This window comes from Myotis lucifugus, unplaced genomic scaffold (genome assembly GCF_000147115.1).
Source record: "Myotis lucifugus unplaced genomic scaffold, Myoluc2.0 scaffold_98, whole genome shotgun sequence".
Classification (NCBI taxonomy): domain Eukaryota; kingdom Metazoa; phylum Chordata; class Mammalia; order Chiroptera; family Vespertilionidae; genus Myotis; species Myotis lucifugus.
The window spans coordinates 1,286,330-1,358,418 of NW_005871146.1; the positions used below are offsets into that span (position 1 = coordinate 1,286,330).

General features: G+C 40.1%; 2 protein-coding genes across 14 annotated transcripts in view; one reads left to right on the forward strand and one right to left on the reverse strand.

The window, feature by feature from the left end:
* Positions 1–3,745: 3,745 nt before the first annotated feature.
* On the reverse strand, positions 3,746–52,380 carry NUP58 (nucleoporin 58). Of its 9 annotated transcripts, none has more exons than XM_006092109.3 (15): positions 52,051–52,380; positions 45,858–46,000; positions 41,573–41,722; positions 40,807–40,944; positions 38,230–38,340; positions 30,895–30,919; positions 28,587–28,652; positions 28,099–28,273; positions 19,961–20,040; positions 16,737–16,855; positions 16,222–16,304; positions 14,202–14,403; positions 8,879–8,977; positions 7,257–7,352; positions 3,746–6,036 (listed from the first exon to the last, which is right to left on the reverse strand). In XM_006092109.3, exons 1-15 carry the CDS (start codon positions 52,155–52,157, stop codon positions 5,867–5,869), a joined length of 1,764 nt encoding a protein of 587 aa, XP_006092171.1. In that variant the 5' UTR covers positions 52,158–52,380; the 3' UTR covers positions 3,746–5,866. The 9 variants fall into 9 exon arrangements, with proteins under 9 accessions (XP_006092171.1, XP_023612467.1, XP_014314119.1 ...); XM_023756699.1 differs by lacking the exon at positions 52,051–52,380 and adding an exon at positions 51,726–51,745; XM_014458633.2 differs by lacking the exon at positions 8,879–8,977.
* Positions 52,381–59,271: 6,891 nt separating this feature from the next.
* MTMR6 (myotubularin related protein 6) overlaps positions 59,272–72,089 on the forward strand; it is a 51,693-nt gene continuing 38,875 nt past the window's right edge. For 3 of the 5 annotated variants that reach the window (XM_014458637.2, XM_006092110.3, XM_014458638.2), the window contains exon 1: positions 59,273–59,436. In XM_014458637.2, the coding sequence (XP_014314123.1) occupies positions 59,413–59,436 (24 nt within the window). In that variant the 5' untranslated portion in view covers positions 59,273–59,412. Of the gene's footprint in view, positions 59,437–72,089 lie in introns of all 5 variants that reach the window. The other 2 variants (XM_023756702.1, XM_006092111.3) reach the window with 2 other exon arrangements.

A 72,089-nucleotide genomic window follows, 5' to 3' on the forward strand; every position in this document is an offset into this window, starting at 1 on the left:
AAAGAAAAAGCACATTAGATTGAGTAGGAAAGGCAAAAAGCATTCTGGGCCATGACCATTTTCCCAGTAATCCCTCCTCTTCTATCTGTTGCTGTGTAGTAGCACCTTAAGTTTTTGCTTGTTTCCATGGTTTGCTTGGGGTTCACAAACCCCAGTTGAGGTTTGTGTCTGTACAGCAAGAAAACGATCTAGCCTCATTTAGTCTGAGCATATGGTGCCCTTTTGGGTGACAGGAGTCAGGGAAGCCCTCCTGAAATGGCGTTCTCATTAAACGTCGCACAGTCCCTAAGATTCAAATCGCTAGAACTGCTCCCCTTGCCCTCCAGGCTGGGTGACTCACTTTTCTCTACAGTGGGAAAAGGTCACTTTCTTTTTTTTTTTGCTTCTTCACTTTACATCCTAGATATTCTCCCTATTGTCCCATGGCTCTTTGTACTTACCTTGCCTCAATCTATAGTCCATTATATACTTGTAATTTCCCCATATGAATAATGTAATCAAATTACCCTCGATGCCTTTAAGAGATTAGCCATGAAAGCCACTGTATTTTTCTGTAACACAGAAAAACCTCAGCTCCATGACTTAACTATGTGACCTCAAATAAATTGCTTAATCCTCTGCTTTATACAGTAATACTGAGATTAAACAGTCAAGTTTATAAAGTTCTGAGCGTGGTGCCCAGAACAGACTATACACTCAGTAAATGGGCGATACATTGATAGGCAGAGATGACTTGGTAAATGAGATTTAAATTAGGCACTCCAACTTAGATTTTGCAGGACACTGGCCCAGTGATAGGGAGGCCCAGAGTTGTGTCCCCTTAGTAATAACCTTGTGATGTGTGCTCAACAAAGTGCAGTGCAGCCAGGCTATTCACAGGGAGAGACTGAAGCAAGGCATGGGGAAAGGGGATGCCAAACCAGATCTTGTGATAGACCATTCAAGCCCAAATATTTCATACATGTGAGAAACGCTCATCTGTCCAAATTCAAATAACAAACTCGGAGACAGAAGTATGGTGAAAACAAGACTTTTAATACGTTCTCAAGAGCGAGTGCCCATCCAAATGCACAGGCACACCTGGAGCAGCAATCACAGCCCATTTATTCAGTCCCTCCTCCGGTTCCTCACTGGCTGAGTATTATGGGGTCACCTGTTTCCTCATACGTCACCTAGGTCTTATTGTCTCCCATTGGGCCATTTAAAAAAATTGGGTTGAGGCCTTTTCTAGTTGCCTCCACCTCCCCATCTAGTTGGGGCAGGTGCCTCAGGTGTTTCCACCATAATGCTGGCCCACGTCCACAGTTCTTTGCTCTTAGGTCCTCTTCCCTCCTCCCTATGTTCTATTTGCCCTGGGGAAATTCAGAAAATTCCATCAAAAGCTGACCATGCTGGAGATGGATCACAGAGGTCCACTTCCTATAACACACACAAAAAATCCCACTACAATACTTCTAAAGGCACTATTCAATTTTCCTTGTTGCAAAAAATACTATTTGAAACTAGTAGGGCATTAACTTGACCTTACTATATATTATCACAAAAGAAGATAATCTGCATTCGTAATAATGCAAACAACCTTGTATCAACCACACTCAGAAATTAAACAAGATGCTATTAGGAAAAACAATTAACCAAGAATCTAATAAATTCTGTAAAACCTTGCTGAAAGAATAAAAGATCCAATAAATGCATATAGCATGCTGCAGGTATTAAGATGTCAGTTCTCCCCAGAGTATAACATCCGATATAATAAAAGGCTAATAAGCAAATCGACCTAATGGTGGAACGACCGGTTGCTATGACGGGCACTGACCACTAGGGGGCAGACGCTCAACGCAGGAGCTGCCCCCTGGTGGTCAGTGCGTTCCCACAGGGGGAGTGCTGCTCAGCCAGAAGTTGGGCTCAAGGCTGATGAGTGCAGTGGCGGGAGCCTCTCCTGCTTCTGCAGCAATCGGACATCCCAGGAGGGCTCCCGGACTGAGAGGGCACAGGCTGGGCTGAAGGACGACACCCCCTTCTCACCCTCCCCCCCCCCCCAGTGCATGAATTTCATGCACCAGGCCTCTAGTATTTATATAAATCCAGTCAAAATCCCAATAGAATTTTAAGAAAAAACTTGACAGGTATTAAAGTTCATCTTAAAGAGTATCCCAAAATAGACACACACCTCACCCCACCCCCACCCCCATCCCAAAATAATTAAGATACGGCGACTTTTCTTATCAGGTACCAAAATAAAGCATCAGCCTCAATAATTAAAGCTGTGGGGTATTGGTGCAGGAATAGTAACTGCTTGCAAAGTGTCCAAGGCTTATGCTATGCAAATACTTCAAATAGATTATATCCTATCCTATATAAGGGTAATATGCAAATTGTCCCCTAGACTGGAAGTTTGACTGGAGTTCGACCAGGGGGCGGGGCCAGCCCAACCACCCGAGACCCCTCCCCCCAGGTGGCCCCACCCCCGCCAATTGGCCCCCCACCGGGATCGGGGCAGGACCAGCCGGCCAACCTCCCACATCCTCTCATCGGCCCCGATCAGGGTGGGTTGGCCGGACCCCACCCGTGCATGAATTCGTGCACCAGGCTTCTAGTTATTAATATAACCACCCATCTTTATTAGCCCCTTTTCAGATGATGAAGCTGAGGTCTAGAAAAGTTAAATAACTTGCCCAAGATTTTATAAGGTCACAACAGGTATCTGAACCCTACTGATTTCAGGAGTCCAACCTTTCTCACAAGAAAATATTAACATCCATTATCTGTAGAGATCCTACAAATCATTAAAAAAAACCAAAAACCTCCTAAATAACCTGGTATAAAAATGGACAAAGGATATTAATATATTAAAAAGTTCAACCTCACAAGTACTTAAGATTAATAATATCGTTTAGAGATTGCTGGAAAATGGGTGCTCATACAAACTACAGAGGTATATATTTACATAGCATTTTAGGAAGGGAATCTGACATTAACACATATAATTTGTATGCCCTCTCAGCAATTCCTCTTCTAGAATCAATCCCAAAGAAACACTAAACATAAGCATAAAGAACCATGTACACGGATATTCACTGCAGCTTTTTCTATTATATTGAAACTAGAGGCCCAGGGCATGAAATTCGGACACTGGAGTGGGGGGATCCCCTCAGTCCGGCCTGAGCCTTCTTGCAGTCTGGGAGCCCTTGGGGGATGTCCAACTGCCCCGGGGTGGGAGAGGCTCCCGCCACCACCGCCGCGCTTGCCAGCCCAGTTTCTGGCACACTAACCACCGGGGGGCAGCTCCTGCATTGAGCGTCTGCCCCATGGTGGTCAGCACATCATAGCAACCGGCTGTTCTGCCGTTTGGTCTATTTGCATATTAGCCTTTTATTATATAGGATACTGGAAAGAAGCTGCCTACCAACAGGTATTAGTTGGAATAAATCATTGTACATCCATGCTACAGAATAGTACATAAAAAATAAATCTGCAAGGACAGGAACAAAAGTTTATGATATAGCATTAGAAGGGGAAAAAAGCAAGTCACAGAATACACAGATTTTTAACCCACTTGTTAAAAAAGAAAAATAAGAGAATGAGAAAATGAGAGAGGAAAGAAGAGAACTAGAATAACATTTGTATACATGTTCTGAAAGAGTCTAAAAGAATATATGCCAAACCATTAAGGAGTGAATACTCTGGGGAACAAAGTGGAATCAGGGCCTCGGGGTTGAAGGGGACTTTTACTTTTTACTCAAACTTACTTTCTGTATTCAGTCTTTATTAGTACATTTTTAAGGCAAGATTACAATTCTGTGAAAACACTAAAAAACAACCAAAGAGAATAAAAGAGAAACAATGAGAAAATTACATATTAAGAACTACTAACACCTGCAAAGATTCAAAGCAACTGACACAATACATTTTATTGTTTACTCAATGACAGGCTCTGGACAAAGTGAAGACAATGGAGACAATGACATGTTTAAACTTCTATCATAAACTGATCTGTTACAAATTTCCAGTGGTTCAGCACATTAAAATGTAAAATATATAAAGAAAAAAAACAAGAAATGTAAATATTCAGATTTTTGCAGTAAAACGCAATATCCTTTAAGAAAATGTTTATTCTAATTGCATATTTAATTCTGACAGTAATTGAAAACACAAAATCACATTTTCCTAACTGCCCCCAAAACCTGGTTTTAGGGATTGCAGTATTAGAGAAGTGTGCAAAAATAAAAACAAAGCATTTATTAGAGCTTAGAAACAAAGCATTTTCCTTATTTTAATGCATCAAGGTGCAAAAAATTTAAATTCCAAAAAGCCAATCGTTGCTATATGTGGATAAATAAAACAGATTTGACAACACTTTTATAATCAAACCCAACATTATACTAAAAGTGTGTGTGTTTGTGTGTGCATGCATGTATGTATACACACACATTTATGCAATATCTATTTTAGAAAAAAGGTACCTCGGTGAAATGCTTCTGAAAATATTCGCTTGATGCACAGTATGTACAAAACCTTCTATATAAAAAATTAAATTATTTTCAATGAAATTCCATGTTTACATCCCGTCTGAAAACTGTAATTGACAGCTACATAGGTCTACCTAATGGTTTCTGTCTGAAATCATGGCTAAGGCCATTCTCTTTCCAAGGGCTCTCATTTCACCCACTCTATGTCACTAGTACTAATATAGACAAATATTACACAGATGCAATCTGACACGCCTATGTGTTATTACCTGGAGCTGTTAAAACAGGGGATAGTTTATAATTGCTACAAAGAATACTTTTTTTTTCTTAAAATATATTGTTTCTCTATTCCAAATTAAGCACTTACTTAAGACATTAAGAGGCTGATGAGCCACTCCATTTGGTGTCAATGTCAATAGCCCTATAGGAAAGAACTCTGTATTGGAATAGCTAGAAAAGTTGCCACTAAAATCATAGTGCATCCTTCACCTGCATAGAATCAATTTGGCTTAATAGCTCTTTGCTCCCAGAACACCAGTCTGGAGTTCAAATATGCTCTTGAAGGTTCATTTCAGATATGAAAAAACATCTCATATAGCAATATGAGAAGATATAGGATAATAAAATCTGTTAAAATATGTTCAACAAATTTTACAGCATTCCTCATCTAGAGTAGCTGTTAAAGGTTAAGGTGGGAAATGAGTATGGAAAAGACTAGGGGCAATGAAGTTGAGTAGGTCAAATATTTACAACAGTAACCATTTCATTAAGTCTTTAAGCAAATAACTGCAATGACCTGATACCTCTAGCTCATCATTCTACAAGCACTGAGAATTTGAAGCTGCAAAGGTGAAAAATGGAATACCCTTAGAAAAGGGGAACAGTCTGAGGCAAAAGTTGTAGGTCTGTAAATATATATTTTATATGCACACACACACAATTGTGTGTATTCTGTATAGATTTATATACATATTCACAAGATGCCCTGCAGTGTAGTTCAAAAGACCTTTATCAAGAAACCAACTGATTCGGTCCTAGAGTTCATACCACCTATATAAGAAACACATGTGCATATATTCACATAATGTAAACTGTATCAACAAAAACATTGCTATCAACACTAGGTTAAATAGGTTTTACCAACCAGCGATGTAATCAGAACATTTCGTATACTGAGAATCAAAATAAAGAAAAATATACAACTGGGTTTCAAATTCACAAGAAAAAAGAAGTTTAACAGGGCAAATCAGAACAAAGTTAAAATTCCAGAGTAGGGAAAAATATCAAAACTTTAGAAATATCTTGGGATGCAATTAAATTACTGCATCAATTTTAGAAAAATAGACTCAGAATAAATGACGGTGCAATGGATTCTCCCAACACATCTACCCATATGTTTATCTTTTTCCTCTTTTGTTTCCAGCTGGAGGTTTCTTCAACTGAAGGAGTTGTCCTCCTGTTCCAAAACCTGCAGAGGCAGGATTGGACACCCCAAATGTCAAACCAGCTGATGCCGTGATGCCAGGATTGCTGAAGTTAAACCCAGATGTACTTGAGCTGCCAAAGCCTTATGTTTAGGGAAAAGAATATTCATATCAGAAGTTAAGTCACAAAAACAAATATAAAAAGTGAGGATGAGAGGCAAAGTTCTAGCTACAAGAATATATAATCTATAGAAATAGTACCTATCATATGGCCCTAAATTTCTAACATAAAATTTTATAAGAAAACAACTTAGCAAATAGTTAAGTGGCACCATTAGGGACAGAAGTTTAACCATCCAGGTCAAAAAAGAAGTGTTAGCGCAAATAACTAAAATCTGCAGACTTCAAGCTGCCACTTTCCTGGGAATTCAATATGCCAAGGTGCCTTCCTTCTCAGTTCCTCCAGAAACATTTTATCAACATGTTAAAGATACTTTCACAACCTCTGGACCCACCCTTGCAATTTTAAGTCCTCTAAGAAAACAACAACACACAAGTTTTAGGACAAGTAATATACCAAAGAGTAATACCTATTGTTTTAATTTTATAAGAGCCCTGTGTAATTAAGAGCAAGTACTATTACTGTCTAGTTAACATACTTATAATTCTGATACCACTGAACTCTACTATCTTCCTCTGTTGAAACTGTTGATTTTAGACGCTACTTAATATTAAACAGAATTTCCTTCAAATCTCCTCAATTTCAACAAAATTTAACTGGCATTACATCATTAATTTAGACCTATTTTTTATCCCTGAACGCTGCACATTTAAATAAGTCATTATTTACAAATACAGAGAAAATGCAAAGTAGACGGTGTTTGTAGTTTTCTACCAGAAGAGTTAGAGAAGATTATATCTACTTCAAATAACGAACAAAGAACCCAATTGTAAGATGGAATGTAATAACTAAAGAAGATCTCTTTGGAAGAAAAATCATTCTCCTGAATGAATGATAAAAACTGAGTTAAAACTTAAACCCAAATGGGTTCATTTTTATAATAATGAAGAAAACTGTTTAACCATGAAGCTAGTCTTTGGGTTCAAAGAATCTCTTACTTAGTTAAGATAAGATATACTTATTTATTTTATCAAACTAGTTAAGTGTTGTTAGAAATATTTTATAAACCTGAGATTTAGCTTATGAAATAAAGCTATATGGTTAGGCTTGCATACTTCATCCAGAGAACAGAAACTAAGCCAGGGATCTTTTTTGGATATTGGAAATAACAATACTTATGCTTTTAAATTAAATACTTTGCACCATTAAATTTGTCTGAAATTCAGGCTGAAACACACAAACCTGCACTAAGACTTCCTGAGGGTTTATTTGTTGTTCCAAATCCAAATGTGGAGGCCCCTGTGGTGCTGCATCCAAAACCAGAGCTAGTTCCAAATCCTAGTGGAAGGGCAATAGAGAAATATACAACGGCATGTAAAACACAGGTTTAAAGGATACTAACAAGTAAAACCCCAAATTATCAAACGGTCTAATAAATACAGTGTTGAAACACATGGCCTTATGAAGGATATCTGCTATTTACTCCTTTGCATAAAACTTCTTGGGAAAGAACCAGATTAACCCTGAAATAAAACATTTATATGTATTTAGACTAAGTTTATGACCCATTTGTAATTTTTAAAAAACAAGATCCTTCCAAATGAACTAGAAATTTTAGTAATCATTCAAGCATGATTTCAGTCAAACAGAAATAAACAGATCTACTTGGGGATATTTCATTTTGAAGGAAACAAAAAGGCTAAATTTATAATAAGCATGACATCCACAGTAATTTAAACACAGAGTACTGCAATGGTGATTTTACTCTGCTTTTTTACCCAAACATTTTCACTTAAGAACCTCTGCCATTGAAAAACTGCATAACTACATAATAATCAATAGGAGGCTGTTGCCATGGCATCAACCAATGTAACAATGAGAAAAAGGGAGTGGAAGCATCATGTTTTGTCTTAGTAATAGGACACTCACAATTTAAATAAAAAAATATTTTTCATTATATAAATTCCAAGAGATTTTGCTAGAAGACTCGTTTTTACTCTCCTAAACGCCAAGTGCTTAAAAATAAAATTCAAATTCTTTTTAGGTTACTTTACAATAGCTTCTCTAAAATATTGAGTTTGATAGTCTTACTGCCTCTTACTGATGGCAAATTGGATTATAAATAGTAAGAATTATGCTGTCATAATTCTAGTAATTCCTAATAAGGTCTATTATATAAAGCCATAATAGCTTATAAACTTCCCCTCTTATGAGATGTATAGTTTAGTGGAAATAATGGAACCTTATTCATTATATGGCAATGTGCTCCATAAAACACAATCAACTTTTAATCATCCAGATCAGGTAATTATGAATGCATTTGTATTTAGCATATTTTTGCAGACTTACCTTACTAATTAGAATTAACTTATGAAACTATTAAAATAAATACAATTGCTATGTATACAAATATGTACACAGGCAAATATACCAAAAGTTGAGCTGTTCAAATTACAATAAAATTATTTCCCCATTTAAAATGTCCATTTTCAGAAAAAGATAATGATTAGGTGACCGTATATCCAGTAGTTTGAACTCCAAACTGATGTTAAGACTACTAATTTTAAGTTAAATTTATTGAAACTAAATAATTTTCAAGTTCACATTTTAGCATATTGCTTTGAATATAAGAACATCCCTGCCATTTAATTTTAATGCTTTTTAATATTCACTATTCACAGATAAAATGATTTCTTAGGTTCTAAGTCTAATACTATACAGCACAGATTATGTTTGGAGAATTGTTTTTGGCAGATGGAAACTTAACTTCCAAAATAGTAGATCCTCTTAGAAATTTTTTACAGGCTGGTATCAATTCAAATGTATAATAGTGTAATGCAATTATTAGAAAAGTTAAAGTGTACCTCCAAGGTTTGAAGAACCTAAGCCACTTGATTGCAAGCCAGTGCCAATACCTGAGCCGAATGGCGTTCCAAAACTAACTCCCAGAGATGGCTGTGGCCCTGGTATAAAAAATAAAAAATAAAAAACGGGAGGGGGGATAAAACAAATTTGCCTTACTCTTTCAAGATTAAAGTTTAAGAAATTGTTTTTAAAATGAACAGTAATAACTTTAAACAAATTCTATTTGCTAAAACTTAGTTTTCAGGATGTCTCCCCAGCCTAATTTATCTGTCTCAACTGATTTACTTACCCCCCAAATTTTTTTAATTAACTTGTTCACACTAGACAATTAAGAGGTTTACTGCATTGAAAGATGAATGTTAGTTTAACCTGCTAAATAATTTGAAATCTTTAATGTATTGTAAATTATAGTTCTTTCATAGTTTTACTTTTAGAATTATTTTAGATCTCCCCACTTGCTTTCTGATAAAATTAGTTGGTATAATCAGTAAAGGATTTTTACTTTTTTTCTTTTGCAAACAAGCTCCTTACCATTAGAGTCAAGTCTCAATTGATCAAAAGAGACTGAGGCTAACATGGCAAAACTATCATGTTACTTCATAAGAGTAAGTACCCAAAAACTAGGCATGATTTTTTTTATGAAATATAAATCATATATATACAATAAGTAGATAAAAAACAAGACAATGTTTTATTTTATTAAATTTATTGTTCATTTTAAAGCAAATCAATTACACAGTAACATGACAATTCCAAATTGTTCACAAAAAGTGATAATTAAGTCCTATTGTTAAGCTCTGTGCTACATTACACCACTTATCACCTGATTAAATAAGATAGATAATGAACATTTACAAAGGCACTGCTGTGTACCTTGACAGATTCAATACATTCAAGATTTCAATTCAGAAATTTCTTTCCAACATTTTGGAAAATGTACTCAGATGCAGAACGATTAGTCATCCTTTTCCCATTTGTTACTTGAAAGATTTTAGCTGAGTTTGTTTGGCAAGAATAGCATCAAACTTGCCTCTCATTTTAACTATATACTTTTAAAACTAAGCAGACTACAAAAATCTAAAAATCTCTCATTTGATAAATAATTTATGAAAACTATTCAATAAATTTCATAGTACAATCTTCAGTCTTGTCTTTTTCAAGCACAGTGATCAGTGCATCTCAAAGTTGGGGGATCTGCCAAAGTAATATACAGATTGAAATTTAAAATTTTCAAAGAATTCAAAGCCTTCAAGTTGTTCAATGAATGAGGTTTGTATATTCAAAAGGTAGTGTAAATTATAAAGCATTAAAAAAAAACCTGAAGAACTACATTTTGCTACACTGGGACAAAAACTGGACTTTTCAAATAGCTTCCACCCAGAAAACAAAGAATAAGAACTAACAGCAGCCAGAGTTCTCATACTACTATTAAAAAATAAATTTAAAAAAGATTAAAATTTTTACACCCAGTTTGAGATCAATTTGAGACTAAAATACTTGACAAGCAGCTCTTTTGTAAAATGTTACTACAGGAAAAAGAAACTAAGCATATTAATTTCTTATTTCTAACAAAAATACTATGTAGAAAACACATGTCCAGTTTCTTTAACACTGAGAGACTTAAGTGTCACATATTAATAGGAGGCACTGCTGGTGGAAGACCCTAGAGAATAATGCACACCACAGCCCTCAGTCCTACAAGTCATAAGAGTTACTCAAATAGCATGCTTTTTATTGAGACAGGGTCTATTTTTAAGAGCAACTCTAATCATCGATATTCAGGATGTAGGTAATGAAGAACTCTAATGATGACAAGACTTTCCATTGCACAACAGGTACATGATATTTTGAGTTTTGTACCTTCACACAAATTCTGAAGGCAACATTATTTATAAAACTAGTAGGCAAATGTATAACATTTTTAATAGTTAAAGACTCATAATAAATATCTCCCATGCCAAAGTATTAGCATATATATTATACTCTGGCCAGCATATAAATTAGTTTCACTATTAGAAAGCAGAATCTAAATCCTTCAGGCAAAAGTTACGTAAACAATTCAAGAAGTCCGTTTCGAAATCTGAATACTCATTCAATGAGAGGCTCTTTAGTGCCATAAACAAAACCAAGTTAGTAGTAATATATTCCAATGATCGCCCAAAGTGAAATCTTCATGTAGAGTAACATTTTACAAAAGTTACGGTATAATATACTCACACACAACAAAATCAATTTAATACTGTTAATTCATATTTTCCAGAATAAGTTCTACCCTTTAAAAAGTAAAATTGCATTCACAGGAAAAGAACTAAAGTGCTAAAATTTTTAATAATTTTCAGACCACTCAAAAATAGCTAATGTAATTAGTTTGGTCATATTCTAAAATAAGTCATATCTTAAAATAATAGTATTTCTTAAAAAAACAAAAAATGCCTTTTCCCCAATTTGAAAAACTTCCCTTACTGATTTAATGGGGAATGTTCCTTTGGTTATTAAATACAACAAAAAATCATAAAACCACAGGAAACTAAAACAAAATACTTAGTTTCCTATTTAACACTACATCTTAAATGTCCAAACCTACACTAAAAGCTGGAAAGTAGGAATTCCTACCAAAACATCTCAGTACTCCTTGAAAACAGCAGCTAAGTCACATGAGAAAAGTCTTATTTATGTAAACATCAAGAACTTTTAAAAGTGTCAAAACACAACAGCAAAACTTAACCCCAGCACATTAGCTTAAAACGATCTACCCTAAGTTAAAATTATACTGAAAAAGCCTAATGTAAATTTTAAGCTTTTAAAGAGGCTTCAGAAATACTGGTGGGTGGAAAAGTGTACTCAAGCTCTACCAACATGTAATTTACCCATGTATTCATGCTTATTTCATACATAAATAGCCTGCTGGTTTTTCAACAATTCTCTTCAGACTTCAGAAGCAATAAGCATAAATCACACAAGTCTGTCCTATTACATCTTCATTAAAAAACATCGAAGAATGATCAAGAAGTCACTTAAGTGCATACCTCCACATCCAAGAAAGACCACACACCACCTTCAGAAGGTAGTAGCCCAAGAAGCTAGCTGCTTTTTTACATTAATGAAGTCAAGATTCCATATGCAAATAAAAGCAAACTGCCTCTAACAACTCAAATCTTGTACAGATCAACAGTGATATATAAAAATAGCACACAAGCTTTACCTAGCTTCATCTAGATCATTTTTAAAATCTGTTACTGGTATTTAAAAAGATTTCATCGAAGTCATAGGACATAAGGAATAAGTCATTTGCATAATGTAATTAATAGAGTTGTTTCTAAACAGGGTGTAAAATAAATACAAATCTAACAGACTACATAAATCTTGCTACAGTGGTGGCATGACTAAAATAACTAACATCTAAATGGGGAGAAATCATAAAAGAATGGACTATGGAGCCTGGTAGATCTTTAAAAAAACCAAAGGGGAAAAGAGAAGACAAAATGAAAAACTGTTATGATTGTTCAGCTTCTCAGTTCTAAAAATTCATACAACTCAAAATGAAAACACTGCAAGACTTTTTAGGTTGATAAATTGCAATCCCTACCACCTGATTAAAAAATCTTATGTGGGTTTCAAAACTGCAGGGAACAGAGAAAACAGCCAGTTCCCCCAAAGTCTGACAAAAGTCACAAAATTAAAGCAAATGAGAAAAAGGCTCCTCAACATGATTACTCTAAATTAAGCTATATTCGCCATCACCACAGAAAGCAAAGACCATACCTATAATACTGCCAGAACCTAGCACATAATAGGCACTCATATTTAGAGAAATGAACATATATCTTCATATATTCATAAGCCCAAAATGTATGAGTGAAAACCTACAAACCTCTCTAACTTAGAATGGAAATCCTTTATGTGCAAGGAACACTTACCCAAACCTATGCTTATCTGATCTATTTTAGGACTGATATTGGTTCTAAAAAGTAAATTGGGACTATGGTTGGTCTGATTAATTGGTTAAAGAATCATGAGAAGTTAGGATCCTAATTATGGGATAGGGATTCAATCCCAAAATGACTTTTTTCTCCATAATTTGAGAATACAACCCTACCTTCCAGCCAGCTAGAGAACTACTATACAGTGCTCCTGTGAGCCACTATTCACATGGGTCCAGCCATGGAATGCAGAGGACTTGGCGTAAATCCATCAGCAGCTGTTTACTGATGAGAAGTCAATTCTGTCATCTCCAAATGTGAAGAACAATTTTTTAAACTGCCAATAATGAGAAACAGAGAATGCTTCCCTGTAGAGGCAGCATGAATGCAATCTACGTTTTTTGGTTTTTTTTTTTACTTATCTTGTACTATAATTTATTCCTGGACTATATGAAACTCTCAGAAGGATACATGCTACAGAATAGTAGGCATTACTAAAAAATGTATGAATGAGTAAAAAAAAAAGTCAATATCCATTAAGACTATATTTTTCTATATTGAACTTCAAGCCTACCAAAAAAGGAACTGCAGGAGAAAAGACAAGTAGCAATCTCCGAAAGACACAGGACCAAACTGAACACTGCAGAACTGACCACAAATACGATTCTCTCGTAACAAGTGGAATTATACCAAGGACTAAAATAATCTACATTCCAGTATCTCACCAATGACTTATATCTGCTCAACTTTCTATTCACATTTCTTAATGTGCAATACAGAGCATCTCGAAACATCTTTTTCCTGCTCTTGCTTTTTCTTTGTTCATTTTGAAAAGGTACAAACAAGTCTAGCATATACTTTCTTCCAAATTTGATTTAGAAGGCCTGTATTCTTTCTTATCATTATACATACAAACAAAACTATTGGCCTTCAACACACCTTGAGTCAATAAAAACACACTTCATCCTGAATGTCAGTATTCTGTAATCACTATGTAGGAAGAAATAAGAATGCACCATCTATCAGTATCATACATGAAAACTGCAATGTATGGCTGGATTATCTGACTTTAAAACAACAAATGATACAATCACGATTTTAGAATCTATTACTTCTAAATGTAATTCAGTAGTGAAACACCATGTTCTAAAGGGTATTTATAGCAATACAGCAAATAACATTAAGTAAATTCACAATATTCAGTATCTCATTGCTATATAATTATTGCTAAGACTACCCTGCGTTTTTTTTATCATGTATGATTATAAGTGTGTCCATCACAATTTTTAGACTGTATTGTATTCATAGAAATTTCTTCAGTGCTAACACAAGGAAGACATAAAAATGCACATAAATGTCTGCATTTTAACAGTAAGAAGCTATAACTTGAATGCATTCAGACCTGTAGCAGGCTGTTGCTGCTGTGTAAGTGTTGCAGCCATGGCTACAGCTGCTGCATTTGGAATGGTGCTGAAAGGGGTGGGTCCAGTAGTAACTCGGGGGGCATTCTGCCACTTCTTGACTTCTGCTCGCCTGGCTTCAAACACATCTACAGCATCCCCCAAGAACATCTTTCTGTAGCCAAGGTACTGTTCCTTGAGCACCTACAAGAATGAATAAAGAAAAGGTTAATCAAGTTTTGTGTTGACTTCGGTAATATGTGAATGAATATATGAAATAAGTTAGCAAAGACAGATCAAAGACAGAGTCAATATTATGAATTCCTCCTAACTAAACTAGTAATGCAAAGCATGGCATGGGAAGTGAAAAGTTCGAGTTCTAACACACCTTTGAATATTTTCTTCCCCATTTTTTTCATATCTTTACAATAAACTGCCTAAAGTATTCTGGCTTCATGAAGCCTTCTTCAAAATGAGTTAGCTAAGCTTTAAGATATTAAAAATTTTATTCTAAATATTCCAATTTTTTCATGAAATTTTCTCCTCCAATGCCCAACCTTTTGATAAATGTTAGATTCAAAAAACTTGAAAATAAAAAGCACTAAATATATATGTATATGTTAAATACATCTTCTAAAAGGCCTGGGTGACACATGTTAAAATAATGTCCCTTAGCAGAGAGAGCTAGGATGGTAAAAAGAGGACCTTTATCAATATTTGACATTTTGCAATGAAAATGACTCATGTTGAGCTTGTGTAACCAAATGGCGGGGGGGCTTGAGGGAGGGGAGTGAGTTTGTAATTTCAGAGTAAGAAAGAAAAATTACCAAGTTCATAAACTGGCTGGTTTACCCAAGGCAGCATCTGCCTTGATTCAAGACCATGAATAGAAATGATTATTTTTCACATCAGACTTATTAAATACTTTCACTGAAGGTTTAACCTAATTTAGATCAGTTTTAAACCACTTTTTGAAGAAATGTAGAATTTTTATATTTCCTACCTGTTCTAAGCAGACATTAATAAATTTTAGGCTTTTTTATTATATCAGACAGAACACTTACAAATCCTTTTATTTATAGTATTTAAGAGCTATCATCTCCTTTTGTGTGAATGTCACTAGTTGACATTCCAATTTCAGACTTTCCTGCCTCTATAATGGTGGGGCTGCCAAGAACTGAATATTGGGGAAAATACAGTCAGAAGTAGGGAATGTAATATGAGGAAAAGTAGATCTTTTTAAAACTGATCTCCCCCAAGTCCATCATCCCTTCTTCTGCACATATCCACACAATGTTTAGTATCAATAGCCCATAAATTTTAGTTCTACTTCAAATACTCAGAAAGAATGACCTGCCTTAGAGACTTGAAAAGAACTGGTTTAAAAACACACACACACAAAAAAAACCTGACATCAGTCCGTGATTTATATAATTCATAATTAATGTCTAATTTTGTTAAATGTCACTGAGCCTCACTGGATCAGGTAATTTAAGGCTGTTTCAACAAATTGTCTCATGAAAATATTATTTAAAAAAACAAAAAAACACTGCTTGTTACATTTCTATAAGTGAAGAAGTCCAGAAATCTAATGCAGCTGAAAATAAATGGCAAACAGCAAATCTGATCACGGAAAATCCTTTGTTTTTTGAGAATATTAAAAAAAAGAGTAGGTCAAAATTTCATGTAAAGTTTATTCAACATGATCTGGGGCTGCTTTGTGTGAATCTGTCTTATTATGTTACAGTCATAAAAGGAGAGTTTTCAGCCCAGTGTGGCTCAGTGACTGAGCACTGATCCATGAACCAGGAGGTTAAATGGTTCTATGCCTGGGGTGTGAGGCGTACAGGAGGCAGCAGATCAATGATTCTCTCTCACCACTGATGTTTCTATCTCTCTCCCTCCCTCTCTCTGAAATCAATAAAAACATACTAAAAACAAAACATTCTTTTGTCCCACAAATGAATAAATAATCCACTTGGTCTAGATATCCAGAAAAATAAACTGGCAATAAAAACTTACCTTTACATTTTCATGAATAGACTGAAGTTGTGCAGCTAAAGCTACAAATGTCTGATAAATTTTCTGCATAGCCATTGACAAATCTATAAGAGAAAATTATATTATCACACAAATATATACAACCAATATTAGTTTTCTATTATTTGAGTCCAACTTTTGGTATAGTTAATGTATAAAAGGAAAAAACTACATTAGTATTTCCATGGATAAAAGAAAATAGCAGAGTGAGAAGACTAAGAGAAGGATGTCTATATCAGGAACCTGGGGGAAGGGAGGAGTTCCTAAGACTTTTGCCCTTGTTAGCATTGTAATAATTCATAATAATGCATTTTGTATTTATAGGTAATAAAGATCTAATCAAGGACTTTTAAGAAAATTTTCGTATGGCAGCTTAAGACAATTACAGTAGCTATTTAGAGTATCTACTGTTTAACAACAGCTTAACCTCTCTCCTACAAACAACAAAACAAAAGAGAGTGCTATAAAAAAAAAAATTAACACGGAAAGAATGTTACCTTGAGGAGCTATGTGTGAATTATTTGCTTGAGTGGCAAGATGGTTTTCTAGTTCTTCAATCTGCTGTCTGTATTGCTGAAGCTGTACCTCAAACTGCTGAACCAAGATTCTGAAGTAGCTGTATAAAAACATAAAATCAGATCAAAGTTTTAAAAACATTATTTTCTTTATATTCAAAATACCAAATAAATAAATACATGTGCCCATTGATGTAGGGCCCTTTGAGTTAGTCTGAGACATAATGTATCTTTAAGTGGTGCAAATATTATTGAAAAATCCAAACTCATAAGCTATCAAAAATAGATGTATATCCTTTTACTCCAATCATTAAAAAAAACAAAACCTCAATTAAGGGATAATCTAAAAAGCAACTGAATACTCTCCAAAAGTATCAAGGTCATCAAAGACAAGGAAAGACTGAGTAACTGTTACAGATTGGAAGAGATTAAGTAGTAGTAACAACTAAATGCAATATGAATAGAATCCTCGTGTAGAAAAAGTACATTAGTGGGAAATAGGTACCTGGAACAAAAAAGCACATTAGTGAAAAAAATCAGTAAAATTCAAGTAAGTTCTGTAGTTTGGTTAAATTATTTGTGCCAATGTTAATTTCGTGTTCTTATAATTACACTAGAGGCCCATTGCAGGAAGATTCCTGTGGCCGGAGTGAAGCAGAGAAGGGAGCGAAACTTGCCGAGGCAGGCTTTGCTCCCGCCTCAGCCACCCTGCTTGTTTCCCTCCAGCCTCCTTCGCCCTGCTTGCTTCCCTCCCGTCTCCGCAGCTTCACTCTCTTCTGCAGCGCTTGGCTTCCTCCTAAACTTGTCTTCAGACTTTGCTCCACTCGCCTGAGTATGCAAATTAACTGCCATCTTTGTTGAGTTAATTTGCATACTCATCTGATTGCCTAGTGGGCGTAGCAAGGGTGACACCAATTTGCATGTTTCTCTTTTATTAGTGTAGACTATAATTATGCAATATGTTAACATTAAGAGGACCAGAGTAAGGGAAAAAAGAAAATTCTTTCTTGTTACCATTTTTGCATGTATTTTGCTAATTCTAAAATTAGTTTAAAATAAGTTTTTAAAAAGTTTAATTGTTAATCAGAGTTTATAAACAAACTAGAGGCCCGGTGCACGAAATTCATGCATGGGTGGGGTCCCTAGGCCTGGCTGGCGATCAGAGCCGGGCCAATCGGGGCCTGAAGGCCCCAGCAGGGCCAGGAGAGGCGGCAACGGTCGCCGGGGCAGGAGTGGAAGGAACAGACACTGATGCTGCCACAGCACGGTTCCCCACCTCCCCCCCCCCCTTCCCTCGCTGCTGCACTGCCATTGCAGTGGGCAGGTGGTGGGCCAGTTGGGGCCTGCCAGCTGTGAGGAAGGACAGGAAATGAGAGGTTGGCCGCCAGCTCAAGGAGGGAGCCGGCCCTCAGCCCCCATGGGAAAGGGACCGCGTCGCTGCCACCCACCCCCAGTTCCCCGTCCCAGCCTGGGGCCCACCCCGATCGGGCAATAAAGCCTGCCAGCCAGGGAGAGGAACCACGGGAGGTTGGCCGGCCAGGAGAGGTTGGCTGTGGAAGCACACTGACCACCAGGGGGCAGCTCCTATGTTAAGCGTCTGAACCCTGGTGGTCAGTGTGTGTCATAGCGACCAGTCGTTCCAGTTGTAATGGTTGCTTAGGCTTTTATATACATAGATACTTACAGTTCCTATATCTATAATGTGAAAACACTATAGTGTAGAATAGAAAGAGTATGCAATTACTACTACTGTCCTGATAAATTTAACCAGAGAATGCTGAAAAGATAGAAAGGGACCAAGAATAGCATGCAAAGCAGTCTGAACATTATTCTATATGAAATTGAGAACTGTGAAAGCTTTTTGCAGTGCAAAATGATACGATTCAACCCATTTCAAAACTAGCTCTGATGGCAGAATAAAAAGACACAAGAATAAAATACTAGAGGAAGTGCAGCGAGGAAGCACATCCCATGCTAATCTAAATAAGACAACAGAAATATCATTGCCATTCTTAATTTCCTGATTTTGATCATAATATCCTTATGTTTAAGAAATACACACTAAAGTACTTAAGCATAAAAGCATCATGTCTGCAAATAATTCAAGCGGTTCAGGGGGGAAAATGTATATATACTTAGAGAGAAAAGAACAAAAGTAATAAAAATGTTAACATGTAGGGAATCTAGAAGGAAGATATATGGGAATTTTTTTGTCTCATTCTTGAAACTTTTAAGTTTTAAAACATATCATAATAAAAAATTGTAAAAAAAAAAAAAAAATAGAGACCAGGAGCCAGACCTCTACCACTTACAAGCACAGGACTTCATCTCTTTGTGCCTCAGGCCCAAGACGGGAATAATACCAGCTGTAGAGGTTTTGTGGGAAATGAGATAAAGCATATAAAGTGCTACGCACACTGCTTGGCATATGGCAAGCATTTGAAAACTATTAGCTAGCATTATCTCTAGCAACACGAAAGGATATAAAAAGGAAACATTATATTTATCACATGTATGGTTACTACATGAATATACAAAAGTTGAGTGAAGAAATTACAGGTGGATTTTTTTTAAAGATATATATTTTTTATTGATTTCAGAGAGGAAGGGAGAGGGAGAGGGAGAGGGAGAGGGGGAGGGGGAGAAGGAGGGGGAGGGGGAGGGGGAGGGGAAAGGAGAGGGGGAGGGTGAGGGGAAGAGGGAAGGGGAGAGGGGGAGAAGAGGAGAAGGGGAAAAAAGGAGGGGGGGAGAGGGGGAGATAGAAACATCAATGATGAGAATCATTAATTGGCTGCCTCCTGCACATCCCCTACAGGGGATCGGGCTTGCAACCTGGGCATGGGCCCTGAGAGGGAATCAAACCTGTGACCTCCTGGTTCATAGGTCGACATTCAACCACTGAGCCACCTCGGCTGGGCCAGGTGGATTTTTTTCAATTTTAATTTTACTTATCTACATTTTCTAATTTTTCTTTCTAAAGATTTATTACCTATGTATAACTTTCACTTACCCTTCAATAAAATGAGGATAATAAACTACCCTCATAGGGTTAACATGAGAATTAAATGGAAAAACCCATGTAAAGCGCCTATTAACTCAGGCTTGCTACAAAGTAAACTAAAAATTCTTAGCCTGTATATTGTTTATATTGGTCTGCATTTTTAAAGTTTAAAGAAACATTTGTTTTAAAAATTCCAATAACTTACTCAGCAGGAGCTGCATTTTCATGTTGGAGTCCAGGTGGTGTTTTCTGGGTTCTTAAAGCTATTTCAGCATTCTTTAACTCCTAATATACCAGAGGTTTAAAAGAAAACAAAGGGCCAGTTAAAAGTTAGGCTAAAAATACCAGCTATCTCTGGTTTGAAACTTCAAACAATGTAATTCCTGGAAGTTCATGCTGTGAGAACATAGTATGGATGAAACCCATTTATAAGTTGTTAAAACCTCTTCCGAAAGAATACAAACTATACTTTTAACAAACTTTATGTTTATAATGAGCTGCTGATCTACTTTAAAAACAATGAATTTCTGTAGGAGTCATGAAGTTAATTTATCCACAGCAACAGACTATGCTACTATTTAAAAATCTTTAATACAAATGTAGAAAACACTACTGTAAAAAAAGCAAGGTAGTAGTAATAATGTTGAGGCTGATGACGGCAGCAGTTAATATTCTGGGTACTTACTATGTATCAGGTACTATGTTGAAGGCTTTACTTATCATGGTTAATCTTCAATAACCCTACAATTTAGATATTACCCTATTTACAGATGTAAAAATGGAGTTAGAGACATTAAGTAATTTGCCCAAGGCCATATAGCTGGAAGACCTGAGAACTGAACCTAGACAGCCCAATTTTTTTAAAGCTTACATACACACTCAACCATTCTTAAATTGCCTTTGGCTGGTCCTCAATGCCATTTCTATTTTCTAGTTAATTGTTATACAAGGCTAATATTCTGTTTTAACCCCTTACACCTCACATTCTTATCATTTCACTGACTTTTCAACTTCTACTTGTTTCCCTTACTTTTTTTTTAAAGGATATTACCTTAATCTTTATATTCCCTGTAGCAACCTCTTGCCCTCATTTTATTGCCGAACTGTTAAGTCTCTGTTCTTCCCACCTCATTTTCATTCTTCCATCCTATCTGACTTGGTACAAATGCCCTGAAGAGGTCTAGACTATTCAAACTCTGACCCCTGCCTACTTCTCTAAGCACTGACTTTTGCCAGGCCCAGACTCATACTCAGTGCTCCTACTAGTAAACTGCTTGCAGATCCTCAAATATGCCTATTTTATGCCCCCATACCAATGCTTGTTAGCCTTCCTTCCTGCCAGCCTGAGGAACACCTAAGTTTGTTTCAAGAACCAACACAAAGGTATCCTACTCTGAACAGATGATATAAGTACCCACTTAAGCCCTTTGTGCCTCATCAGACCTTGTACTCAAACATACTACCTGACAGATTTAACTCACGCTCTAAAATATTGTGTTTTGATCCCAAATGCCTGTTGAAATGCTGTGTATAACAGATACTTAAAAATGTTCACTGAATGCATGGCGGCCTCAGCAATGCCTTCAACAAACCACTTGGCACTTGCCCTATCCCCCCAAAATTTTAACCACCTTACTTATTTAAACTCTTGAGTTATATACCCTCCCAAAATGATGTATATAAGATTTTGCTTCTATAAGGTTCTGGTCTACATAATCACAACACTGCTCCTCACCTCAGGATTGCTTATATTTCCCAGAAAAGCTTCCTCTGAAGAAAAGGTTTTGGTTTAAATAAAATCAATAACTACTTCACTAATGGAGTCAGACATTTTTTTTTCCAATTGGTAATTCACTAGACTGCAGGTAGAACACTAATTCCTATATATGAGAAATAAGAATAATCTTAGATCACATTTTTTTGATAGCTCCTATAAAATTTTCTAAACTCAATTCGGATGATTTTTTTCCTTAAGAAAATTTTATTTTGCTACCTTTATACTCTACCCAATCTTTTATTATTTCATTCATCCCATTAGACTTTTAGAACCTCTGGAGTTGTCTTTTTATCTCTAAAAGACATTATATTAATAAGTATGGTATGTAACAGGTATTCCACAAATATTTGTAAATGGAATCATCCAGTGAAAACAGTAGAAGAACCCCATTATAGCATTCATTTAAGTTTGCCTCCTCTATTACTTTATTAATGACCCTTTCCATATAATTTCATATTTCCCATGTGAAATCCACAATTTCATGTAATGTTTAATCAGAGTCTAAACACTGTCCAATCTAAAAGCATAACTAACGTTTTCCTTAGAAAAAACATATCTGAAGATACATAAAAAAAGAATAAGTGGGAAGGAAACGTGGGGAATACTTTTCATATTTAGCCAAGGAATTTGTGAGCAGGAAATTTGAAAGTAAACAATAAAGCTTTTGAATCTCCTTCAATATCATAGGTTAGAATAGCTATTTTAGAAACACATTTTTATTAAAAACATCACAAAGTATTTCCCAATAGTTGACTTGAAGACAGATAAGCTGATACAAACTTCCAGTTATAAGTCCTGGAAATGTACTATATAGCACAGTGACTACAGGTAATAATAGTATACCATCTATCTGAAAGTTGTTAAGAGAGTAGATCTTGAAAGTCCTCATCATCAAGTTAAAAAAAACGTTTTTAACTATTTGTGATGATTCATGTTGACTAGACTTATAGTGGTGATGATTTTGCAATATGTAAAAATATTAAATCACTATACTGTATATCTGAAACAACTGTTATATCAATTATATTTGAACCTATCTATCTATATATATATATAAAGAGCCAGGGTCAGTAACATCCACAACGACCAAAGGCTTGACTGAACGCCCAGGCTGCGCGCTCAGCAGGCTCTGGTGGGTGGGGACTTGTTGCAGCAGGAATGGGGCTGGGGGAGGCGGGGCCGGCACTCACACACACTCATTCACAATCACAACCACGCAACCACACAGCACCCACCAGCTCAGTCTTTTCTCCCTTTCTTTCCCTCCCTCCCAGCTCGCTCTCAGAGCCTCTCTCAAAATGAGGACCCAGGGCAGATGAGGGTGGAGCTGCCCCCACTGGCCCCACCCCCTCCAACCAGGAAAGAGGAAGTAGGAGAGAGGGAGGCAGGGAGGCCTGGAGGACTGCTGAGAAAAACAAAGAGAGACAGAGACTGGGATGAAGAGATGGAAACAAAATAGCGATATTAAAATATTTACTCAATTAATAACCTTTTAATGTGCACAAATTTCGTGCACCGGGCCACTAGTGTGTGTGTGTGTGTGTGTGTGTGTGTGTGTGTGTGTGTATCCTATCTAATAAAAGAGAAAAATGGTAATTAGCCATACAGCCGCTACCCTTCCCATTGGCTAATCAGTGAGATATGCAAATTAACTGCCAACCAAGATGGCGGCCGGCAGCCAGGCAGCTGACGTGAACAGGGAGGCTTGCTTGCTTCAGTGATGGAGGAATCCAAGCTTCCCCGTCTGCCTTGCCGGCCTCTCATCTGCACTCTAAGCAACATAGTAACAAATATAGAAGCTAAACAAAACCCCGGGCTTCAGCCAGCAGGACCGCAACATTGTTTCAAATACAGAAGGTAAACAAAGGCCAGAAACCTGCTTTCAGCAGTGGAGGTCTCATAGCTGGAGCCGAGCCTCAGAGCTAAAGCTGGCCCAGAATAAAAAAAAAAGGAAAAAAGGACAGGTTGTAGCTTCAGTCACCTGCCAGCCTGAAAACGGCCCTCAGCCCCTCACCCAGGCTGGCCAGGCACCCCAGTGGGGACCCCCACCCTAAAGGGGGTGTGACCAGATGCAAACAGCCATCATCCCCTCACCCAGGCTGGCCAGGCACCCAAGCGGGACCCCCGCCCTGAAGGGGGTGTGACCAGATGCAAACAGCCATCATCCCCTCACCCAGGCTGGCCAGGTACCCGAGTGGGGACCCCCACCCTGATCCAGGACACCCTTCAGGGCAAACCAACCGGCCCCCACCCGTGCACCAGGCTTCTATCCTATATAGTAAAAGGGTAATATGCCTCCCAGCACCGGGATCAGCGGAGCAGGGAGGCCTCCCAGCACCGGGATCAGCGTGACAGGGGGCAGCGACCAAACCCCCTGATTGCCCTGTGGCTCTGTGTATGACAGGGGGCAGGGCCACAACCTCCCTATCAGCCCTGCTCTGTGAGTGACAGGGGGGAGCTCCTTAACCCCCTGATTGGCCCTGCTCTGTGCGTGACAGGGCGGAGCTACCCAACCCCCTGATAGGCCCTGCTCTGTGCGTGACAGGGGGGAGCTCCTCAACCCCCTGATCGGCCCTGCTCTGTGTGTGACAGGGTACGGAGCCCCAACCCCCCTGATGGGCCCTGCTCTGTGCGTGATAGGGGGCAGCGCCCCAACCCCGATTGGCCCTGCTCTGTGCGTGACAGGGGGTGGCGCCGCAACCTCCCTATCGACCCTGCCTTGAGTGTGACGGGGGCGGTGCCCAAACCCCCCAATCAGCCCTACCCTGAGCGTGACTAGGGGTGGCATCGCAACCTCCCGATCCGCCCTGCTCTGTGCATGACAGGGGGTGGCGCCCCAACTCCCCAATCGGCCCTGCTCTGAGCCCCACCAGGGGCTGCACCTAGGGACTGGGCCTGCCCTCTGCCACCCGGGAGCAGGCCTAAGCCAGCAGGTTATTATCTCCCGAGCGGTCCCAGACTGCGAGAGGGCACAGGCCGGGCTGGGGGACCCCCTCCCCTCCCGAGTGCACAAATTTTTGTGCACCGGGCCTCTAGTATATATATAAAACCCAAAGCAACTGGTCAACCATTTGACCAGTCACTATGACATGCACTGACCACCAGGGGGCAGATGCTCAATGCAGGAGCTGCCCCCTGGTGGTCAGTGTGCTCCTACAGTGGGAGCGCCGCTCAGCTGACCGATATGAGCCAGCTGCTGTGGCATGATCCTCTACCACCTCTGTGGCAGCACTACGGAGTGGCAGCAGGCACAGTAGGACCAGGATGAGCAGGAGTGGCACGGCACCCAGGCCAGGCTTGGGCTCCTCGCCAGCTGCCTGCTGCTTCACACACTACTACATCCTTTGGGAGATGTTAGACTCCCAGTTTTGGCCCAATCCCCGCGGATTGGGTGGGAAACGCAATCTGACATCCCCTGAGGGGTCCCGGATTGCAAGAGGGTACAGGCCAGGTTGAGAGACCCCACCGGTGCACAAACAGCTCTCTGATAAGCCCACATTAAAAAATAACTACACTGCCCAGCCTTAGTGGTTCGGTTGGTTGAGCATTGTCCTGTGCACCACAAGGTTGCCAATTTGATTCCCAGTTGGGGCACATATGGAAGATAATCAATCAATGTTTCTCACAATGATGCTTTTCTCTCTCTCTCCCTTCCTCTTTAAGCTTGTCCTCAGGTTAGGACTTAAAAAAAGGGACTACATTGTAATATCTTTTATATACAGTGGTGGGCAAAGATAGATTCACTTATAATACAAATAAATAATACAATCACTAATAAATAATAATACAAGAGTAAACTGCTGCACACACTCACAACTGTAAACCTCCTTTTACCCACCCTTGTATTCTGTGTATACTGTACCATAGGGACAAAAGACAAGTAGACACGACTGACAGAAGATATTATCCTCGGCCAGACCAGTGTGGCTGAGTGTCAACCTATGAAACAGGAGATCATGATTCAATTCCCAGTTGGGGTACATGCCCAGTTGCAGGCTCGGTTCGTACAGGAGGAGGCAGCCAACTAATGATTCTCTCTCATCATTGATGTTTCTCTCTCCCCCGCCCTTGCTCTCTGAAATCAATAAAATATATTTAAAAAAGAGGGACCAATATGCCTCTTCTATAGGGATTAAAAATCCCCACAGGGATCGGGCCTAAACCGGCAGTCAGACATCCCTCTCGCAATCTGGGACTGCTGGCTCCTAACCGCTCACCTGCCTGCCTGCCTGATCGCCCCTAACTGCCCTCCCCTGCTGGCCTGATCTCACCCCTAACTGTCTCCCTGCCGGCCTGATCACCCCTAACTGCCCTCTCCTGCCAGCCTGATTTCGCCCTCAACTGCCCTCCCAAGCCGGCCTGATCTCGCCCCCAACTGCCCTCCCTGCTGGCCTGAAATTGCCCCCAACTGCCCTCCCCTGCTGGCCTGATCTCGCCCCCAACTGCCATCCCCTGCCAGTCTGATCTTGCCCCCAACTGCCCTCCCCTGCTGGCCTGCTCGCCCCTAACTGCCTCTGCCTCGGCCACCACCACCATGGCTTTGTCCAGAAGGAAGTCAGATGTCCAGATGATGGCCGGTCGACCCAGTCTAATTAGCACATTGCCTTTTTATTAGTATAGATAGATTATATAGGATATGATTGCTTAAATAGGCGGGAGGTGGGGGGTGGAAAGCTTTTTTCAGCAGGAGGATATGCTCTTGGCAGACAAAAATACATAATCCCTATATCTGGACTGATAGCCAGCCATATGCACTTTACTGCCAAACCAGTCATTAAAAAATTGAATTGCTTTCTCACACCTTACACCAAACAGGTGCTACTCTTAAAACCCCTCCTCAACCCCCACCTTTGGTTCTGCCTTCGCAGTTCACCCAGATTAGGTTCTGATTGATCCATTTCTATGCCTGTCAGCATCAGAAGCTCCGCTTCCTAGGCAGCCATTGGCTCCTCGCAGTTCACCCAGATTTGGTTCTGATTGATCAGTTTCTATGCCAGTCAGCATCTCCGGGCCTATCTCTGAACCTGATCAGAGAGGCGGGACTGATCAGCGAGGCCCGGAGAGAAACAGAGGCAAGGGCTGATCAACAGCTGCGGATCAGACCTGCTTCTCTCTCTGGGCTTCTCTCCAGGCCTGGTCCACAGCCTGCTCAGCAGTCGGTGCTGGGTCACCGCAGCGCCCACAGTACTGACTGCAGGACTGACTTCTGGTGTTCGGTCATCCATTTGGTCGTTTTGGAAGTTACGTTTTGGAAGTTACGGACCCTGGCTCTTTATATATATATATATATATACTAGTAGCCCTGTGCACGAATCCGTGCACCAGTAGGTCGCTGCCGCCCTCCTGTAGCTCTTCGCCTGCTGCCCTGTCCTCCTGTAGCTCCCCCCGCCTCCCCACATAGCTTGTTGCCCTGCCCACTTCTGTAGCTCTCCACCTCCCACTTGCTTGCTGCCCTGCCCTGTCCTGTAGATCTCCGCAGCCTGCTTATATCTCGCTGGCCCACTCTCCTGCTGATCCGTGATCTGGTCGTGATGTGTTTGGTCGTTACACCGCAGGGCGTAATGGCTAATTAGCATATTCCTCTCTTATTATATATATATATTAACCTCAATACCACGTATTAACTAAGACCTAAGACTAGCAAGTCAACAGTAGAATTTAATACCTATAATACATACAATTTTATTTAATAACTGATAGATTAAAAAGACGTTTTTCTGTCAAGCTATTTTCCTCTTGTATAACAATTATGCCCACAGGCACTTCTATGAAATAAAATAGTTAGTAGAATAAGCTTTACAATTAGAGTATTAGACTCTGAATCCAAGCTCTCCCACTAATAACAAAGCTTTTTGCCCGTTTTCTTATTTATATAATGAAGTTAATAACCGCAGATATGACATAGGGTTGTAGCGAAGACCCCAGTTTAGGGTTAATATATAAAAATTGTTCAGAACACTGCCTCCTCCATAGTATGCACTAGATAAAAACTAGTAACTATTATTATAGCAATTTAAAAGTATACGAGCTATACCAGTGATGGCGAACCTTTTGAGCTTGGCGTGTCAGCATTTTGAAAAACCCTAACTTAACTCTGGTGCCGTGTCACATATAGAAATTTTTTGATATTTGCAACCATAGTAAAACAAAGACTTATATTTTTGATATTTATTTTATATATTTAAATGCCATTTAACAAAGAAAAATCAACCAAAAAAATGAGTTCGCGTGTCATCTCTGACACGTGTGTCATAGGTTCGCCATCACTGAGCTATACGGTTTTCATATAGCACTAGAGGCCCAATGCATAAAATTCATGCAAAAGTAGGCCTTCCTTCCCTGGGCTGCCGGCACCGGCTTCCCTCTGGCACCTGGGACCCGGGCTTCCCTTGCAGCCCTGGCTTCGTCCAGAAGGATGTCTGGTCTAATAAGCATATTATGCTTTTATTATTATAGATGTTTAATTAAACTTCATAATTTTAAAAAAAGAGACCTATTTCCATTAAAAAAAAAACAAACCCCAAATCAAAAAACCATTATGATAAAATAACTTTAAATTAGTTTACCTGAGCAGTTTCTATTTTCAATTTGTCAATATTGAGAGTGTTTCTCTGTAATCCACTGGCAGCCAATGACAGAAGCTGCTTTAGAGCTTTAATATCTTCTTGTACTTTAAGCATTGCTTTTGAAGACATTCTACTAATTTCTTCTTGGACCTGTTTTTGTTCCTTCACAAATTTCCTTAAAGAAACAGAACACTGAGTTTTTAAAAAACACACCTTTGGTTTCCCCCACAAGAAAATAAGTACATTTACAATAGGTTGGTCAGAGTCTAAGTGTCTTAAGAAGCAAAAACTAAAAATTCATCTACAGCTCTCATGCTTTTTTCATAAAATTACAGCTACACAATTTTAATACCTATTGTTCTGCTTTTACTCTAATTTCTAAACGCATTTAAAATTTAGTTACAATGTTTAGGAGGAAGAGATGTTCCCCATAAAATATATTCTCCCATTCAAAGATATTTTATGTAGTTACAACTCGACACACTTACTGGAGATTTTCAACATCCTGGCAGATGACAGGAGGTAGATTTTCATCCTTCAGGGCTTTACTGTCCCTAAGAAAAATGCCACAGATGTATTAAAATCATAAAAAGGTGGTAACTGAGCTTTACTAGAATGTGTTGATACAAGAAAATATAACAAATATTCCCCTTTTATAGCTTTCTTGGATGATTTCAAAGTTCTTTAGAAATAACAAATTTCCTGACTTATAAAATAACTAACAAATCATGTGGAGATTCCTTTACTAAAAAGACTGGCATCTACGTAAATGTTTAGTCAATGATTGACATTTGACTAAATATTTAGGGGAAAAAAGTGAGAAAACACTACAGACTAAGTTCCCCTGGCTCAAAAATTATATGATTGATATTTTATTCGGTTCAAAAATATGAGAGCATTCATTAAAAAAATTCGCAAAACTTTTCATAATGAGATGCTCACAATATTTTACTTTATTATTTTTAAACTTCAGTTTATTCTTCACAAAGTAGACCTAGGAATAGCTTAAGGGAATCATAAATATTTAATGAAGGCAAGAATAAGTGAATTTGGCAGGCTGTAATGGAATCATGAGTTAGACTTCAGTTGCAGCCCCATTACTACTTCCTGAATAAGCCTAAGCAAATCTCAGTCTCTCTCAGCTTCCTTGTTTATGTCACAGGACTAAAATATACAAAAGATAATTGTGAAGAATGAACTTGATCACCTATTTACAAATGCTTTCTTTAACATAATACAAATTAAGTGAGAAAATATCTCTAATAATAAAAGCGTAATATGCTAATTAGACTGGATAGCCAAACGACCTTCTGGACGAAGCCGAGGCTGCGAGGGAAGCCCGGGTCCCAGGTGCCAGAGGGAAGCAGGTGCTGGCAGCCTGGGGAAGGAAGGCCTACTCTTGCACAAATTTCGTGCATCGGGCCTCTAATAAAAATAATAATCTTCAAACATATATATGATGTATATGGAGGCTATTATTATTCCTCTTCAACCTCGGGAAATAAATGGTATTGGCATAGTAATCTTCTATAATAATAAAAGCATACTATGCTAATTAGATGGGACAGCCGAACGACCTTCTAGCAAGCTGCCAAGGGAGGGGCCTGCAAATGGCCCTCAGCTCCTTACCCAGGCTGGCCACGCCCCCATGGGGTGAGGGTCCCTGCTGGGAGGCGTGGCCAGCCTGAAAACAGCCCTCAGCCCCTTACCTAGGCTGGCCACGCTCCCCAGCAGGGACCCTCACCCCATGGGGCGTGGCTGGCCTGTAAACTGCCCCAGCTGCTTGCCCAGGCCTGCACCGTCCCCAGTGAGGACCCCCACTCCAGTGGGGGTGTGGCCAGCCTGCAAACCACCACAGGCCCCTTTCCCAGGCTGCCCTACCCCTCATGGGAACCCCCATCCTGATCCAAGACACCCTTCAGGGCAAACCAGCCAGCTCCCACCCGTGCACCAGGTCTCTATACTAATAAAAGGATAATATGCTCATTAGACTGGGAGACCTTCCGGACATTCTTCTGGACAAAGCCATGGTGGCGGGGCTGAGGTAGAGGTGGTTAGGGGCCAAGAGGGAAGGGCAGTTGTAGGTGATCAGGTCGGTGTATCTGTGTGGGGGGCCTGTTGGGGGTGAGCAGGCCATCAGTGGGGGGTCAGTTTGAGGCGATCAGGCTGGTGGGGGGGAGTGGGGTACAGTTGGGGGCGAGCAGACCGGCAGGCAGAGTGGTTAGGGGCAATCAGGCAGGTGAGCAGTTAGGACCCAGCAGTCCCGGATTGTGAGAGGGATGTCCGACTGCCGGTTTAAGCCCGGTAGTCGCACATCCCCCAAGGGGTCCCAGATTGGAGAGGGTGCAGGCTGGGCTGAGGGACAACCCCCGCTCTGTGCACAAATTTCATGCACCGGGCCACTAGTTTATATATAAAAAAGGTACACAGACACACACATATATTTTCATTTATATATATATAAAAAGTGTTCCAAAATAAAGTTCCATGAATTGCTCAAGATTTAATAAGTTAATATATATATATATACATATATATATATAATTTCCATTATTTGGGGGAAAGCCAACCACTCCCTAGAAAGAACTGGTTATAAGTTTTCTTAAAAATTAAAAATTTGACCTTTTGTAATCTTTTAGAGCATATGTGTATTTTATTTTTGACAAAGACTGGTTAAATAATTTCTCTTCTAAATGCCTACATGGTTCCATGTACTTTCAACCACACCATTTGCCTACAATTTAATAAATAAAACTTTTTAATTACAATATTTTAAAAGTTAAATTGTAAACTTACTCTGGTCTTGTTCCCGTTTTATCACCTAGAAAATTCAAGAAACTTTGTGTAAAAATAGGCAATTTAACAATATACTATGCATACAAGTTTTAAGTTAATGCAAACTAAGATATAAATAGAAACTGTTAAGCATTTCTTAGATTGCCCCTTAAATATCATGACTTGTCACAAACCCCAAATACAGCAAGTTATGGAGATATATTTACGTATATATAGAGTTCTGTATCTGATTTGCATCTATTTCTTTCAAAGATAAGAATCTTCTTTAATAAGACAGTAAGAGAAAGACAAATACCATTATGATCTCACATATATGTGGAATCTAAAGAATAAAATAATATAGAAACAGATTCATTCATAGAGAAAAGACTGACAGTTGTCAGAGGGAAGGGGGGTTGCAGGTCTAGTGAAAAAAGTGAAGAGATTAAGCAGTACAAATTGGTGGTTACAGAATAGTCACAGAGATGTAGATTACAGCATTGGAAATATAGTCAATAATATCATAACTACTGACAATACATATGGGGCCAAGTGGGGAGGACCTGAAGCAATGGGAGGACCACTCTACTCTAAAGTACATTATTTTCTAACCAGTTTGCAGCACATCCGAAACTAATACAGAATAATACTAAATGTAAGCTGTAATTGAAAAAAGAAAAAAAAAGATTTGTTTTTAAAACTACCTTCCATGAAAAATATCCCTGCCTGGCAGTTTAATTCCTAAGAGCTTTACTGGATACTTTTTAAGGCCCAATCAGTATGAAAATACTAAAATATGTCATATTACCTGAACTTCTCTAAATATTTTATAAATGCAGAAAATTTTAAAATAAGGTTTTTGTGTCTGCAAAGCAAACAAAAGCCCTCACAGTAATAACATCTAAAAATAGAAAAAAGTAAAAGTGCTCCTTAAGCAAATTAAGCAGTGACCTGCATGTTAAAGTACAGAAAATACAGGAACACACTAAAACTCAATGGTTCCTTCCAGCCTTTTCTGCACATGCACATACACTTTTTAAATCATGGTTTTTTTAAAAAAAAATTATATCTATCTATCTATATATATATATATATACACATATATATATATTTTAGAGAGAGAGGGAGAGGGAGGGAGGAAGGGAAAAAGGGAGAGAGGAGAGGGAGAGGGAGGGAGAGGGAGAGAAAGGGAGAGAGAGGGAGGGTGTGAGAGAGAGAGAAACATTGATCAGCTGCCTCCTGCATGCTCCCTACTGGAGATTGAGCCTGTAACCCAGGCAGGTGCTCTGACAGGGAATTGAACTGGTGACCTTTTGGTGCATGGAACTGCACCATACAACTGAGCACACTGGCCAGAACCTTACACATACATTTTTTAAAGCAATCAGGATTTTCTTAGCATGTTGTGAATATTTTCCATGTCAATTAAAATGACTTTAAAAGATAACCAAGTGCACAGATGATGTAGCTGTATCATAACCTTTATGCCCAACCCTTTCTTAGCAACAAATGTCTATATCTACTTGTGCACTACTTGATTTGCATTCCAAGAAGAGGAATTTATTGGTCAAAGAGTATGCCAGGGTAGGCCTTTGACATATTACCAAAATGATCCCTTACAACAACTAACCCAACTTACCTTCCCATGTACTAGGAGTAAGGGTATCTTTTCCATCACACTCTCAGCATCAATAAACACATTAAAAAAAATTATTGCTAGTATGTAGGCAAAAAATGCCACTTCATTATACTCTTAATTCATATTCCAATTAGAAAGTGCATTTTTCCTTTCGTGAACTACCTGTTTATGTTATGTAAATTTTTGAGGTTATTTCCCTTATTGGCTTCTAAGAGCTATTTCGACATTAAGCAAATTAATTCTTTCTCATATTTATCATATTTCTTGTCTTTTATTTTTCCTAAGCCTTGCCGAAACAAGGCCACCAAAAATGTGCTTGCCTCCCCCAAAAAAATTTGGGGGAGAGAAAGATTTTCATGTCTATTTTTAAAACTAAATCCTTATAATTGCAAGATACATCTTGATTTCAGAAATGTTAAAATGTGCAAAAAGCAGCATCTAAAAATCAAGTATTTTACCTTAAACTTGTCATTTACCTTTTATCTCTGAACATAGGGTTTCTTTTTGTTTAACTCTTTAATCCAACTAAGTTTTTCATATTTTGTATCTCATTAATCCTACAACATTTCTAAAATTGGCACCCTTGTTCTATAAACAGGGTCTTAGATTTGATGAGACAGTAATATAAGGTAGGGATTTCATTTGTTTTCAAATAGTTCAACTATTTTATTGACTAGTTATTACCTTGCTATTTCTTTCATATTCCATTATACTATCTTCTTTATATATAAAAGGCTAATATGCAGCCCTGGCCAGTCTGGCTCAGTGGATGGAGCGTCGGCCTGCGGACTGAAGGGTCCCAGGTTCAATTCTGGTCAAGGGCATGTACCTTGGTTGTGGGCACATCCCCAGTAGGGAGTGTGCAAGAGGCAGCTGATGGATGTTTCTCTCTCATCGATGTTTCTAGCTCTCTATCCCTCTCCCTTCCTCTCTGTAAGAAAATCAATAAAATATATTTTTTTAAAAAAGGCTAATATGCAAAGTGTCCCCTTCGAGTTCAACTGAGATTGGGAGTTTGATTGCTTGCTATGACGTGCACTGACCACCAGGGGGCAGTGCGGAAGAAGGCCCCACACAGCAGCTGGGGAAGGAAGGCCCTGGCTAGCAGCCAGAAGGCCCCGATCATCCCTGATCGCCAGCTAGGCCCAGGGACCCTACTCGTGCATTAATTTTGTGCACCGGGCCTCTAGTATTTTATAAAAAAATTAACACACACACACAAACGTGTATATAAAACTTGCAACTGTTTCGAGACTAGTGTGGACTCCTGAATAGTCTCCCTAGCTTGCACCTCAGTAATACTGTGGACTACTATAAAGGCTTCCTAACAGTTTTCCACATCTACTCTTGGCTTCCTGCACATTATTCTCCACATGGCTGTCAGATGCTTTCTTATAAGACAAATCTCATCATGTCACATTACCCAGATCAAAACCCTTTAGTTGATCAGTATAATTATGAAACTTTTTAAAAATATATTTTATTAATTTCAAAAAGAGAAAGGGAGAGGGTCACATTGATGTGAAAGAGAAACATCAATCAGCTGCCTCCCGTATGCCCCCTACTGGGGATCGAGCTCACAACCCGAGCATGTGCCCTGATCAGCAATCGAAATGGCAAACTCCTGGTGCATGGAATGATGCTCAAGCAAGTGAGCCACACTGGCCAGGGCTAATTACAAAACTATTATGACATACAAGGCCTTTCATGATCTCTGGGATCTAAATCTTTCTGTTCTGCAGGTATACTGGTCTTCCAGCATTCTCATCTCTAGGCCTCGCTCATGCTGCTCCCTCTTTTAAAAAAAAAAAAAATTTTTATTGATTTTTTTACAGAGAGGAAGGGAGAGGAACAGAGAGCTAGAAACATCGATGAGAGAGTAACATCGATCAGCTGCCTCCTGCACACCCCCCACTGGAGATGTGCCCACAACCAAGGAACATGCCCTTCACCGGAATTGAACCCAGGACCCTTCAGTCCACAGGCCGATGCTCTAACCATTGAGCCAAACTGGTCAGGGCCATGCTGCTCCCTCTTCATGGAATGCTGTTCCCTACCACTCTTCATCTGATTAAATTCCACTAATACTAAGGTCTACCTAATATCGCTACTAGAAAAAGAAATCTAAACTGCCTTGACACATATAACAGATGAGGGAAATGGGGATGTGATACATATAGTCATGTGCATTTATTATTCTACTAGAGGCCCGGTGCACAAAAATTTGTGCACTCAGGGGGGAGAGGGGGTCCCTCAGCCTGGCCTATGCCCTCTCGCAGTCTGGGACCCTTCGGGAAATAACAACCTGCTGGCTTAGGCCTGCTCCCGGGTGGCAGAGGGCAGGCCCAATCCCTAGGTGCAGCCCCTGGTCAGGCTCAGAGCAGGGCCGATTGGGGAGTTGGGGCGCCGCCCCCTGTCATGCACAGAGCAGGGCGGATCGGGAGGTTGCGATGCCACCCCTAGTCACGCTCAGGGTAGGGCCGATTGGGGGGTTGGGGCACCGCCCCTTGTCACATTCAAGGCAGGGTCGATGGGGAGGTTGCGGCGCCACCCCGTCACGCACAGAGCGGGGCCCATCAGGGGGTTGGGGCTCCGTACCCTGTCACGCACAGATCAGGGTCGATCAAGGGGTTGGGGAGCTCCCCCGTCACGCACAGAGCAGGGCCCATCAGGGGGGTTGGGGAGCTCCCCCCTGTCACACACAGAGCAGGGCCCATCAGGGGGTTGGGGAGCTCCCCCCTGTCACGCACAGAGCAGGGCCGATAGAGGAGTTGGGGCACCGCCCCCTGTCACGCACAGAGTAGGGCCGATAGGGGAGTTGGGGCACCGCCCCGTCACACACAGAGCAGGGTGGATCAGGTAGTTGGGGCACCACCCTCTATCACCCACAGAGCAGGGCCGATCAGGGGTGTTGGGGCGCCGCCACTCTCACACCCAGAGCAGGGCCGATGGGGAAGTTATGGCTCTACCCCGTCACACACAGAGCAGGGCCCGTGGGGGGCAGGGGGGTGTTGGGGCGCCGCACCCTGTCACACACAGAGCCCCGCAGGGCGATCAGGGGATTTGGGAGCTACCCCCTATCAGGCACAGAGCAGGGCTGATCAGGGGGTTGGGGCGCCTTCCCCTGTCACGAACAGAGCAGGGCGGATAGGGAGGTTGTGGCCCTGCCCCCTGTCATACACAGAGCCACAGGGCGATCAGGGGGTTTGGGCGCTGCCCCCTGTCACGCTGATCCCGGTGCCAGGAGGCCTCGAGGCTCCGCTGATCCCGGTGCTGGGAGGCATATTACCCTTTTACTATATAGGATAGAGGCCTGGTGCATGGGTAGGGGCTGGCTGGTTTGCCCTGAAGGGTGTCCTGGATCAGGGTGGGGGTCCCCACTGGGGTGCCTGGCCAGCCTGGATGAGGGGATGATGGCTGTTTGCAGCTGGTCACACACCCTTCAGGGTGGGGGTCCCCACAGGGGTGCCTGGCCAGTCTGGGTGAGGGGCTGAGGGCTGTTTTCAGGCTGGTGGGTGACTGAAGCTCCCAACCACTCCTTTTTTTCTTTTTTTTTTAATTCTGGGCCAAGGCCTCTGCTGCTGAAAGCAGGTATCTGGTTTGTTTGGGTTCTATAATCGAAACACTGTATCATCTCCAGCTCTGAGATCCCGGCCGGCTGAAAGCTGTTTCTGGGGTTTTGTTTAGCTTCTATATTTGTTACAATGTTTCAAACTGCCAGCTCAGAGGCTGGCAAGGCAGGCGGGGAACGTTGGAGTCTTCCATCACTGAAGCAAGCAAGCCTCATGTTTGCTTCCAGCTGCCTGGCTGCCGGCCGCCATCTTGGCTGGCAGTTAATTTGCATATCGCCCTGATTAGCCAATGGAAAGGGTAGCTAATTACCATGTTTCTCTTTTATTAGATAGGATGTGCTCCTTTTGCTCAATTCTAGCTAAAGTACAGTATGTATCAGAATAAGACCAAGGGAGAGGCGATTAACTCCTTTCATTTTTCACTCCTTTGCTTCAATCTGCTCTTTCATATGGAGCCTAAAAGTAATTATAAGAAAAGACAAGTAGTCTTAAAATAGAAGGGCACGAGGCTATTACAACTGAGTAAAAAAATAAGTTGCTAAAACACCTAAGGCTATTTTTCTAATGACAGAGTTTCTAGAAATACGACATAAAAATAAGAATAGGACCCTATGTTTAGAATTTAGTAAATTTTTATTCAAAGAAATAAACCCAAATTGTTTAAGTTTAAAAGGATTTTCCAACTTTTAGGATAGTAATTCACCTTAGAATAAACAGTATCTCTTTATAATAAAACCATGTCCAATTTTAAGAATTCTTATATAGATATATGGGCACTGACTACTATAAACCTTCAACCACTACCTCATTCTAGTTCTGAGAGGTTCAATGCAATATATATGTATATACTCTAGTAAGACATGCTTTCATCAGAAGCAGAAAAGATGTTGTAAAACAGAACAAAAAATCATACACAGGCCCTAGCTGGTTTGGCTTGGTGTATAGAGCGTCAGCCTTTGGACTGAAGGGTCCCAGGTTCAATTCCAGTCAAGGGCACATGCCCGGGTTTGTGGGCCCAATCCCCAACGTGGGCCTGATCCCCAATGGGGGGCATGCGGGAGGCAGCCAATCAATGATTCTCTCTCATCACTGATGTTTCTACCTCTCTCTCTCTCTCTCTCTCCCGCTCCTTCCTCTCTGAAATCAATAAAAATATACTTTTAAAAAATCATACACAGAACCAACAATAAAAAACTTTTCAAAATGAATTTGGCTAACTTTTAAAAAGAATATTCAGCATATCAAGAAGAGCATTTTACAACTCACTGGTGAGTCCATAAATTGGTAAAACCTTCCTGGAAAGCAATTTCACAACATATACCAAGAGTCTCCAAAATGTCCCTGTCTTTAAACCAGTGATTCAATTTCTAGGTATTTGCCCTAAAGAAATAACCAAAAATATGAACAAAATTTAAAATAAAAAGCAAATGCTTAGACAGTATTTACTATGTGCCTGGCTCTGCTAAGGTTTTACAAACAGTAATCCTCAAACTAAACCTATAAGTAGGTACTGTTAGTTTCTCCCACTTATAGATAAAAACAAACAAAAAAACTAAAGCACAGAGAGGATAAATAACTTGAATAAGGTCAACAAAGCTTGAAAATAGTTGAGCCATAATTTGAACCCAGGCAATTTAGCTCCAGAATTGACACTCTTTAAATTACAATACTACTCTGATTCTCTCTGTAAAGTTGCACAATGCAGTGATACTTTCCAGAGTAAAAGAACTGGAAATAAGCACTATCAATTAGATGATGGCTGACTAAATTGATATGTCCATTCATAAGATTAATATTAAACAGCATTAAAATATTTTAAAATTACTGACGTTGACAAATATTTGTGATATACTATTACATAAGAACAGGTTTCAAACAATATGTGTCATGCTCCCAAATAAAAAACATAAATCAATACATTAAGATAGCTAGATAAGACATAGGCACATACAAATCTCAATTTTCTAGAAAAATAAAACCTTAAATGCACAGCACACAAAACTGATAAAAATACAATGCAAACGAACTTAAAAGTAAAAACTTTACTACTGAATATATTACATATAACTAACAATCTTCCAGACATAGGAATTTAAGTTCCCTCACAGGACTGTTAGAACATAAAATTATAATAACATTACTTACTCTTTTTATCTGATGAACTACTAAAATCTATACCACCAAGGCCTTCATTGCCTGTAGTTGAAGTAGCTGCTGTGGTTCCCAAAGCCAAGCTTAAAGCATTCTGTCCAAGACCTACAAATAAGCTAAACATCATTTATAAAGTTCACTGGAAGTCTTTATAATGATTACATCTTCTGACCAAAGCACTCCAATGCTTTTAAGTTGGATTCCATATTCTCTTCATACTTGATTTAGGAAAAGAGCAAGAAACAAGTCTAGAGCAAGCTCTAAGTCTAAACAAAGACTGATAGTCTTGCTTGGATTCAACAGTATATGTAGTTTGAATGTGACTTTTTTTTATTAAAAAGGTCAGAATACATGTTAATTCAATGTATGTGGACACTCAATTTTATGTTTGTAAAACCGCTCTAAAAAAGCAATTTTAGTATGTTTCCAGGTGAATACATCTTGTCTTTACAATCATGATTTGGAATTATATACTTTTAAAATATTCTAATATTGAATGTATTAATTAACTTGATAGGTGGAGTTAATTAAGGAATAATTTTATAACGAACTACATCTATCAAATCATGTACATTTAAAAAATCTTACAATTTTATTTGTCAATACCTCAATAAACCTGGGGGTAAATAAGTAAATATCTAGTATGAATTTATAAGAGTTTAGTTTAATATAAAACAAACTGTTTTACTATCAATGAAACTTAAAGAACTAACACTTGGAAATCTTACAGTTCAAAATATCATACTCCCAGGTTCTTTGCATAAAACTTTTTTTTAAAGTAGACTTCATTTATTTAAATCCTACCTTACAAAAGAAATTAGAAGAGTTAGACCAGGGGTCCTCAAACTTTTTAAACAGGGGGCCAGTTCACTGTCCCTCAGGCTGTTGGAGGGCCGGACTATAGTTTAAAAAAAAAAACTATGAACAAATTCCTATGCACACTGCACATATCTTATTTTGAAGTAAAAAAACAAAACGGGAACAAATACAATATTTGTATTTGCATGTGGCCCGCGGGCCATAATTTGAGGACCCCTGAGTTAGACTATAGTCAATTTTAAGTCAATATATACTAGTGAATCCATACATTCCCAAGCTGATACAATTGTGGGTGGTTTTTTTTTAAGACAAGATGCTATTTACTTTAAAAACAGAGAAAACAGTGGAATGTATTGTTAAGAGCATGGGGTAACTGAAAACTGGATTTAAATCCTGGCAGTGTATGAAAAAACATAGCTAAATAAATAGCTTATTCAGTTTTTAAAAAACACCAATAGCACTTTTAGGTTAATATAATCATAAATTAAACATTGAATATTGTGTCAAGAGCCTAAGAAAAATCAGGACAGATCTAAAAACTCAATAACAAGACACAAAAACACCCCCCTACTTCCCCTCTCTATTATTTTTGTGTCTTACTCTGATAGGAATCTTTAGGAGAGGTATTTAAATATTTATCATGCAAAGAAATGTATGTTATAGTCATCTAGTGATTTGATTATTAGAAGACATTTTTAATACCTACAAAGTTAGACAATAATGACAAAGTATTTGAAAGATCAATGAAATTTGAACACTACAAATTTCTACAGCTTATCTTCACCAACTCCTTTTCCCCCATTCTACTGACTTGGAATTACTCCATTAGATTTAGTATTTGAATAGAAGACGCAAAAGAACTATAGCTTAAAAAAATAAAAGAACTATAGCTTTAACAGAAATCAAGTCACATTCCTTCATCTCTCCCACACAACCAGGTAAAGTAAGACACATATTAGTGAAACTACTGAACTAGCCATTATAAATAAATCTAAGTATTTTCAGAAATTCTGTGATTTCAACATGTAGCAACTATTCCTAATATGTAAATTGTTAAACAGAAATTCTTGATGTTACATTGTTAAGTAATTATACAACCTCTCCAAATAAAAGGGAAGCGTTTCTCACTCCCACAAAACCCCACTGGCTTTCCTATATTGACATTAGCTATCGCCAAAATTCAAAACATCTGTAGAAACCTTGACATAAGGCTAATTTCAAAATAAGCATGAAATGAGAAATCAACTTGAGATATAAATATTCAATAGTCTCTTGGGAGGTAAACTGATACTTAAGTATTGCCTGACTATAATAAAATTACTTAATATTGTATTTTACACTCTTGCCTTCAAAGAATGCGAATATCCTTCCTGACATCTATAATAGAAAGCCACTCCTAGAACCAGGGCTTAAAAAGTCAAGATATCTTACAATGACTGTAGATACTAAATGATGCTAGACTATTCAACTACTATTTATTAAAAAGATAAGTTTCTCTAGAAACTTTATTGACTCCTCAAACAGCACGGTGCCTCTTCATTTCTTTATCTAGTCAGTCAATATTGAGAAACGGGAAAAAGTATTTCTAAAATACTGCTAAGAGGTCCAATTATGCATTGAAAAACATTACAATTGTTTTCATACTATAAAACATAAATTTAGTAAGACAAAGCAATCTGCTCAAAATGCCAAAACAAAGTAAATTTTAAAACAAATATTTACTACTTCTAGAGAGTAAGTACCATCAATTACCTGATGTTGCTGTGTTTGTACTCTGGAAAAGCGAACCTCCCAAACCAGCTAAGGCTCCCCCTAAAGAAAGGCCTGTTGATGCAGTCGTAGTTGTGGCTGTCGTTCCACCCAAATTATTAAGAGTAAATCCTGTGGATGCTATAAAAAGTAAGACTGTAAACCTTCAAGAGGAAACACTGTTTCTAGAACATAACAAATATAAAACACTTTCTTTAAAAAACTGATGTCCACGATAAAATTGGCTCTTGGAAAAACTACTCAATAAAGATAAAATTATATACTAGTATACTTATGAATAAAGAAAAAATGAGTGACAGAAAAAAAAGACTTTGGGTAATAAAAAAATGGTATCAGGTAACTGATTTCACATAGTAATAAAGAGTTTTCAGCCAGGCCATCAACTCCATCTTCAAATTTGAATGAATTTAAGCCAGGCAAGTTTATGCAAACTCTTTTTTCTTCCCTGTCACCAAAATACTCTCTGAGAACAAATTATATATTAATGGTTTTACATTTTATTTTCTCATCCTCTTCCCTGCTCTGCTCTCTGTAAATAGAGACCAACTTCCAAGATAGTATCTGCTGCTTTAGCGCCCAATGTTGATCTTTTACACAAATCAGTAATTTAATAGGTCAAAGTTGCTGAATGATTTAAGTAAAAAATTCCCCAATCTGAAGTTATATTTAATAAAGGTGGCTACCTATGTACACTCACCAAATAAAGTTAAAATTTAAACATAAAATGTGACTTTCCATTCTGCCTCACCTGCTGGAGTTGATGTCAGAGCAGATGAAAGGGTAAGACCACTAGCTGAGGTAGAAGTAATAGGCAAAGCAAATGGTGTGGCAGATGCTGCAGGTTTACTGAATCCTAAACTGAAACCTGTTGTAGATGCAGATGTAGTGGCTGGAGTTCCTGTTAAAAAAAAAAATCCTTATTTTACTATAATTGTATATATATATATTATACCATACACAGTCAATCAGGATCCCTACAAGTTAGTGATCCTATTTTTTATAGATAGAACAAGAATGTACTTCTGTATGTATAAGAGAAAAATATAAAATTTGACACCAAATCATGGTGAATAGTGAGTGAAAAGATGGTCCTGTGAGTTAAGAAAAGCAAAAGAAAATTGAATCAATGTGATAATACTGAAATTCAATTTAGTTGTACCCCTAGATTGACCTAAAACAGCATTTAACCTTTCTTTCCTTAATAACTAGCAGAAAAATGGCCCATCCTCTCCAAAACTATATACATGACAATTCTCTACTGCTTAAGATCCTCTTTCTTCTGGTTCCTGTGTTTGAAAGCACCCAGAATTCTTCCTACCCCCCTTTTGTAGATCTCCTTTTCACCTGTTCACTTCTTAACTGATACTCCCTATGGCAGTGATGGTGAACCTTTTGAGCTCGGCGTGTCAGCATTTTGAAAAACCCTAACTTTACTCTGGTGCCGTGTCACATATAGAAATTTTTTGATATCTGCAACCATAGTAAAACAAAGACTTATATTTTTGATATTTGTTTTATATATTTAAATGCCATTTAACAAAGAAAAATCAACCAAAAAAATGAGTTCGCGTGTCACCTCTGACACACGTGTCATAGGTTCGCCATCACTGCCCTATGGTTTACTTTCTGCTCCCTTACTTCCTAAAAGATCTCACCCACTTTCAGAATTTCAACTATAGGTACATGATCTAAATCTACACTTATCTGAGCGTGCATTGGTTAGCTCTACCCTGATGTCCTTTGGACCCCTATATTTCTCCCTATTAAAAAAAACTTTCCTAAACCCTCTATGGTTAATTCAGTTACTCAAGGCAGAAATCAATCACTTCTGACATCCCTTCGCTCCCTGCATTCTATTAGCCACAAATCCTGTCAATTCTACTTCAGAGATATCCCAGCAATACAAGCATACTCTAAAACTTTAATTCAAGCCACCTCTCTCTCAATAAGTAGTACAATAACCTCTTAATTTATCTGTTATCAGCCTCCTCTAGCCTATAACCTATTCTTGGAATTACCTGTTATTCTTTTTTTTTTTTTTTAAAGAGGGATGGAGGGAGTGAGGAGAGAATAACAAAATACCCTCGTCATTCCCCCTGACATAAGGTTCCTATTAGCTTTCCATTGTCTCTAAAATAGAGTCCTAAGTGTGGCAAATAATCAATCACCTTTCCTAACTGGTCCTCTTGCTCCTCAAATCTCTCCTTACCATTTCTACCGCTGAAACCTAAACCCCCGAGAACAAAGTATTTTTCCTATTTCCCTGGATCTTTATATAAGGCCTTTGCACTTTTCACTCCTCCATCTAGAATGTTTCCTGTCCCTAAAACAGAGGTCCTCAAACTATGGCCTGCGGGCCACATGCAAATACAAATATTGTATTTGTTCCCGTTTTGTTTTTTTACTTCAAAATAAGGTATGTGCAGTGTGCATAGGAATTTGTTCATAGTTTTTTTTAAAACTATAGGCCGGCCCTCCAACAGTCTGAGGGACAGTGAACTGGCCCCCTGTTTAAAAAGTTTGAGGACCCCTGCCCTAAAATGAACTCCTACTCCCTCCTTCCTCTGCTTTCCTTAATGCCTTTCATACATCTGCTGGAGCATTTATCAGAATACCTAAGAACATAGTTTTATACTTGCCTATTCCCTTCACCTCACAACAGACCGAGTGTCTTGCTCACGCACTCAGCAGTTCCTGACATCCACAGCTAATGCTAAATGTTCAAGGCATTATGCATAATGCCAGAGTTAGGAAGTAGTAGCTGCTCAAAAATTTAAATGAAAAAAAGTATAAATGGCCTACATTTTGGCTTTTCCTAAAAGCACTAAGAGGAAAAAAAGCCAAAAATTATCCTTCTGGATTGACTTTACCACAACTGGAAGTTCCTGCCAGAGTACAGTGCTTTGAAATCATGTATGAGTTCCACAATCTCAGAAAATAAGAGGACCCTATTGCTTGCCCTTGTAGCCAATTCTCCAAAATTTTTATGGTAAACATGTAGTTCTGTTGACAATAGGTAAGTAGCAGCCAAGTGAAGAAAGTACATTAATCTTGAATTTATTTCAATTTTTAATTGAGGTTCCTCGATATCCTTTCACTTTTCCATTGCCTTTCACACATTATTTATTGCCATCCAAATTCAAGGCAGGATATAATCCTAGTTATTCACATTTCCTTCAGCAGATCACTATAGAAAACTACGATTTTTTTTTTCAGCTGGAAGGGAATCCAAAAACTTGTTATAGTCCAATGCCCTAATTTTATAAATAACTAAAAGCTGCCAGATATTTCAGTGACCAAAAATGTCCTCACAACTAATGAGAGGCACAACCAGGGCTTAATTCCAAGACTCTGGCCTTATACTTTGTTTTTTCCACTAAAAGGACTCAAAAGACTGAAAAATGTATTGTGAAATAAATTTTAAAGAAAAACCAAATCTGAATTAAAAATATTTTAATTAAAAAAGGATTTTTAAAATACTCAAATACTGATGCTATTTCTGGAGACAAAAAGAGAACTACAAAAGTAATCATCAGTGGAAGATGGCATTCTTTTGGTTTTTCACAAGGGCAAAGACTTGGAATTGCCTTCAGGGGGGGGGGGGCACCGACTCAAAGACCCAAACATATCACAAATTTCTTCTTTCCCCCCATAACCATTAACTAATATAAACACTCTTCCTATAGCACTGATTTTCATGTTACAAGCTGTAAATAATTTGATTAATTAGCAAATAAGATTTTTAAAATGAAAAAAATATTGCTTATAACAAAATTAAGCAAGGAATAAAAAAAAGCTACTAAGAAACAAAAACAAAAACACCTTGGCAAACAGAGCTAAAGCGCAATGGCTGGTCTCATATTTACTCCTGCAGTTATTTCAATTTTTATGTCTGGCTGTGAAAGTGTTGCAATTAATGCTGGAAGGCCTATGCAAAAGGTGGTAACAGAGACCAAGAGGCTCTGAGGATAGAGAATAAAGGATAAATAAGGAAGCAACTTCAGTGAAACATATTTTTAGCTTTTAATAACAAAACAACTGTAGTACTGAACACACTTATTATTGTAATGTCCACCAGAAATCTTACCCTCTTGCCCTTTTACCACTTAAACTATTAAATTATTTAATACAACAATTTAAAATATTTCTTAAAAATGTAAATTATAGCCCTGGCTGGTATCACTCGGTTGGAGGGTCCTCCCGTATACCTAAAGGTTACAGGTCCAATTCTTGGTCAGGGCACATACCTGGGTTACAGGTTCAATCCCAGTTTGGAGAGGTATGGAAGGCAGCCAATCTATGCTCTCTCTCACATCAATGGTTCTCTCTCCCTCTCGCTCTCTAAAAAAAGATCAGTAAGTATAACCTCAGGTGAGGATTTAAAAAAATTTTTTTTAAAGAATGTAAACTATAATGTTATAGCAAAATAGGATGCTAACTGCCCTATATATGGTAATTAATTAATGGCCAAATTGGTAAACTTGTCTTAATTTTCATTAAGGTAAAACATTGCATTATATCAGTGGTTCTCAACCTTCTGGCCCTTTAAATACAGTTCCTCATGTTGTAACCCAACCATAAAATTATTTTCGTTGCTACTTCATAACTGTAATGTTGCTACTGTTATGAATCGTAATGTAAATATCTGATATGCAGGATGGTCTTAGGTGACCCCTATGAAAGGGTCATTCGACCGCCAAAGGGGTCGCAACCCACAGGTTGAGAACTGCTGCATTATATAATCTAATATAAAAATTTAAATTACTTTTATTTGCCATATTTAAAGAGATATAACTTCTTTAATTCTTTAAATGTATGTGTGTTTTTCTCCCTTATGCAAAAGTAGATCATAGCTAATGACTGGGCCTGTCATTGGCCCTTAATTCCACATCCCTATATTTTCTTTCATCTTAGTATTTACCATTTTTTAAGTCTACCATCAATAGTAATACTTATAAAGGAAGGAGATTCAGTACAGACTTGAAAAAGGATAAAATCCCAAATCTACTCTCTGAAAATGTGACAATCCTTACCTGTATTTGTTCCTCCTAGAGTGAATCCAGTGGCAGGCTTAGATCCAAAGAGCCCAGTTCCAAAACCACCTGAAGGAGCAGAGGTAGTTGCTGGAGTCGAGGTGCTTCCAAGAGTTCCAAAATTGAGGCCCACAGAAGGGTTACTTGTTTATTAAAAAAAAAGCAAAACACAAAATAAGGTCCAGTAGAGCCGATATTGACTTAAGAGAAATGAAATTAACTCTTTAAGGTTAATTTCTTTCATTTAACACTAGAGGTCTGGTGCACAAATTCGTGCAACAGTGGGGTCCCTCGGCCTGGCCTGCAGGATCGGGCCAAAACTGGCTCTCCGACATCCCCCGAGGGGTCCCAGATTGCAAGAGGGCACAGGCCAGGCCAAGGAACCCCACTGGTGCCCAATCAGGGCCGGGGAGGGACATGGAAGGTTGGCCAGCTGGGGAGGAACCACAGGAGGGCTCCAGGGCACGTCTGGCCCATCTCACTCAGTCCCGATTGGCCAGACCCCAGCAGCAAGCTAATCTACCAGTCGGAACGTCTGCCCCCTGGTGGTCAGTGCACATCATAGCGAGCAGTTGAGCAGCCTTAGCATATCATTAGCATATTACGGTTTGATTGGTTGAACAGATGACCAGATATTTAGCGTATTAGGCTTTTAATATATAGGCCCAATGCACAAAATTAGTGCACAGGGGGTGGGGGGGGGGGGGTCCCTCAGCCCGGCCTGTGCCTCTTGCAATCAGGGACCCCTCAGGTAGAGTCCCTAGGCCTGACCAGCAATCAGGGCCTATCGGGGCTTTCCTTCCCCCGGCTGCCAGCAGCTGGCCCCGCCCCGCAGCTGCCACTGCTGGCCTGGGCCTCGCTCTGTGGGGCCATCGCTGGCCAGCCCCGCATACCTGCCACAGCATCACTGGCCGGTGGCCTGGGCCTCCCTCTGCAGGATGATCATGGGGCAATGGTGGGGCCCCCCAACCAATCACATCACACCCTAATTGGCGGGCCCGGCGCCAGTGCATGTCATAGCGTGGTCGTTCGGAAGGTCGCCTGGACAGTCGCTCTGCTCTTCAGTTGATTTGCATATTATGCTTTTATTATTATAGATATCTAACGCATCTCCATAGGATACAAAAGGAACTAATAAGTTTAACCAAATTTAAATATTTTTCAGTTATCTTTAAAAATAAATCCACACATAAAATTAATCTTTAAAAAAATACAGTACCAATCTTCAAGAAAAGCATAACCTAGAGCAGTGATGGTGAACCTTTTGAGCTCGGCATATCAGCATTTTGAAAAACCCTAACTTAACTCTGGTGCCGTGTCACATATAGAAATTTTTTGATATTTGCAACCATAATAAAACAAAGATTTATATTTTTGATATTTATTTTATATATTTAAATGCCATTTAACAAAGAAAAATCAACCAAAAAAATGAGTTTGCGTGTCACCTCTGACATGCATGTCATAGGTTCGCCATCACTGATCTAGAGCAATTAAGATTCCAAGTAATCGCAAACAGAACCACACATTCTTATTCTGCTTTCACCAGTTTTTGTTTGAAAGTAAGCTATTTAAAAATGGCCACAATGCCCTAGCCCAGTGGTCAGCAAACTGCAGCTCGCCAGCCACATGCAGCTCTTTGGCCCCTTGAGTGTGGCTCTTCCACAAAATACCACGTGTGGGCGCACACGTACAGTGCGATTGAAACTTCATGGCCCATGCGCAGAAATCGGTATTTTGTGGAAGAGCCACACTCAAGGGGTCAAAGAGCCACATGTGGTGTGCAAGCCACAGTTTGCCGACCACTGCCCTAGCCGGTTTGGCTCAGTGGATAGAGCTTCAGCCTGCCGACTTAAGAGTCCCAGGTTCGATTCTGGTCAAGGACACATACCTGGGTTGCAGGCTGGATCCCCAGTGTGAGGCATGCAGGAGACAGCTGATCAATGATTCTCTCTCATCATTGATGTTTCCATCTCTCTCTCCCTCTCCCTTCCTCTCTGAATCAATAAAAATATATTTTTTAAAAAAAGAGCAAAATGCAAAGCAAAATTACCCCAATCAAGATTGTGGCCCTAGCTGGTTTGGCTCAGTGGATAGTGTCAGCCTGCGGACTGAATGGTCCCAGTTTCAATTTCAGTCAAGGGCACATGCCCAGGTTGCTAGATCCTCAGCACCAGGCATGAAGGAGGCAGCCTATCAATGATTCTCTCATTATTGATGTTTCTCCCTCTCCCTCTCTCCCTTCCTGTCTGAAATCAATGAAATATATATATATTTTCAATTATGTTCATCAGCAGAAATTCTCTTCAGAAAGAGCAGCCAATAACAAGTGATGTGAACAAAGTTCACAGCTTTTCAACTGTTCTCATCAAGCCTCAGAGGCTCCAATTTGCTATTTATAGGTAGGAGAACAAATTATGAAAGTAGGCGAAAAAAAAGAAAGAAAACCCAAAAACTTGATCACTCAATAGTATTTCAAAAATTATGCAGGAGAGTTAACAGAGATTGTAACAATTATGAAATCCCACTCATCCTACATATGGAATCTTTATTACTTCTCTCCAGGCCCTTCCAGACAGACATTAATTATCATGAGGACTCAATGTCAGTTTTAAAAAGCTTGTAAGCCTGGGAAGTTTCAATTTAAGGGGAAGGCAGTAGTGTTATGGCTGGGATCCAGTACCAGTTCCCCATTGCGCTGATATGTAGGTGATACTACTTAATCTTTTTGAGCCTCTATTTTATCTGCAAAGTGGGAATAACAGTACCCTTAGGATTTTTTGTAAAATTAAGAGAACAAGCAGGACGAATTAACTTCACTCAATGCACGTTGTTGCTATTGCTATCATTAGGAACAAGTATAAATTCTACTAAACACATTATATAATGCCAGCAAAGCACTGTGAGGGCTATAGAGAGGGAGGAGCTTAACCAAAGAGGTAGAACCTGAAATGAGTCCTCAACTCTGAATAGGAAAAACAAGAGGACATACACTAATTGTGTCTTAGTTTACCACTGATCTTAAAAATGATAGCAGGCTGGGGTGGGGGTGAGGGGTGGGTTGTCAGGGCAGGGCTGCAAGGCCTCACTAACAAAGCACAGATCTTTAAACACTTAAACTGAGTTTAAAAGAAACATTATTGGCATATTCTAATGATATCAAATTTAAAAAATTATTATGCTCCCCTTCCTCACAAATCAGTGATATTTTTTAAAATATATTTTTATTGATTTCAGAGAGAGAGAGAGAGAGAAAAGGAGAGATGGAAACATCAATAATGACAGAACCACCGATCAGCTGCCTCATGCCCCCCACTGGGGCTTGAGCTCACTACCCAGCACGTACCCTTGACTGGAATTGAACCTGGGACCCTTCAGTCCCCAGGTCAACACTCTCTCCACTGAGCCAAAACACCTAGGGCCATTGATCCTTTTTTTTCACTGTTATCTCATAAATATGCAAAAGATGTACAGTGAAAATATGTATTGTAGATAATTAAAATATTCAAAATTTCTTGATTGAAGACACAATGAAGTGCTTCATAATTAAAGCTGAAAACATTACCAAAGAACTACATCAAAGTGAAATGGTATTACTTTATCAGAGAAGCAAAACAGAAATGTCTCTGTGGCAGAGAAATTTACTTGAAGAAAAACAAAAAGCTACCCCAGACCTGACCCCCACCCAGTATTATCAGCCACTGACTCAACAGGATGTGAGCCAAGTTGACTCCAGCAGATCAGTAATGTGATTTTAACTTCCCCAGCTTGCCTTAATGTGCACTTAATAACATAATAGCTAACATTTACTGAGCACTTAGCAAATGCAATATGCTACATTTTCTACATGCTTTATCTCATTCAACAACTCTCTGAGGTAATTATTATATTCCTTTTCCAAATGTGGGAACTGAGGCTTGGAGAGGAACTTTCCCAGAGTGATACCAAATCACCAAATGGCAGCAGGAGCAGTCAGGCCTCCAAATTAGAATTCCAATGGAGAGATGTTAGTCAGTCTCTCCATTTGTTAATTTATCCAAGCCTTTCTAAAACCTGTGTAAATGTAATTTATTGCCAACAGATAATTCACTTACTTGATCATTCAACAGTATTTATTAAAGTCCTTATTATATCCCAGGCACTGTTATAGGGACTGAGGACTAAGGATGAAATGGTAAATAAGGCCCTGCGCTCTAGAAATTTCCAGTAAGAGAAAGAGTAGTCAATCAATCATTCCTTCAACAAATATATATTGAGCTTCACTGTGTCTACTGGAAAAACAGTATGAAAAGGTCTCCACCCTCATGGAGCATCCATTCTGTTGCTTGGATCAGACAATAAATAAGTCAACAAAAATACATAATGAACTGTTACAACTGTGGTAAGTGCTATGGTACAGGGTACTATGAGGATATACACTTCCTATAGGTCAGAAAAAGCCTCGGGGGAAGCAACCTTTTTAATCCCAAAAGTAGGCATTAGCTTGGCACATGGGGTATGAGGTAGTAAGGGAATTCAAAACAGATGAACTACCCTAAAGCGGGAAGGGGTTTGGCCAAGAAACTGAGAAAAGGCCCAAGTTGCTAGAGCAGGGTTTTTGGAACTAAGATCAGGACCCATTAGATAGAGGGTATGAAATCAATTTAGTAGATAATAAGCATTTTTTTAATGAAATGCAACAGAATAGAAAATACCAGTGCATCATATGAAGTAAGGGTATCTTTCTTGAAACTTTCAGTTACTTGTGTTCCTGAACTGGGTGATAATATAAATGCAATTTAATGGGTCTGGACCACTGAATTGGAGCAAACTAAAATGAGGAAAAGATGGGCCCAGGATAAGCCTGTTGAAGAAGTTCCAGATTATTTGAGGACCATAGCAAGGTTTATTTTTACTTCATTCCAATGATAGTGAAAAATCATTGAAGGGAGGCAATGTGAATTTTTAAAAAATATCAACCTGGCTACAATGTAGTAAAAAGATTGACATAAAAGTAGATTTTTGAGATTTAATTGAACTACTAAGTAGGAAATGATGGGTGCAGTTCTCATTTAACAAGGGAAAGGTGACTGGTTGAAAACCAGGTGGGAATCTTAAGTATTTTCATAAGAATGTAAGCTTCAGGAGAGCAGGACTCTTATTTGCCACCTAAAACAGAGCCTACTACACAGGAGTGTGTCCAATAAATATTTGTTCAAGGAATGACAACAGCTTGCAGCACTGAAAATGAAGCGAATATTAGATAATTAAAATTACCAAGTCTTGCTGATAAAGTGTATAGAGTGAGAGAAAAGGAGGCATTAAGGAAAACTCCCAGATTTCTGACTTGATGTGTAGCCTGTGGTCCTCCTCCCTTTTTGACTACAATGCTGAAGGTATTTTTGCCTTTTTAATCTACAACAATATTCTTTAAGCTTCTATGCACACGTCTTGATTTAATAAACTCCATCTTTATCTTCAAAAGATTGAGTTCTAAAGATTAAACCTGTCATTAATAAAATGATTTTTAACTATTTTAATTGCCTCTTTGGGGGTTTCTGCTAGTAAAATTTTTGTCACCGGTGCAGCAGGTTGCACAGAAATGGATCAATATATTACCTACATTTTGCAATTTAATTAAGACAATGTGAGTCATTAAAACACAACATTCTCACTTTTGCATCCTGTTCAAAGTTATGCTATAAGTAACACAAAAACAACAGGACAGCTAGGGTCCCAAGAGGCACAAAGACTTGAAAACTCGTTAACCACGAACTCATCAAAGCTCTGTAATATCCTGAACTAAATTCATTATCAGGGAGAAACTTTGGTCCTTAAATTTTTCTTTTTCTAAAGCCCCACAATAAGCTGTATTTCATTCATTCGTACCACATTCATCCTGTGCCGAAGACGGACAAACTGCTAGGGCCTTGCATCCAGCCAGACCTCGCCAGTAGGAACAATGTCCGAACCATCGTAGATTCTGGGGCCTCACGACACAGAAACCATCCCCCCTCCATCCCCCTCCTCTCCGCCAGGCCGCACGCAGTGCCCGGGCGCGGCGGCGAGTGGGAAGCCCACGAAGCTGGCGCGGGGCAATGGTTTTTCTCCAGGCCGAGCGAGAGAGAAGCCGGCGGGAATACAGATGGGCGGGATTACCCTACGGGAGCCTCGCTGGGAGGACCTGGCCGGGAAGGCGAGGAAATGCGGTTACCTAGACGCCCCGGTTCCGAAGGAGAAACCGCCGCCTGTGCCAGTCCCGCCGGCGGCTACGGTGGTGGAACCTAGCGTGCCGGTCCCGAAGGAGAACCCCGTGGACATGGCTGCCCCGGCTCAGCGCCTTCAGAACGCGGAAAGGAGTCTAGGATGCTCCTCTCGCATCAAAGCCGAAGCGGGCCGGGAAGCATTGCTTCCCGCCGCAGCCAGGACCTGGCAGGAACCTCAAACTCCGGCGGCGGCGAAAACCAGGCCGAGGCGGGCGGCACAACCACGCAGAACGCTCCAGCGCCCGCGGCGCGCACACAGCCCGCCGGAAGCGAGCCCGCCGCGCAGGGAACTCTGGGATGGAGTGGGGCCGGCGTGCCGCGCAAAGCACCCTGGGACTGGAGTTGGGGCCCCGCCTACTCTCTGGAGGTAGACTCCCCGAGTTCAAACAAAACCACACTATTTCTCTTTTAGTTCTATTTCGGCAACCGCGCTGACGTTATCTGTATTCCAGCGCTGTTGTGTCTCCATTAATGCTTATGTCCTTGCCTACTTCCTAAAAGGATGCGCAGAATCCCAGAGTTGGGAGGGCCCTGTTGGTCATTTCTATCCTCGCCCCGCCCCCCCCTTTACAGGAAAGGTGATTTTAATCTTCCGTGGCCTGCCACCCTTTGAAAAACGAGGAGGTGGGTGCTTCCTAACAGTTTGGCAATCAATCAATAACAATTCACTCATCGGTTCAAGGACGTGAGCACCACCTTTGGGCTCCAAGGCATGCGGGGCCACCAAGAAAATCCAGGAGAGCGTCCTTTCGCAGGTGTGGTGGCTGGCCCTGTTCGTGGTGCTGAGCAAACAGAACTGGACAGGCCCTCCGAATGGCAGAGGATGTAAAGTCTGTAAATAGTGTCAGCGTTTCCTGCCCGCTGACAGTGCGGGACCTGGGGGCGGAGCGCGGGTTCCCTCCCGGACCGCTGCCTCCCTCCCGGCTTTGCGGCGCTCCGCTCCGATGCCACTGCTATCACTAGAGGAACTGCAAAAGAAAGGCATTTTAAAAACTACAGAAACAAGTATATAATATAAGGTGAAATTTAGGTGTTCTATGAGCAGCCCTTAAACATAAGAGAAAAAGGGGGTTTAAGGAAGAGATCCCTCTAGAGAAAGGATCAAGAAAAGCTTCCTGGCGGCGGTGCCTTTTAGGTGCTGCCATCAACACGTGGGTCTTTATTTTTCTGTTGGGAATTGTCGCAGTACTCCTGTAAATGCGATTTTTTTCTTGCAATAAAAATTTATCCATAAGCAACCACCAGATTTGCTCTCCTAAAACAGACATTGCCTTAATAAAAAAAACTCAGTGGTTCTAGTCTGGCTCTTACTAACCTCACATCTCACAACTGTCCTTAATGCAGCACTTTCTCCTGCGCTGAGCTAGGGCATTGCCACCTGCTATGGACTGAATTGCGTCCCTCCAAAAATTCATTCATTTCAGAGTTTAAATTATGCTGCAGTACCTCCAAAAATTCCACAGAGGGGAGCACTGCAGAGATGGCAACTGGAATATTTGATGAACGGTATTACAATCTGCCACATGCCTCTAAATGCCCCAAGTTTAAAACTGGACCTCACAGAACCTTTCTCAGATAACTTCTGTTTGAATTATTAGCAAAAAAGAAAAGAAAACACTTTACATCTTATGTTCTACAGAAACAAAACTCCAATGAAAGCTGTTTCTATGAAAGCCCAATTTGGTTATTAAATTTTAAAACTTAACAGTAAAATGATAATCATTAAATTTTAAAACTTGACAGTAAAATGATAATCACACAATCTTTATGCCTATTTATGTCTAAAACCTATCCAGCCAGGGAGAGTAACACATCCTATTCCAAATGATGCTCCAAATATTCTTCTTGAACATTATGGGGCCTGAACCCTATGGGACCTGAACCCATGTATCAGTTCTGCATGAAACACTTCTTTCCATGATGAAGCAAGTGATTCAGATTCTAAATTCTATGGCAAGCCCCTTTGCTTCCCCCCTTTTATATTGTGAGAATTCTATTAAGAACCCCCATATTTTGCTGATTTGCTGGTTGTATGATGACATTGTTAATGTCATAATCAAACCGAATGATCTGAAAAGCAATAGCACTGTGAAAAATTTCTAATTTTGATTTTCATTAAAATATCTAACTAAGCTTTCTTCAATGGTATGTCCAGATCAGGATAACCCTTGGAGAAATATCAATCAAAAGGCTGTAACACATAAAGGAAGTAGGAATCTCACATCTATTTAAAGAGATCTGTAATATGTATGGTCTGATCCTATAAAATAGACAAGAGAGGAGTTACCTTTAGATACTGTATATAACCAGTTGCCTTCTATCTTGAATTTATTCTTGGAAGGAGTCTGTTAACTTTGAAGATTTAGATAGTGTCCTTCCTTATTAAAAATACTATTACATTTTTAAAAGATCCAATGACAAAATTTATAGAGTTAGATCAACAATGAAACTGTGACAAAATGTTAACAATTGGTGACTCTACAAGCAAAGTATATGGATGTTCATTGTTGTACTCTTTCAATTTTTTTGTTGGTTTGAAATATTTCAATAAAACAAGGTTGGGAGAAAAGCCAAAAGCCAAAACAAGTTTCCAACAGATCAGAACAGGAATGATTTGTTTCCTGACAAAGTTTTCACATATAACCCAAGAAATGAGAAAAATGAAAGCAATTTAGGGAGTTTTTCATAAAGGTGAACATATTTAATTTAACATGTGGTCATTTTTTTAAAAAAAAAATTATGTCCTTCCTTTTGGTGAGTGTGGGGGATGGGATGTGAAAAAGTTTTCATGACCTGGTAATGATAGTGAATGAGCCTAATAGGAAAAGAAGCTTGTCAATGTCAAAATAAAATTAAAAAGGGAAGCTATCTTGTTGCCACTAATTTTCATTCTTCCCTTTTTCCTTAAAAAAAATAATCTCTATTCTGTTCAAAGTGGCACACTAACTAGATAAATGACTACATATCCAAGCTTCCTTTACAGGTAAATGTGGCTAATTAGATGTAAGTGAGAGACATAAGATGAGGTTTTTTTTTAAATATATATTTTTATTGACTTCAGAGAGGAAAGGAAAGGGAGAGAGAAACATCAATGTTGAGAGAGAATCATCAATTGGCTGCCTCCTGAGGCCCTCTACTGGGGATCAAGCCTGCAACCAGGCATATGCCCTAGCCAGGAATTGAACCTGTGACTTCGTTGTTCCTGGGTTGATACTCAACCACTGAGCCACACCCAGCTGGGCATATAAGATGAGTCTTTCAATACCTGTCTTTGAGACTAGAACTTGACCATTGTCCTTCTGATGGCATGTTTCAAGACAATTAGATAACAGGTTGTTGTTGCTTGTCTTATTGTTATAGTCCAGTTATATTCCATTTAAAGGAGGAGATAGCTGGTGTACATCCCTTTTGCCTTTCTCCTCCTTCTTCCTTCTACTGCCTGGAACTTAGACAATGCTGGGTCTCCAACAACTGTCTTGGACTATGAGGAACTTAAGAATAAAGTCATGTGCTAAGGAAGGTGTAGCAGAAAAAATATTATGAACATAGATCTTTGATGATACCATAAAGCCAGAATACCAATCCTGGTCTGCCTACCTTCAGATTTCTTTCAAATGAGAGAAAAATCAACTTCTGTGTTGTTTAGGTCATTGCAGTTGGGTCTCGATAGCTAAATTTAGTATACTATTTTTAATAGGAATTCACACTAAATGGTGCATTTTACATGTGTTACTGAAGAAACATAGGAAATATCACAAGATGAACCAAGGTCCAAAATATCTACAGGACTGGACTATAACAATAAAATAAGCAACAACAACCTGTTATCTAATTGTCTTGAAACATGCTAACAGAAGGGCAATGGTCAAGTTCTAGTCAAAAAAAAAAAAAAAGGAGGAGCCAAAGAGGAAGAATTGATCTACATTTATTCTTTTAGTCTTTCAAGGAAGGAAGTCACTATACTTGATGAAGGCACATATTCTGACCAGTGGACCAATGTCAACTGCTGTGAAGCAGGAATACAGTCATAAGACTTTTCCATGGCATGAATGATATCTTTCTCAAGCCTGTCTAATTCCCTTTGCCCTGATCAGTTTTCCCATAACTTAATTAGGCCTCTTTTGGTACGAGGAATAGAAATTATTTCAAAGTAGTTCAAGTGTGAGTGTGGGTGTATATATATATGTGTGTGTGTGGGGAGAGATGGGAAGACAGAGTTATTGTACAGATACAAAGAAGTTTCAATAAAATCTAGAAAAAGAGGTATAGCTAGGCCTCAAGTATATCAGAAACCAAGATCTAGCTGGTAAGAAATTGACTGAAGAGGATTGCACCTCCTTCAGGGAATTGAGACTTATAGATCCCAGAGGATGGGGGGAGAGATAACCAACTGACTCAGTGCCCAAGGGAGAAAGACAGGACCATTCAGGCATCTGCCACACAAAAACCAGTGATGCCAGATTATAATAGGACTAGTCAAGTAAGACCTGATTTTCAGGGAGCAAAAGCAGGAGTTAGCGGCTAGGGTGGGGAGAAGGTGGAACAAGCTTGTCAAAACAGATTCCCCCCACCTCTGTCCCCACCTCTTTCCCCCCTGTTAGCAAACCTGGGGGTATATTGGGAGAGAGAAGATTTGAATTGTATACAAGAACACATTTTTAATTATATTAGACTGAACTAAGTGACTTCTAAAAACTAGATTGTTCTAAAACTTACAAGTGACTAGTACTTTTCTAGGAGCTCAAGCTCCTAATGAGGAGAGGTGAAAGGAGAGGTAACAAAGCAGGCTTGAAGGGTAGCTGTGGAGAAAAAGAAAACTGCTGCCTGTGTCACCTCTTAAGAACCCAGGATTCAAGAAAATGGTTGTTCAATATAGAGCATGACCGACCACTCTATCAACTAATAGAATTATGTTTACTGTTCAATAGCAGGTACAAATGGACAGAAAGACCAGACATAGATACCATTTGGATAAATCAAGGTTTACTTATCTAAAGGATTCAGAGAGATGATCACACAGTTAGGATACACAGAAAAATGATTAATAATCTTCTTTAAGACAATGTGGAGCAAGCTTCTAAACTCACAAATCCTGAGAGAGCAAGAGTACATTGACCTTCTGGAAGCATAATAATATGTCTCCCTCCAACCCAGCATGGGGCTAAAACAGTCCTATGTTGCCTAACCTGGATATGTGCACTTTTCTGGGGCAGGGGTACCTCCTCAATTGCAGGGTTACAGAATACATAATATGATCACTTGAGTACATTATACAGTGCACTCAATTAAGAACAAATATTTTGTCCTTCACTCAGCCTCCCCAAATGAACACAGACTGATTCAGATAAACTTATGATCGGTACTGAAGAGTTAGAATGAGTATCAGCAGGTATTCAGACATCTCTGGGGATACTAGGATGTATTCTGCTTAACACACACATATACACAACTATTATTTATTGAGAATTTATTGAGGCCAGCCACTATGCCTAAGTATTTCTCCTGCTTTTGCTCCCTGAAAATCAGGTCTTACTTGACTAGTCCTATTATAATCTGGCATCACTGTTCAATTATTTCATTTCACCAACACAAATAACTCAAAGGAGGAGATGATAAGTACTACTATTTACAGATAAGAAAACCAACAATTAGAGAAATTGAGTACTAGTAACTTTACTAAACTCATACAGCTAGTAAGTGGCAGAAATAAGATTTAATTTCAGATAGTTTTAATTCCAAAAATAATTCTGATCATAGCCTTCATCTTCTGCAATAATATACCTAAAAATAAAAGTTGAGAAATATAATCAAGTGAAATGTTCTTGCTCTTTTAATGATTTATGTATTTGAGAAGCACCCAGATTAGGAAATGTGATTGCTTACCATTAGCTGGTAAACAGTAAACATAATTCTAAAAGCATCAACATTTAAAGTATAAAATGTTTTCTCACGTGACAATCATGGCATTAGACATCTCTTGTGCATTTTATAGGGAAGCTAAGTGGATTTTAAAAAAATTTATTGATTGAGAGAGAGAAGCATCGATTTGTTGTTTCATTTATTTATGCATTCATTGGTTGCTTCTTTTACGTGCCCTGACTGGAGATAGAACCCACAACCATGGCGTATGGGGACAATGCTCTAACCAACTGAGTTACAGGGCCAGGGCCTAAGTGTTTTTTTGTTTTTTTAAGAGAAAAAAGTATTTATTTCCCAATACCCCTAATAGCTTTTTTTTTCTTTATTAAGATATTACATATGTGTCCTTATCCCCCCATTGTCCCCACCCCACCCCTCCCTGGTTTTTTAAACAGTGTAAAAATAAATATTAAATATTAGGAAGAAATGAATGCAGATCTTATGCCTCAAAGCTTTGGTATGTTAAAAGAGGGCAAACTAACTTTTTGACTGGGCATAAAACAACGTTGCATCTCAAACAAAAAAGCAGATATTATTACTACTTGACTGATGGCTACCAGACTGAAAATTGAAAACATAGTTTAGAATTAGTGTCACTATATTAGCTTATGTGCACCAATAGAAATGTCTTCCTTCCATTCATATAATTGTTTCCTTTTTCTTTCTCATAAATATCCCTTGCCTTTGTCTGCTAATTGTTACACTATTCGGGTTTCTCCCTCAATCAGTGCTTCCTGGATAGCTATTCCTTTTCTGACCTCAAGTAAATATTTGTCGCCTCTCACTTTGGCTTTTTATATTTATGTTATTTCATAGTATGGGGGATTTTGATTGTTTCAAATAAGGCTAAACTAAATATATCTGATTATTTCCTTAGACTAGATTCTTATGAGTAGAATTGCAGCTCCAAGTAAAGAGAAAGCATTGACATTTGGTGCTGTCCACTGGTAGGGCGATGGACTTCAGGGACACCTTGCCCTCACCCACCAAATTCTCTTTTCGCACCACAGGATTCATTCCTAGGAGACGAGTCCTCAGGGGCCCCCTCCACAGCCTGCCCTCCTGGTCCTCTGCCAGCTTCCGTCAGGCTGGCGAGCCCTCCACTGGCAGGGGGCACTGTAGCATCTGCCGCGGCCCCAGACGGAGCAGGCGCCGCCCTCCTTCCCGACGCTCCGTTACACCCGCCCACGCCCCTCGGCCGCGGGTTTGGGGAAGTGTTTCTAGGAGACGGCGCTGGCCGACTGCCTGCGCGGCGGGCTCGGCGGGGGCGGGCTGCGGGCCTCGGCGCTCCCCAGCGGAACTGGTTCCTGCTGGGTCTGGGTCGCCGCCGCCCAGGTTCTCTCGCTCATGGTGCGCCTGTGAGGCGGTCCGCAGGCCGACGTGTCCTCGGCATGGAGCACATCCGTACGACCAAGGTAGTGGGGCGCGGAGATCCGTTTGCCACCGCCGGGTCTGACAGGGCGGAGGCGGGGACGGGAGAGCTCGGTTGGCTGCCGAGGCTGCGGACCGCTCGGCGGGCCTGGCCCCGGCCCGGAGGGTCCCGGCCGGCCTGCCTGGAGGGCAGGGGGAGTTTGGCCGGGGGCTGGGCGAAAGAATTATGCAACCCACGGGCGTACGGTCTCTCTGTCAGTCCGGTTGAGGGGCGATGATTTGGGTTGCTTGGGGTTCAGTTCCCTGAAATGTGTCGCCGCCCGCTCAGCACTTTCTTGGGCAAAAAAGGGGCTGTTTGAGCTGCGAGGCCTTTGCCGCAGAGTCCCGAAAGCCGGTGGGACTACAGATGAGCATTTCGATGTTGTGTGAGCTTTTCCTTATTCACGGCTAATTGTCTCGTGTCTCACCGGTTCTGGATGCAAGTTTTGGGGAAGCTGAGATCAGCGCTCGGCCCCGCCTCACTTTCTGGTCTCGGTGTACAGTCATTGAAATTCGGTGTTTCCGTCTCTGTGTTCAAACTTTAATGTCTTTAGAGTCAGTAACCCAACGAAGGAGTTACAGGGAAGGGAAAAATATGACTCCATATTTTAAAGCGTCTGATGGAATTGTTATGCAACTGAGCTTATTAAACCCCATGCTCAATTTTTGTGTGTAAATGGCATTTTTTTTGGCCTTTCACAAACACGTATTCCTCTGATTCCGTTACAAATGGTAAAACCAAAGGAAATGACATAATAACATTACCAAATTATTTTACCAACAATATTTAAGTTAGACTTCAACTTTGGGAGGGAGAAAATACAGAGACCAGAAGAATTGAACAACATGATCTTAAGATCTCTGGGAAGAGGACGACTCACTGTGAATCTTAACTGCCCCCATTTTGCTGAAACCAGTTAATTGCTGCTCATCCTTTTAGCATCTTCATTGGTTCAATGGAGAATTTGAGATGTCATTAAAATGTTTCACAGACCTTTTAAAGGTGTACATGGATTTTTATTAGAGCTTGTTTTTAACATTGAATGTACTATTCTCCTATACAATAAAAGGCTAATATGCAAATTGTTCCCTCCACCGGGAGTTCACCAGGGGGCAGGCAGCAGGACCTCCTCCCCAACCCCTCCACACTCCATCAGGGGCGGGTGGCCCCTCCCCCCTGGCAGTCCTACCCTCACCAGCTCCCCTCACCCTGATGGGGGGGTGGGGCTGGCCAGCCAACCTCCTGCTTCTGTGCTGCCCCCCCCAAGCCCAATTGGCCTGATCAGAGTGGGCTGGCGGACCCCACCTGTGCATGAATTCGTGCAGTGGGCCTCTAATCTAGTGTAATAAAAGACAAACATGCAAATTGACCGTACCTTCGCTACACCTTAAGCCACGCCCACAAGCCAATCAGAACGACTATATGCAAATTAACCCAACCAAGATGGCGGCCGGCAGCCACAGAGCTAGAGCGAGCAGGAGGCTTGGTTGCTCCAGTGATGGAGGAAGCCAAGCTTCCCGCCTGCCACGGCCGGCTCTGAGGCAACAAAGTTCCAATTATAGAAGATAAATAAACCCCAGAATAAAAAGAAAAAAGAAAAAAAGGAGAGGCTGGGAGCTTCTGTCGCCAGGGGGGCTTGGTCAGCCTGAAAATAGCCCTCAGCCCCTCACCCAGACTGGCCAGGCACCCCAGTGGGGACCCCCTACCCTAAAGGGGGTGTGGCCAGCCTGAAAACAGCCATCGGCCCCTCACCCAGGCTGGCCAAACCTCCATGGGGTGAGGGTCCCCACTGGGAGGGGCTTGACCAGCCTGCAAATGGCCCTCAGCCCCTCACCCAGGCTGGCCAGGCACCCCAGTGGGGACCCCCACCCTGAAGAGGGTGTGACCAGCCTGCAAATAGCCATCAGCACCTCACCCAGGCTGGCCAGGCACCCCAGCGGGACCCCCACCCTGATCCGGGACACCCTTCAGGGCAAACCAGCCGGCCCCCACCCATGCACCAGGCCTCTGTCCTATATAGTAAAAGGGTAATATGCAAACTGACCCTAACAGCAGAAGGACTGGGAATGACTGGTCACTATGACACACACTGACCACCAGGGGGCAGACGCTCAATGCAGGAGCTGCCCCCTGGTGGTCAGTGTGCTCCCACAGGGGGAGCTCTGCTCAGCCACAAGCCAGGCTGACGGCTGCCAGTACAGCGGTGGTGGTGGGAGCCTCTCCCGCCTCCTCAGCAGCACTAAGGATGTCCGACTGCAGCTCAGATCTGCTCCCCGCTGGCAAGTGGACATCCCCCTAGGGCTCCCAGGCTGCCAGAGGGATGTCTGATTGCCAGCTTAGGCCCAATCCCCCGGGGAGCGGGCCTAAGCCAGCAGGTGATCATCCCCTGACTGGTCCCAGTCTGCGAGAGGGCACAGGCCGGGCTGAAGGACCCCCCCTGCCCGAGTGCACAAATTTTGTGCACCGGGCCTCTAGTATCTAATAAAATTGAAAATCTAAAAACTAACTCCCTTTAAATATTTTGTTGTTTTTTTAAGAGAAGAAAGATAAAGGAACTAAATGAACTAAACAAACTCTAGAATTCAAGTGGCTGGCACTTAAAATTTGAAAACAGCCCTAACTGGTTTGGCTCAGTGGATAGAGCGTCAGCCTGCGGACTGAAGGGTCCCAGGTTCGATTCTGGTTAAGGGCATGTACCTGGGTTGCGGGCACATCCCCAGTAGGGAGTGTGCAGGAGGCAGCTGAATCGATGTTACTCTCTCATCGATGTTTCTAACTCTCTATACCTCTCCCTTCCTCTCTGTAAAAAAAATCAATAAAATATATTTAAAAACAAATAAAATTTGAAAACAGAAGAGTAAGTAAATAACCAAACTAGTAGATGATGTAGAGATGGAAAGGACTAGAGTAGGCATCAGGTTAGGTTCTTGTCCTGGTTTCAGGGTTCCAGACATACATTAGATAGTATCTGTGTGTGCACATGACTTCCTTCTATACCAGGTTGAACCTCATCTTTGCATCTCACACAAGGCTTGCTACAGCATACAATAACAAAAAATAGGTAATTGGTAAGAGTGAACAGGAAGTTGGAAAATCTAGGACCCCTTGGCTTATTTTAAGACCTTCTGGCCCTAGCCGGTTTGGCTCAGTGGATAGAGTGTCGGCCTGCGGACTGAAGGGTCCCAGGTTCGATTCCGGTCAAGGGCATGTACCTCGGTTGCAGGCACATCCCCAGTGGGGGATGTGCAGGAGTCAGCTGATCAATGTTTCTCTCTCATCGATGTTTCTAGCTCTCTATCCCTCTCCCTTCCTCTCTGTAAAAAAATCAATAAAATATATTTTTTAAAAAAGACCTTCTGCTTTAAATTAATGTTGTATATTTTTGTTTTTATTTGTATAGTTGTAACTCTTCTTATTTTGTTGTTTATTGCTGGTGACTTTCACTTGGTCTACTGTTCCACTTTAACTACCAGTTGATGGTCTTTAATTTTCTGATTTAGTCTTTTTTTTAAATTTCTTTATTGGTTAAGGTATTACAAATGTGTCCTCATTTTCCCATTAACCCCCAAACCTCCCTGCCCCCCCCCCCCCCCGCCACACACACACACTCATGCTCTCATCCTCCTGTTGTCCGTGTCCATTGGTTTGGCTTATATGCATGCATACAAGTCCTTTGGTTGATCTCTCCCTCTTACCCCCTCCCTCCCCTAGTTTCCTTCTGGGGATTGATAGTCTGATCGCTGTTTCTCTGTCTTTGGATCTGTCCCTGTTCATCAGTCTATGTTGTTCTCTATATTCCACAAATGAGTGAGATCATGTGGTATTTATGTTTCTCTGACTGGCTTATTTCACTTAGCACAATGTCTCCAGTTCCATCCATGCTGTTGCAAATGGCAATAATTCTTTCTTTTTTACTGCAGCATAGTATTCCATTGTGTAGATGTACCAGTTTTTTAATCCACTCATCTGCTGATGGACACTTAGGCTGTTTCCAAATCTTAGCTATGGTGAATTGTGCTGCTATGAACATAGGTGTGCATATATCCTTTCTGATTGGTGTTTCTGGCTTCTTGGAATATATTCCTAGAAGTGGAATCACTGGGTCAAATGGGAGTTCCATTTTTAGTTTTTTGAGGAAACTCCATACTGTTCTTCACTGTGGCTGCACCAGTCTGCATTCCCACCAGCAGTGCAGAAGGGTTCCTTTTTCTCCACATCCTCTCCAACACTTGTTGTTTGTTGATTTGTTGATGATAGCCATTCTGACAGGTGTGAGATGATACCGCATTGTCGTTTTAATTTGCATCTCTCGTATAATTTGTGACTTTGAGCATGTTTTCATATGTCTTTCGGCCTTCTGTATGTCCTCTTTTGAAAAGTGTCTATTTAGGTCCATTGCCCATTTTTTGATTGGATTGTTTATCTTCCTTTTGTTAAGTTGTATGAGTTCCCTGTAAACGTTGGAGATTAAACCCTTATGGGTGATATCATTGGCAAATATGTTCTCCCATGCAGTGGGCTTTCTTGTTTTGTTGATGGTTTCCTTTGCTGTGCAAAAGCTTTTTATTTTGATGTAGTTCCATTTGTTTATTTTCTCTTTAGTTTCCATTGCCCTAGGCCTAGGAGCAGTATCAGAGAAGAAATTCCTTCGGCATATGTTTGCGATTTCATTGCCTGTGGATTCCTCTAGTATTTTTATGGTTTCCCATCTTACATTTAAGTCCTTTATCCATTTTGAGTTTATTTTTGTGTATGGTGTGAGTTGGTGGTCTAGGAATATATTCCAAGAAGCCAGTTTCATCTTTTTGCATGTATCTGTCCAATTTTCCCAACACCATTTATTGAAGAGACTGTCTTGACTCCATTGTATGCTCTTGCCTCCTTTGTTGAATATTAATTTGGCATAGTGGTTTGGGTCGATTTCTGGGGTCTCTAGTCTATTCCATTGATCTATATGTCTGTTCTTGTGCCAGTACCAAGCTGTTTTAAGAACAGTGGCTTTGTAATACAACTTGATATCTGGTATTGAGATCCCACCTACTTTGTTCTTCTTTCTCAGGATTGCTACAGCTATTCGAGGTCTTTTTTTATTCCAGATGAATTTTTGAAACGTTCGTTCTAGATCTGTGAAATATGCCGTTGGTAATTTAATGGGGATTGCATTGAATCTATAGATTGCTTTGGGTAGTATGGACATTTTGATGATGTTAATTCTACCAATCCATGAACACGGCATGTTCTTGCATCTGTTTATGTCTTCCTCTATCTCTTTTTTCAGTGTCCTGTAGTTTTTCACATATAAGTCTTTTACCTCCTTAGTTAAGTTTATTCCTAGGTATCTTAATTTTTTTGGTGCGATGGTAAATGGGATTGCTTTTTTAGTCTCCCTTTCTGTAAGTTCACTATTGGTGTAAAAAAATGCCTTAGATTTCTTGGCATTAATTTTGTATCCTGCTACATTGCCGAATTCATTTATTAAGTCTAATAATTTTTTGATGGAGTCTTTAGGGTTTTCTATGATTTAGTCTTACATTTTCACAATGGGTCCATGCTGGTGGTTTAGTTAAGGTCCTTCTATGATTTTTTTTAAGGACTGAAAGGTTTCTGACTAATTTTCTATTAAAATTACTTCTCAAGTGTGCTCCTTTATTACTTTGGGTTATTTTTCTAGCATTGGACCATTACTAACTACCCTGTAATAATCTTAAGTGGCTGTATGTGGACTGCAATTAAACAGATATTTGCTAGGTAGTTGTTATGTGCCAGGCACTGTACAGACACTAGGTATACAACAGTGAGCAGAATAGACATAGACCTCATAATGCATTCTGATAATTGTTGGATGGAGTATTATAGTTTCTTAAATTATAGTTATAAGAATAACTTTATAAGTTATAAAGATAGATTTGAACATAGCCAACTTTTTGTTTCTATTATGCATAGCCTTCACTGGGACATAGTTAATTTGCTGCAGAAATAATTGTATTTCAAGCTAAAAATGAATTGCTTTAAGTTTATTTAGCTGTTTTGAACTCTATGTAGTTTAGTCACTATGATCAAGAATTGACTGTGGAATAGTACTATTTAATTAGTGATTCTTTCTATGTTGTTCAGACAGCTATACAGTTGACCCTTGAACAAGGCAGGGGTTAGGGGTGCTGACCCCTGTGCAGTTGAAAATCTGTTTATAATTTTTGACTCCCCCAAAACTTAGCTATCCTCAGTATCCAAGGGGGATTGGTTCTAGGCACCTTCCCAATGCACCCCTAAAGATAAAAAATATGTGGATATAAAAATGGCATAAATTAGTGCATACAGTTGGCCCTCTGCACACGTGACCTCCCAACCACGGATTAAAAACAGTGCATGTGTTTATTGAAAAAAAAAAAAAAATCCATGCCCAGCCGGTGTGACTCAGTGGTTGAGCATTGACCTATGAACCAGGAGGTCACAGTTTGATTCCAGGTCAGAGCACATGCCCGGGTTGCAGGCTCGATCCCTGGTGTGGGCATGCAGGAGGCAGCAAATCAATGATTCTCTCTCATCATTGATGTTTCTATCTCTCCCTCTCCGAAATCAATAAAAATATATTTTTTAAAAATCCATGTATAAGTGGACCCACACAGTTTAAACCCATGTTGTTCAAGAGTCAACTGTATTAAAAAAGTAGTAATTATATGCCAATATAGCCAATTATACAATACTTGAGGCCCAGTGCACGAATTCTTGCACAGGTGGGGTCCCTCGGGTGGCCTGCAGAGATCGGGCCCCAGCTTGCACCCCCAGCCTCGCAGCCCTGCAGCCCTGCCTGGCACCCTGCCTTGGCCTGGCACCATCATCCCGCCTGCAGAGCGATTGATCGGGGCCGGGCCTCCTGCCTAGCTCCCTCAGCACCTGGGAGCCGGGTGGCAGCCCCACCCCCTGCTGCCACCACTGGTTGCCATCTCCGGGCTGATCAGTGGGGCAGTTGGGCCCCTGCTCGCACCCGCCTTGGCCTGGCACTGCCTGCTCACCTGCTCCACCATCCCGCTGTGATCCCACTCTCATTGGGGCCCATCGGGGCCGGCAGCACCTCCATTGCCACCCGCTGCCAGCGCCATGTTGCCGATGCCCGCCATGTTCCGCGCTGCCTCCTGGTGGTCAGTGCATGTCATAGCAAGCAGTCGAACTCCCAGTCTCCCCGTCGAACTCCCCATCGAACGACTGCCTGAGGGGACAATTTGCATATTAGGCTTTTATTATATAGGATCATCTATAATAATAAAGGCATAATATGCTAATTAGACCGGACAGCCAAAAGAGCTTCCAGACGTCATTCCAGATGAAGCTGCCACGGCGGTGGCTGAGTCAGAGGCGGTTAGGGGCGATCAGGCAGGCAGGCGAGCAGTTAGAGGTGATCAGGCAGGCATGCAGAGTGGTTAGGGGCAATCCGGCAGGCGAGTGATTAGGTCCATGGTCGGCAAACTGCGGCTCGCGAGCCACATGCGGCTCTTTGGCCCCTTGAGTGTGGCTCTTCCTAAGCCTTAGGAGTACCCTAATTAAGTTAATAACAATGTACCTACCTATATAGTTTAAGTTTAAAAAATTTGGCTTTCAAAAGAAATTTCAATCGTTGTACTGTTGATATTTGGCTCTGTTGACTAATGACTTTTCCGACCACTGGGTTAGGGGGATCAGGCAGGCAGGCAGGCAAGCAGAGTGGTTGGGGGCAATCAGGCAGTCGGGTTATCAGTTAGGGGCAATCAGGCTATCAGTTAGGGGCAATCAGGCAGGCAGGTGAGCAGTTAAGGGCAATAGGGCAGGCAGGTGAGCAGTTAGGGGCGATCAGGCAGGTGAGCAGTTAGGGGCGATCAGGCAGGCAGGCAGAGTGGTTAGGGGTGATCAGGCAAGCAGGTGAGCAGTTAGGAGCGATCAGGCAGGCAGGCAGAGGCGGTTAGGGGCTATCAGGCAGGCAGGCAAGCAGTTAGGGGCAATCAGGCAGGCAGGCAGAGTGGTTGGGGGCAATCAGGCAGCCAGGTGAGCATTTAGGGGCGATCAGGCAGGCAGGCAGGCAGGCATAGTGTTTAGGGGCAATCAGGCAGGCAGGCGAGCAGTTAGGAGCCAGCGTCCTGGATTGTGGGAGGGTGCAGGCCGGGCTATGGGACCCCTCGCCCCCCCCACCCCCATACACGAATTTCATGCACCGAGCCTCTAGTTTCACAATATTTACAATATCACAAATATGGTAGTTTATACAAAATTATCACTAATCTCGCTCTAATTGGTTTGGCTCATTGGATAGAGTGTCGGCCTGTGGGCTAAAGGGTCCTGGGTTCGATTCCGGTCAAGAGCACGTACCTCGGTTGCAGGCTTCTTCCTGGCCTGAACCCTGGTCGAGGCTCGTGCAGGAGGCAACCAATGGATGTGTTTCTCTCACATCAATGTTTCTCTCTGTCTTTCCCTCTCTCTTCTACTGTCCCTAAAAATCAGTGGAGAAATAGCCTTGGGTGAGGATTAACAACAACAACAACAAAACAAAACAAAACAAAATATTATTACTAATCTCTTAAAATAACACCACCAATTGGGTACATTATTTCCATTTTCAAATGAGGAAATAGGTTTACAGAGTGGAAATAATCTGCCCAATTAGCTCAGGAGGTGTAGAGTGAAGTTTTAAACCAAGGTTTGTCTAACTTCAAAGACTATGTAGTGTCTTTTCCATTGCCTCTCTAGTTTTAATCTAATTGTAAAAATGTATTAATATCTTTTTTGAACTGTTATTTAATGTTTATTGCATATTAAGCTGGTTAATAAAAATTTGGTCATTTCTAATAGCAGGTAATCTGTAAAAGCATTTTTCTTCTATACTTTAAGGATTACTTAATACTTTTTTACATTAATACATTATTTGAAAAAAATATTCCTTGATTAAACTGGTTTTGAAAATTGTTCTATCATGTACAAACAGTGACTGCTGCCCAAATTTTATTTGGTTTGTTGTAATGTTTTTCTAGTGTCTCTTTAAAATGTAGAGAAAGTTATAGTTCAATACACACAGGCAATGGAGTTAAACTGACTGTTAAAAATTTTAAGTCATTTTCCCACTCCTTTATGCAAGATATAAAGAAGGTTTCCTAGCTTACATCTTTATTCTGTCAAGAGAAATCTAATAGATTTTTTTCAATCAAAAACTATTATTCTCTTATGATGAACAGAATGGTCAAGAGTGTGGCCTCCCATTAAGTATAAAAGTCATTTGTGAGGGGTTTACTTCATGTTTAAGCAAAAAATGAAATTAAGGTGGTCATGAGCTCGGGTGTCAGATATATAGTTGTTTACATAGTTCTGTTAAAGCACATTTCAGTGTTCTGCACAGTATGGCAGGCTATATATAGGCTGCTCTGGCATCATTTCTTGAATAAACTTCCAAATCCTAGCTAGGATTTAAGGCACTAATAACAGTCATTGCTGGATTACCTAAGGGTAATAACAAGCAAAATGTATTAATATTAATTCAGAAATAAATCCTAAGAATAATTATAAGAGCTTTATCTTCCTGGAATGTTTTCTTGACATAAGTAAATAATATTTTTGTGGTACTGTTTGTTGTATTGCTTATGGTCATTGTTTTTGTTTTGTTTTTGCTTACTAACCAGAGATTTATCAGATAAAGTGTTTTAGTAGAATACTGATTAAATGGATTTCTAGTTCTAAAATTCAGAAATATGTCATCCTGTTTTGGTCACATTTGGTTTAACTGTATGGCATCAGTAAAGATGTCAAGTCCAAATTTGAAATTCTAAAAGAGCATTTCCAATCTATACTTATGAGCATTGTAGCTACTGCCTATCACTTTGAGTGCTAATTTTGCCATAATGAGATAGTCTTGCCAAGAAACAGTGAGAAATATGCAGAGACAATTTACTCAGTCTTCTTTTCCTGCCAGGCTCCAGTCCTTTGGCTAGCATCATGTGTTGATGTTGAAATTTGTGCTGTTTGTGAATGGAACTTTACAGAATGAAATGGAAGAATGTTTTTCTAACCTCTATATGAAAGATTGCTTCCTAGAGTTTGTTAAAGAATGGAATGCCCCTTGAAAATCTGACCCCATTAGGGCTCAAATTAAGTTATTCCAAAAGTAATGCCCAATTTGTCTGAGATTGCTATCTCTTTTTGTCATTAGAATATGAGATCATACATGTATGTACACAAATATATATTACCTGTTACAAAGAGTGAAGGAGATGTAAAACTAACAATGGATGAAGAATAAGGAGAACATTATATTGTTTTGTCTTTGAAATATGAGCCAATAGATTTTGAGGAACACCTGAATGTTTCCCCCACAAAATAGTAACTGTGTTTTAAAATAAAATAGTGTCATTTTGACTCTTACTAATATTATCCCAATGTACAGGTGAGAAAATAAACTAGCAGAGATTAAATGAAATAACTTCTCTTGACTCAGCAGCTAGCTCTACTAAAGAAAAGGTGGAGCTGGGAACTTAAGTCCTGGTCTTTATGCTACCAGTCATGTTCTCTAAGCATTACACTCTCTTGCCTCAGAGAGTAATTATCTAATCAAGAGATTTGAGTAGTGAGGTAGGTCAGTGTGAGTAAGATGGGAAAGGAGAGGATGGATGAGAGCAGCTTGGATGGTGGGATTTTTTTCTAGTAGGTAGCTGATTATGAATGTCTAGAGTTAGGGAAAAGGTCTGGCCCAGATAAATAGATTTGGGAGGTGTCAAGTGTTTAGGTAATCAATGAAATTTCCTATTGTGGATGAGTGTGAGGGCTAGAGCCCTGGGAATTCTTGAAAGGGGGTAGGGGGTAAGCACTGGAAGAAGAGCCAGACAAAGAGTATTTGGGATACAATGGGAAGTGGTGAATCACAGGTGGGAAGAGAAGAGGGAACAGTCTTTCCTATCTAATTTCCTTTTTTGCTTCTTCTTCCTCTGCTCTCCCCTTATTTGCCCAACCCTCCTCTTCTGCTGCCTCCTCTGCTCCTTCCTTTTCCCTGGGGGCAGGCACTGTTCTAGGTACTGGGGAAATGGTGGTGAATAAATCAGACAAAAATCCCTGCCCTTATAAAACTTATTTTCTATTTGGGGAAGATATAACAATAAACAAAATTAATAAGTCAAATATACATATAACATGGTAGATGGTGGTAAATGCTGCGGAGAGTGCCAGGGTAGGGTGGGGGAGGACAGTTGTAAATATGGTAGTTAGAGACATCCTTACAGAGATTGTGATGCTTGAGTACAGACCTGAAAGTGGTGAGGGAGTGAGCCATCTTGACATGGGTGGAAGAGGTAACAGGAAGAGTCCCAACAGAGGGAAGGAACAGCAAGAGCAAAGACCCTATGCTGGGCATTCCTGATTGGTAAGAACTAGCAAGAAGACCAACGTGAGTGAGTGAAGGAGAGAGCATAGTAGAAGATTAAAAGTTGGGGAAAGGGACAAGTTACTATAGAGTCTTGAAAGCTGATGCAAAATCTTTGTGATTACTGTGTGAGACAGGAAGCCATTCACTGAATTCTAGCTGTGTCTAGAAGAGCAGGAAAGCAAAGCAAGATAGATCAGTAAAGTGCCCCTGGATTTATGATCTGTTGTAGTAACGGGGGCACAAGAACAAAATAGATAAAAATCTCTGCTTTTTTGATTCCTACCTTCCACTTCAGGAAAACAACTTGATGTGTTTGTTTGTTTTTTTTTTTGATAGCTAATTATTGGTAAGATGTCAGTGCTGTGAGTGTGTAATGATTCTAAGAGTCTCAAATGGGTGACTGGCTAGAGAAACCTTAACAGCGTACTTTCTGCTTCTTCAGCCATTGTCATGCAGTTGTCTGTTGGTCACAGAATTTTGAAGAAGGCCATTAGTCCCTTGTCCTAGAAATTACTTTCCCTCTTGTTGGTAGATAAGTGTCTGAATTTTCCGAATGTGATTCTGTGTATGTGTGATTTCCTCTGTTTTTCATTTTCTCCTTTGTAATTAGCTAAAATTTGAACTTCCTATATAGACCATTAGGGTACCTTTTAGTGCAGGCCCCTACTTGGCAACAATTCAACTAAATGGGCCTTAAAGTAATGTGTTGGCATTTCCTATACTCACCATAATGACCATGCCCTCCAAGAGTTGTAGATGCTTCCTAAATATCTCACTTAGAGATATTTCCAAGAAAACACTGGGAAAAATCTGTAGTGACATCTGTAAAGTACTTTCAGTTCCTCAGTGAAAAGGGGGAAATATGAAGCAGCAGTTATATGTTCAGAAATTGGCTAAGTCTTTAGTTTAAAATTTGTATGCTAACGATCTTAGCAAAGAAAATGATCCTATTTCTTTTATTTTAAAAAAAGTATTTTAGGATTTGCAGGAAAGAACCAAATAATTAGTATATTTTCTCAGAAATAATCTTTTTTTCTCTAGAACTTTAGTTTAAGTATTAACTAAATGTTTAGGGATAATTTCAGATTAATTTTATTATGTCACATCGATATAGAGATTGCCTTATTGAAATAGTCATATAATGATTTTCTATATGTTTTCTTGATTTGAATATAATTTTGCATTTACTAAGGTAATGAACAATCCACAAGGTGTTAAGGTCAGGATGGACTCTTTTTTCCTACAAAAAACAAGTATTTTAATTTTAATTTATTTGAACAGGTGCT

Excerpts from the sequence above, each read along its gene's own strand:
- NUP58 (XM_006092109.3), bottom strand. The coding sequence starts at position 52,157 with ATGTCCACGGGGTTCTCCTTCGGGACCGGCACGCTAGGTTCCACCACC. Across the intron at positions 38,341-40,806 it reads TACAAACACAGCAACATCAG|GTCTTGGACAGAATGCTTTA; the intron begins GTAATTGATGGT and ends GCTTATTTGTAG. Across the intron at positions 20,041-28,098 it reads TGAAAATAGAAACTGCTCAG|GAGTTAAAGAATGCTGAAAT; the intron begins GTAAACTAATTT and ends CTGGTATATTAG.